At 41.2% G+C, this 62,165-nt stretch overlaps 1 protein-coding gene across 1 annotated transcript; it reads left to right on the forward strand.

Moving 5' to 3' along the window:
- The first annotated feature begins 7,653 nt into the window (after positions 1 to 7,653).
- Tmem236 (transmembrane protein 236) lies at positions 7,654 to 53,380 on the forward strand. Its single transcript, XM_052729429.1, has 4 exons — positions 7,654 to 8,368; positions 25,966 to 26,038; positions 31,832 to 31,973; positions 52,727 to 53,380. The coding sequence occupies exons 1-4, from the start codon at positions 8,112 to 8,114 to the stop codon at positions 53,293 to 53,295; spliced, it is 1,041 nt and encodes a 346-aa protein (XP_052585389.1). The 5' UTR covers positions 7,654 to 8,111; the 3' UTR covers positions 53,296 to 53,380.
- Positions 53,381 to 62,165: the final 8,785 nt, after the last annotated feature.

A 62,165-nucleotide genomic window follows, 5' to 3' on the forward strand; every position in this document is an offset into this window, starting at 1 on the left:
AGGGCCTTGTACATGCTTAACATGTGTTGAAAACCTGAGTTAGATGATTTTCTAGAGCCTTCACTTTTAAAAAGGCTGATTTTTAGAGGATCAACTCTAAAACCTGACTTAAGCAAAACCAAACATGCGCCACCCAGTGGTGTTAGGGAGAACTGCTTTATAGGCAAACTGCTAGGAAGTTGTTTCAACTACATTGGTAAAATGAACTGCATGTCTTTTGAGTCTGTGATTTGGGCAGTCCTACTGAGTGCTTTCAAGATTTTTAACTTAAAAATTGGATCAATTAAGTCCTCAATAGTGGGAATTTGGAAAATTTAAGCCCAAATTTATGTGTTTATTTTATGTGTTTGGGAGTGAATTCATGTTAATTGATTAGGGATGCATGTACATTTTGATACATTTTGATTGTGTAAATTCATTACTCTGAAGTACTAAAAGGCAAACTCAGGTCCTTGTCCTCTCTTAAAAATCAAAATTTAAGAATCATTGTGGAGAGTGATTTCTTTTTTTCTTTGCTGTTTTATTTCATGACTTCTAGCTACCCTTCTCTGCAGAGGTGTGGGGTTGTATAGTGGGATGGGAAGGCATTCTTTTAGTTTTTGCCTTGAAATCTAGGCAGTGTGAAAGGAGAGCATTTATAAAGTAAGGGCCTTCTTTGCATTTTATTGACTTCAGGAAGAGTCAGGTCTGAAAGGGCTTCCTAAACAAATATGGTATTGCTCTGGTTCTTACACAATGGCTTCAATTGTTTACTACTTGGACAGATGAAGTTATGCGTGATCACATACTAAATTTAGTGTAGTTGAACTGTGAGACTGTAACAGCGGTGGAGGGTTAGAGAACACATGGAGTCATAAGCTTATTAAGATGACTTCCAGTGATTCATTTGGTCACACCTGCTTGTGAGGCTCAGCAAGCTTTAGTAATTGTAAATCAGACCCAGGAACATGTTTCCACCTCCTCCCCAGTCTCTCTACAGATCCAGCTTGATCCCAAGAGCAGTGTCGCTGTTACCAGCTCCTGACTTTGTGCACTTCAACACCATGGGAGCACAGGAAACAAACCTCGGGCATGCCAGGACATTCTTGGCAGTTTGTACATTTTGTTTCACAGACCCGCCGCAAACAATGAATGAGCCTTGAGATTACAAATACGCTCGCTAACAATTTTAGAGACTTTCAGTTTTTGACTTCCTGCCTTCAGGAAGGAAATATGACAGTTGGCAGTGTGGACAACAGGTGTTCCTCTGGACGGAATGGCATCTTCTGCTTACTAAAATAAAAAGCACTGCATCAACACTCCTACATGGAAGTGAATTCAAACCACACGAGTCGGTCTTTCTACCACAGATCCAGCTTCCGAAACCAAATGTGTTTTCTATCAGGAAGTTCTGACACCCAGCCAGGCAAAGGCAGGCTAAGGCACAGGCCTCTCAAATCACTGTTGGACTCTTCCGAGTACAGCGTTTGGGGTGTTTGAAAATGGTCCCTGCACACCTTCTGGTTGCTGACGTGCATGCAGTTGCATGACGGGTTCATCAGGGAACTTAGGAGGGAAGGCATCAGGACTAGAGTACCCAGCTCTCCCCTGGAGGGTAGGTGACTTCCGAAGTCCTCTCCCATCTCCCTTCGCGTTTGTCTCCAAGTCTGGCCGTGGCCTTTTTTCTTCCTCATGGCTGAGTGTTAGCCTGATGGTTTTCTTTTCCTTTGCCAGGTGAGCCAGGTGAGCTGGTTGTCCTATCACTCGCTCAGATATGTTTCCCTGCCTGCCGGTCTATTCGTTACAACTCAGGCAAATGAGACAATGAGATGTGAAGACTGATATCACTGAGGGTTGTTGTTAGAATTCCTAGCCACTCCCCCAGCTACATGACTGTACAGGCGCTGTCCAGTATCAGGCAAGATGCTTAGTCACCCCAGGGCCTTACATCCTATGTAATCTGTGCGCTGTGTGAACATGTAATTTGCTCGCAGCGTGGTCACGCAGTCTATGCGCATGCGTGGCGTAGCCACAGAAGCCCATATGCGCATGTGCGGGGCAGGGGTGGAGGGACCTATAAAAGCAAGTTCTACCTGTTCCTCCCCTCTCTTCCTGCGAGATCATTCCATAGGTCTATGCACACCCCTTCTGTTCCCTTCCCTTAATAAACTCTTATAGTGGGTTTTGGTGTGCCTTGTGGCTTCTCTCATATGGTAAACCGCTGCTGTTAATAAATAGCAGTTGTCCCTTGGACGAGACAAACACCAGGCAGTTCTCTCCTGGTTGCCTTTGTTAGTGCTCAGATCTGTCATGCAGTATGGTTTTGAAGGTACACAGGTTTGAAAAATTTGGGAAAGATATTGTAGTGCCTTTGTCTGGAAAGGGCCAGAATCGTTGCCTAACATCAGTTATGAAACTGGTTTCAGTTATGAAATTAGGCTTGGTCTTCCCTCTCTGACTTTAGGACCCCAAAGACCCATGTGATGGAGGAAGGAGACATAGTAGGTCTCCTCCAAATGAAATCGAGCATGTGTGTAGAATGAGTAGATTACAAAGGGACAGATGGCTTTCTCTTGATTTCTCCTGAAATGCAGCGTAGAAAACACCACCATTCCCTTGGGATAAAAGAGCAGTCACCATGACTGAAGGCTGCAGCTTCTGTAGCTGCTCTGTGCTTCCCTTTCTGTCTTCAGTCCTTCCTTCCATGAGTATGTGCTGTTCTGTGCTGGGTTCTGTGCTGAGAAATGATGACACACAGACAGGAGCAGATGTTTCCTGCTTTCAAGGAGTGTTTGTGCTTTCTGGAGATCCAGCCTGCAAACCAGGATGTAGATAGACATAACTGTGAGCTGAGAGGGTTTCCCAAAGCATTTGGCACAAGGGAGGAAATGTCTCATTCTACTTGGAGAAAGTGGCTAGAGAGGGGCTGGACAGGAGAAAGTGCTGAAGGTGAGCACGGAGGACGGAGGCCATATTTCTCAACTAGTCTGCAAGAGCAAGAGACGGCAACCCAGTTCTACTCAGGAGATGGTTTTCCATGCCTTTCTCCTGCTTGATGCTAGCTCCGTGGCTGGTGGCTTCTGTTTAGTTCTTCCATTCAGAGGTTAAGTGGAAGTGAAAGTTGTTTATCTGGCTTCTGCCCAAGGAAAAGTGAAGGAAGGAAGCTGGCAAATTAAAGACTTAAAAAAATATATAATGCAAACTTTTTATTCAATTGCAATGATTGTTTTAAAGTTATTTTTAAGTTGTTTTATGTGTATGAGTGCTTGGTTGCATGTATGCATGTGCACCACATGTATATCTTGTATCCTTGGGGGGCCAGGAGAGGGTGTCAGATCCCCTGAAACTGGAGTTAACTATGAGTCATCAGGTGAGTGCTGAGAATCAAACCTGAGTTCTCTGCCAGAGCAAGTGCTCTTAACTGTTGGCCCGTCTCTCCAGGCCAATGGCAATGATGTTAAAATACATTTTCTTAGTCTGAAATTATCTTCTAACTTCTTAGTTTTATGAGATATTTAGATGATGGCAATATTAATGAAATGATTAAAGAAAAAACTTCACATACTGCTCTCCCCCATTTCCCAGGCATAACACTATTAATTTGATGGGCATCTTTCTGAATTTTAAATTCACATGACTGTAACTAAAATATTTTAGAGCAAAGATGAAGTTGTGTCGCTTGGAGTGTTTGTTAATCATGGTCTCTGCAACTTGCTTCTTCCTTGTCCTCTTCAGCTGTGTCTGTAGAGCATGACCACTCTTAACAACAGTTTCCAGAGGGGAGGCCTCTCCCAACCCCCATGCGAAGAAAAGGCTGCAGCCATAAGTAGATATTGCTTTGAGTCAAAAGGAAGAGTGATAGAGGTCTGTACTGAGCTCTGAGAATGGTCCTCTGCTTTCTACATTTTTTCCCCCAGGGTCATGTTTTTGGAATCATCAGCTTTTGCACATGTCAGTTCTGAATGTTACTTATCCCTTGCACCTAAACCTTATAATTTTTTTCTTAATGTTCACAGTAAACTTAGTGTGTTTGTGTGTATGTGTGCATACATGTACATGTGAACATATATGCAAGGAGCAGTGGCTTCCTTTTGTAATGGTTCGCATGAACAGTTGAGGCATCTCTAGAGTGGATGTTTCTTGGTGTGTTTACTTCTTATCAGTCTATCCCAGTCATTTCACTCTCTGGATCAACATCATCCCTCTACTGAGTCTTCCATTCCCTCTGCATCTGGCTTCTGCTTATTTATTCATCCATCACATAGTTACTGTCTTAGTTAATTTTTCTATTGCTGTGAGAAAATACATTGACCAAAGTGATTTAAGGGAGAAAGGGTTTATTCTGGCTCACAAATTGAGGATCTGTTCCATCATGGAGGGCAAGTCATAGCAGCAAGAGCTTGGGACAGCTGTCACATTCCATTCACAATCAGTAAGCAGAGAGAGATGATGGTTTGTGGTCAGCTGGCTTTCTCCTTTGTGTTCAGTCTGACACCCTGGACCACACTGCACACAGTGGGCAAGTCTTCCACCTCGTTTAGCCTAATTGAGATAGTCCATTTGTCTTAGTTAGGATTTCTATTGCTGTGAAGAGATACCATGACCACAGCAACTCCTTTTCTTTAATTTATTTTTTTATTTTGCATACCAACCACAGTTCCCCCTCCCTCCCCTTCTCCTATTCCCCCTCTTCCCTTGTGCCCCACCCCCATTCACTTCTCATCGGGGTAAGAATTCTCTTGGGTAGTCAACACCGGCTAGCATATCAACCTGGGGCAGGACTACACTTCTCCACCCTACATCAAGGCTGAGTAAGGCATCCCACCATAGGGAATGGGCTCTAAAAAGTCAGTTCATGTACCTGGGATAGGTCCTGGTCCCATTGCCAGGGGCCCCACAAACAGATCAAGCCACACAACTGTCACCTACATTCAGAGGGCCTAGTTCTGTTTCATGCAGGTTCCCCAGTGGTCAGTCCTGAGTCCGTGAGCTCCCACTAGCTCAGGTCAGCTGTCTCTGTGGTTTTTCCCATCATGATTCTGACCCCCTTTGCCCCTATAGTCCCTCCTCCCTCTCTACAACTGAATTCCAGGAGCTCGGCCAGGTGCTTGGCTGTGGGTCTCGGCATCAACCACAGCAACTCTTATAAAGGAAGGCATTTAATTAAGGCTGGCTTACAGTTTAGTCCATTGTCATTATGGCTGGAAGCATTGTGGCACACAGGCAGACACGATGCTGGAGAGAGAGCCAAGGGTTTTACATCTGGATTGGAGGCAGCAGGAAGAGAAGAGAGAGCCACTAGGCCTGGCTTGGGCATTTGAAACTCCAAGGTCCACCCTCAGTGACAGATTTCCCCCCCGCAAGGCCATAACTACTCCAACAACAATTTTTCCCCCAACTTGAGACAAACTGGGTCATCTGGGAAGAGGGGAACCTCAATTCTGAAAATGTTTTCATTAGATTTGCCTCTAGGGGTTGAGTCATCACATGGCTTCCAGGGATTGACCTGTCTGGGGCAGTAAGGAGATGAGACAATGATAGACACATGGACTCCAGGATAGAGAAGAGCTGGAATCAGATGGGTTGGATCTCTAAAGGCGAAACCACAACATGTTTAGCATATCCAATAGAACAGGAAGTCAGGGCTATTGCATACAGCTGAATAAAGGTAGGAGCAGTCTCTGTAGGCGAGCAGTCTTCAGGCTGTAAACATTCAGGGTGGGTTGTGGGGAGAAAGCTATGGTGGACATTCTCTGCACACACTATCAGCCTCTACCCATGGACCAGATGTGCTTAGCCATCCTTCTGAGTCTCACCCTGCAGGGACAGCTTTGCATTTGCCCATGGATTGAAGGCTATGGTCCTTGGCATGACCATGACCATGTCAATAACATGTTCACTTAGGCCTTTACACACTCAGGGTTTCCTCTACTCCTCACAGGTAGGCAAGTCCATTAGGGCATTTTCTTGATTAATGGTTGATAAGGGAAGGTCTGGCCTGCTGTACACCTGGACAAGTGGTCTTGAGAAGTATAAGAGTAGCTAAATGTGGGCCTGGAGCCCAAGCTAATACACAGTGTTCCTCCACAGCCCTCTGCTTCAGTTCCTTCCTCCATGTTCCTTGCCTGGAGTCCCTTCCCTGACTTCCCTTCCTGCTGGACTGTAAGCTGTAAGATGAGAGACCCCTTCACCCAAGTTGGTTTTGTTGGTGTTTTATCATAGCAACGGAAACAAACTAGGATACTTCTCATGTTTCTTAGTTCACTTTGCTGAGGAAAGAATCTGATAGGCCAAGGGGACTTCAGGTCTTCGGTAGATTGCTGGGTGTTCCGTGACCCAGTGCCCTTTGTTCAGGCAGATGTGGCTGGAGAAGGGTGGAGGAGTTGGACACCATGGATTCTCCTATCTCTGATCTACTCAGCATCTTCTCTAAGGATTTCCAGGTCTTACTATGCACTTGTATCATCTCTCACAGGGACTGCAGTGATCTGCATATATTAAATATTCAGTGGATATCTATATAGTCAACATTTATTCCCATGGTATTGGGCTTCCTGTGGGCAGAGAGCAAGAGTCACCGCTGGAGATACGGCTCAGTGGTTAAGAATACTGCTCTTGGCTGGGAGGTGGTGGTGCACACCTTTAATCCCAGCACTCAGGAGGCATAACCAGGCAGATCTCTGTGAGTTCGAGGCCAACCTGGTCTACAGAGTGAGTTCAGGACAGGCTCCAAAACTACACAGAGAAACTCTGTCTTGGACCGCCTCCCCCCCCCCCTCGCCCCCCCCACACAAAAGAATACTGCTCTTACAGAGAACCCAAGTTCAGTTTCCAGAATCCATATCAGGTGGCCTACAATTGCCTGTGTTCCTGCACATGCACACCACACACACACACATACACAACGGGGGGGGGGGGGAGAGAAACATTGTTTTTTATTTTGTAATAAATTCTTTCCATGTCATTGCTCTACACTAATGGGACATTTATTTGGGGGGGGGGGGACTCAGTGATATTCTAATGTCACCTTCTCCTAGCCCCTGCTATGTCCTGCTAGCTCTTGCTGACCATTGCAGCTCCCTGTGTAGTTTTCTACCTGAAGCGTCACCAACATCCCTCATTCATCTTAGCCATCCTTTATCTTTCCTTCCCTTTCTCATGACCCAAAGACGAAGTCGTCCCATGCCTTAGCTTTACTGTATCATGTAGTTTTATACCTTTGGCCTTTGTGCTCTGTTGCTGTTTATAGGTTTGTTTTCTCTATTGGACTATGAACACTTTCAGAGCAGGCAGCCCTGTCTGTCATCCTCACACCATAATACCAAGTAAAATGATCATTGTGGGGCCTCCAGTAAGTTTTATGAAGGAAGTACCCTTCACAGATGGGTATGTATTTTACATATTTCATGTGATTTCTAGATAAGATATGGAGCTCTGAATGTGAAAATCCTGATAACAGGTTTCTAATAGTACTATGACAGTTTCCTAACCAGTGAATGAAGAACAGTATAAATTTGTGTTCCACACCCGTCAGCATGTAATAATGAGTGAAGATTATATCAGGAGGGATCCTGGTTAGGAAGTTGATAAACTGAATCCAAACTCCCCTTCTCAGAACTTTGAAGAATTATAAAGAGTACTTTTAAAGACAAAGACTTTGAGTACCTCTCTGCATGAGTTTACTTATATATAAAAACAGGGGACTAAAAGTATAGATGTAATCTAGTAAATGAAATCCATTCTTTTTAACTTTAGAATTACATTATTCTAATGGTTCTACCTAATAAGGGTTAACTATTACATAAATGACTTAGATCAAAATTACTCAGAAACATTATGTTAAAAAAACAAACAAACAATAAAGCCCTCTGTTTTTACCAGTGTTCATGCTTGAGAGCTGTTCTGACTTCTAGGAAGAGATGTGTGAATGCATTTAGTGGTCATTTCCACAGGGGTTCTGTTTCTTTAAGAGAATATGGTTGTTAAGTCAGAAGATCATTGAACCATATGAGGGTCAATAAAAGAATAAAATCACTGGTTAGCGATTCGAGTACAAGGAACTTGATCCCAGTGTATGCTGCTCACAGTCAACAGAGGAGTGCCAGATCCTTGGCTGTTTGCTGCTCTTCAGGATGTTTTCTGGCAGAATAATTAAGCTGGTGGTTTTTGAGCTTCTTGAGTTTGCTGCCTTTTCTGTCCCTACCCTTGTGATAATGGAACAGTTTGCTACTGCCTATCAGAAGACAAGGGACAACTCTGACAGGACGCATTATTGGCTCATTGTCTCCTGCTCCATTGCCTATGTGGCTGCAATGAGTCTCTTGATCTGGGTTCCGATAAAAGTTGTCTTATTCAAGAGATGGCATCTTTACAAAAAAATTGTAGGATGGTAAGTAAAAGAGCTCATTAGCAGGGAGTCCCTGCCATGTTTTTAATCCATGGATGTGATGTGTACATGTGTGCCAAGCATATGGACTTAGCACAAGTGTGTATAAGATAATGGTGACATTGCATTCACTGTCTGTAAATGTATTGATGTTGTGGTATCTTTTATATCTTCTATGTAAACATGTTGATGTTATGCTATTGCTACATTGTCTATGGTCACTTTTTTTTCTGAATAACAAATTACATATGTTAACAAGGTATGTTGGTTTGAATGTTGCCAGTACTTTCTGCACTGAATTGTACAAAGTCTCCAGAGTTACCCTACACACATCATGATCATTAGCACACAGAATTTCACTTTTGCACCAAACTGAAAGTAACATATCTTTCTACATGTTTACATTGCACTTCATGGGTCTAAGGCATGATTTGAATGTTTATTAACTGAGATGTGTTAGGCAACCTGATTATTAAGATTAAAAACAAAAAGAACACTCAAGGTGATGGTAAGTCATGTTGTTAACCCTTGCAGGGAGAAAATATGTCTGTGATAATGCAGAGGTGCCTTAAGTAAAGATTTAATGTTGCCAGGTTCAGTGGTATATACCTGCACACCCAGCAATCAGGAGGCTGAGGTAGCAGGATCCAGGGGGTCTAGATCAGCATGGGCCCAGGGGTTCTAGATCAGCGTGGGCTACATAGCAAGACACAGACTCTCAAGAGAAACAAAGTGAACACAGCAGCAACAAAGTCACCTTACTTTGGCATTTACTGTCAGTTCTGACTGGTGAGCTTGAGAACAATCCCTGTTACTATTGTGCTTTTTCCTTTTAGGTCTTCAGATCTGGTTCTCACTTCTCTGGGATTTCTTTATCTTCTCTGATGAGTTCAATTCTCTTTGTCGCTTTGTTACTGATCCTTTACTTTACAGGTGAGCAACATAGAGAGAATTTGAAAAAGGAAGAGCTGAGTGTTGTAATATAATTTAGGGCAGAAATGTAAAAGCCACACCTACAGCAATAGAGTAATCTTTGAAAGGATGTTGACACAGAGAGCTGAAGTATGAGTGGAGTTTACCAAGGGTTCCTTAGGTACTGACCCTGGATGTGGCGCCCTGAACCTTGCCAGGGCACTTTCTGTTCCCTAAGGTCAAGACTTCTTAGAAGTAAATCATTTTGTGGTTGGCACTGCCTTTGTCATGGGAGACAGAGACTTTCCACCCCTGGCATGAGCCTCAGGTTCACAAATGGGGTGTCTTAGAGATGGGCCATACACCCCCAATTGCTTTGACTGTCCAAGACAATTAGATGAGCAAAGGATTTTGAGGAGATAATAGCAATTCCAAATGACAGTGAGAATAAAGCAGTTGGACAATAGCCCACTGCAGTACCCGCCCCACAAGACTCTTGGCTTTGATGGCTTGTTTTGACATTGGCTCATTTCTCTAGCACCTTATGCCCTTAATGTTATTCAGATGTCCAACTTTTCCTCATAATTATTATCAATATGATGATTATTAAGCTATAATTGCTTTTTCACAGGTCCTGTATGTTGAGGATGTTATACATGGATTTTTATTTCTTAATTCTGTACCACCTCATACAAGTATTTTACCTTTAAAAGTAGATATTTTTAATGAATGTCTCATTAGTATTCCAAAAAGGAAACTGATATTCAGAAAAACTTAGCAACTTTCCCAAAGCCAGTCTAGTAAGTGATAGAACTGAGCATTGGACTTTGGCCTGTCTCAGTCCATGCCTGATACTCCAGCCATGATTCTAGATTATCTCTGATGAACCAGGCCTCGGGCCTTCAGGGCAATTGAGATGGAGGAGAAGTCTTTTGTTCCCAGTCTTCAATGCTTGGTGCATCCTCACCCTTCCGCTGTCTGCTCAAACTTCATTTTACACATCTGTCCCAAGTTATGCATCTGCATCAAAGGGTCTGGGTTTGTTGCCACAACTTCATCTTTCAGTGATTCTTCTGGGGAATCCTCTCCCTGTCTTTAGTTTCTGTTTGTGGGTGAGGCTGGCCACAGGTGCTGTGAACGCTTTTACATAGATATCAGTTTATCTGTAATTTCACTGAACTCTGCAACTATTTATTTCCTCATGGGCTCATTCATGAACACTATCTAGTAGTGACCTTTTAGAGTCATTAAAGAGAAGAAACAGCTCATGAAAACAACTTGTAAGCATTTTACATGCTCAGCAAAGCTAAATTTAGACTTTATGGCAACTCAGTGGAGTTAGGTGTTGCTGTCCTCATGTTATATCTGGTGAAATAGAAACTTAAAGTGGTAACTTTGTTAAAAGATATGGCTGCCTTGAGGTGGGTCTGAGATTTGTAAGCCCAGAGTTGTCTGATTCTGTGCAAGTTCTTCTATTTTGGGAAATTTTTTCTTTCTTCTTTTTGATTTTTGAAGGCCAACCATGGTTTGCTTTACTGGCATTAGAATATATTTCTCCCAAAGATGTACATTTCAGTAGTACTCATAACATGATTTCCAATGATATTTTGTCATTTGACCATATGAGAGGCAATATAATGATACCATTACAACCTCAAAGTTATTTTTGCATTTACACAAGTGCAATCATGTACAGGGCATTAAGCCTTAATTGCTACATGAAGATTGCTTTTTAAAACACTATACATAGTGGAGATCACAAACATTATTTTAATTATTTATTGTTGAGTAACTAGGTAGATAGTTTTTCATAAAAAGTTTAATAAATCCTTAAATTCATAAGTTTGATATTGATGAGACTATTTGAGCACATCCCCAAAAGACCACATGAACCCTATGAAACTGGTCTTCAGAGAGAGGGACTAGAGCACTGATAATAAAGAATCTGCCCAAAGAACAAGAATAAGAAAGAGCAGACATGGACTCAAATCTCAGCTTTGACATTGTCTTATATGAGTTATTTATATTTTCTAAGCTTTAGTTTTCTCAAGAACCAAAAAGGAACAATCTAGTTTCCATTTTGGTTTAAAAAAAAAAAAACAGCATAAGATTGTGCCTCTAAAATTGCTAATACAGTGCCTCAAAGCACTATATGGCTATCAGTGTTAGTGCCCTCCAGCTGAACTGATTATTTCCATTTAAACTGTGAACCTTGTTTAATCCATAGAGTAATCTTGAGAAAGATCATGAAAGATGTCATGATGAAACTGAAGAGAAGTAGATGTTGTCAGTGGTACTCCTAGAATTTGAAGAATTTTGTAGGCTCTCTTTTGCCATTTGAACATGAGAACCCATATAATGATACCATTATAATCTCAAAAGTAATCTTTGCATTTATGCAAGTGCTTTGAGTTTCCCTTTCTCTGTGACCTACTGGACAGGGCTGTGAATTGACCAGGTGGCTATAAATCTTTTCTGAAGAGGAAGCAAGTCACAGAGCTGAAGACATACACCAAATCAACAGTAGAGTTTGAACTTTCACTTGTGCTCAACACTTCCTCATTCTTTCAGAATCATTGTTCCTCTCTTCATTGCCTGTTATCATTCATGTGGGTTAGGGAGAGGCTAGGTGGAATAAAGAAAAGCTCCTTAAGTAAATACCCAAGTGTATGTGACAATCCATAAGAGAGATCCTTTCCTGGAGGATCAGAAGGCTCACTGGGGACAGGACAGCTCTGGAGGATTTGTGGAAATCCCCAGATTGCCTCAGGACCCGGAGCCATATTTCACAGATTCTTCCTACTCTTTTTCACGATACAACTCTTACAAACTATGATGTATCAGGAATCCTTGGGATCGTGAAGTTTGAAAGGCCATGTTTTGAATGACATTTAGTTTGTTGAGATTTTGCTGTTGCTTTGTGTTAGGCAATGGAAATGGCAGTGGTGGTAGGTGTCCTCATAGTAAAATAAGAACAAGCATTTGTTAAACACTTCCTATGTGCCATGCTAGCTACATCAGTTCGGTCAACTCCCTAAACTTGATACTCAAGAAGCATAGCTCCCCTTTTATAAATGAGGAAACTGAGTCACAGACGTTAATAGATCACACAAACAAGAGATGCAAGAACATCCCTTGGATGTCTGTCTCCAGGGTCCTCCAGTAGGACACACAGCACCTGTGACATCTGTGCTACACTGCACAGACTGGCTAACCTGCAGGGAATGTGGCCTACTGTTTTTAGTAGGATATCCATAACCATTTTATTATTATTACTGTTATTATTTATGATTATGATGGGTGTTTTTGAGGTAGGACCTCCTTTCTCACAGAAGCACCTCAAACTAATTGGTCTAGCTTGAGTTTTCCTGCCTGGCCCACAGTCAGAACAAATCTCTCTCACCTGCCAGTCCCACAGTTGCTCAGACCTGACCAAGTAAACACAGAGACTTATATTGCTTATAAACTGTATGGCCTTGGCAGGCTTCTTGCTAACTGTTCTTACAGCTTAAATTAATCCATTTCCATTAATCTATACCTTGCCACATGGCTTGTGGCTTACCGGCATCTTCACATGCTGTTTGTCATCATGGTGGCTGGCAGTGTCTCTCTGACTCAGCCTTCCACTTCCCAGCTTTATTCTCCTCCTTGTCCCGCCTACACTTCCTGCCTAGCCAATGGCCAATCAGTGTTTTATTTATTGACTAATCAGCAACACATTTGCCATACAGAACATCCCACAGCAAATTGGTGTGTAGCTGATGATGACCTTGAATTCTTGAGCCTCTTGCCTCCACCTCCCACGTGCGTGGATCACAGGAATGCACCCCCAACTCTCAGTTTTATGCAGGGCTGGGGATCAAAATCAGGACTTTTTGCAAGCTAGAGAAGCAGCCTGTCAACTCAGCTGCATCTGCACCTTGATCCCAGTATCTATATATTGGTGCCTTATAGTTATTTACTTTACCAGTGTTCCCATGTGGCTGTCATCTTCCTCCTTGTTCAGAATCAGTGACGTTATCATTCTGGACTGTAGGCTTTCCTTCTTTACCCTACTCTATTCCATAAGTCAGTAAGAGCCACCCTTTTGGTCTCTACCCACCATATGCATTAAGTCACCATAGTCTATCATTTCTTTTCTTGTGAACCAGCTCCCTTTTCCCTTTTCCCTGTGACTGCTTTTCTCACCCAAGTTGGGCCTTCATTTCCAGTCCTACCATGGATTTGATTTTCTGGCATGGTTCCTCGTGGTCTTATGTATTCAGATGCAGTGTCAAGCCATTGTCCTGAGTTGGCTTAAGGAAACACAAAGAACATTTTATTAATTATGGCAGGGGTTCTGGGATGTCTTTTCATCCCTCATTCTTGCCTGGTCCTTTTTAATAGGATAGTGCAGTCATGTGTGTTTAAAGCTGGAATACCTTCTGAGAAATAAGTTTCTTGATGCTTCAAGAAATATGTGCCTGAATCCTCTACACAGACTGTGTACTGTTAAGGATATTTTTATTTGGTTGCAGTACGGAGGATCAAACTCAAGGCCTTCTGCATGCCAGGCTGGCTAGTCCTCTATCACTGAACTGCACCCCAGTTTTTTGCTTGTTTGTTTTTTATTCTTGAGACAGAGTCTTGCTATATGGACCACACTGGCCTAGAATTCATTATATTCCTGCATCTGTCTCCAAAGTGCTAGAATTAGAGATATGTACTGCTATGTCTGGATAAAGAGAGTTTTTTTTTAATTGAAATATTTAAGTATATTTTCTTTTAAATTGTCACATAGTAACTATACCCATTTTGGAGGCACACTGAGGCATTTCAATACATGTATATGATGTATAAAGATCAGGTTAGGGTAACTAGTATATATACGTATATGTATTTAGATGTCTTCAACTCTGCACTGGAAATACTCATTTTCTCTTTTATTTGAAATATTCAGCTAACTGGTGTTAGCTGTGCCATCCTGTTGCTATTCTCCCCATCAGTTTGCACTCCCGTATCCCTTAACCATCCTCACTCCATAAATTCCACCTCTGCACTCCTCCTGCCGCTCCTAGAAGCTTGTTTAATAAGTAGGAGTCCAATATAAAAACAATAGGAAAAGTTGTAAAGAAGAGTAGTAAATGCAGAGACCACTAATAGGCTTATCATCATTTTGGTATTATATACTGTACATGATTGTATGTGATCTGCTTTATGATTGGCAGCACAGTACATATAGTATACATCACCACAAATGTCTGAGTAAATCCTTGTGCTGTGACTATAAGCTGGTTATGACATCACCAGGTGAGAGGAGTTTTTCGACTCCTTTGTCATCTTTTGAGATTGCTGTCATATATGTCAGTCATTATCTATATCATCACTTGAATAAAGGTTTCTGAACATCAGCCTTGTCCCTTAAACATCAACTTGGTGGATGGAAGAAATCGGAGAACTCAGTGTCTAATCTTTTTCTTACAAGATAGATAGACTGTCTACCTCTTCTCTCCCCCCGCCCCTTTATAACAGGGAGTTTAGTATTTTCTGTGGTTTTAATTATCAGAATGGTCTTCCTTATTTATCAGGCAAAGACTGCCACCATGCAGCTTCCCTCCTGATCTTCTTTCAAGACTTGGCCTCTCTTTATATGTCAGTGAGCCTGGCTATGGCCAGGATATCTGTCCATCGCTCCCCAACACCCCCTTTCTATGTTTCTTAAGCGTATTATCCATTGTCAAAAATATAAGCTGCCATTTCTGTGATGTGTCTCCAGGACCACTTCTACAAGCACTCTGTATCTGTCCCAAAGTTTTTCAGACACATGAAAGTGGTCATGTTACCCCCACTGTCCTCAGATGTGGCCCTAGCCATTCTGCTTCTTTCAGTTTGCAGAATTCCACCATTCCTTTTTGCCTCGTGGTTCCTGGGCTTTGTACAGTTTTGGAAGTCTCCTTGAGATGCTGGCTGGCTTTCTAATGTCTGGACATTGTATTGTGATATCCTTTTGATGCAAATACTGACTTCAACCATCAATTCAATACCATTGACTTCATTTGTAGTCACGCCACCAGCTTTATAACTAAGAGTCTAGTCAACTGAAACTTCTAGAAGACTTACTTCAAAGTACAGACTTCTAAAAGACTTTCTTCGAAACCACTGTAACATATATGCCGAGGACCTAGTGTGGACTTACACAGGCTCCGTGATGGCTGCTTCAGTCTTTGTGAGCCGTATAAGCCCTGCTTAATTGATATCTGTGGGCCATGTTTTTGTGATGTCCTACCCACTCTGGCTCCTACAATTCTTCCTTCCCCTTTTTTGGTTTGGAAACCTTTAATGACTGCTTTTGTTTCCTTAGGGGTTATAGGTCACTTTAAATTGTTTATCTAATCTTTTGTAAGTGGTATCTATGGAGAAAATTATCCATTTCTTTTAGATTTTCCAGTTTTGTGGAGTGTAAGTCTTTAAAGTATGACCTAAAGATTCTTTGGATTTCCTCAGTATCTGTTGTTATGTTCCCCCTTTTCATTTCTGATTTTTTTTTTTTGTTTTTGTTTTTGTTTTTTTTTTTTTTGGTTTTTCGAGACAGGGTTTCTCTGTGCTGATTTTGTTAATTTGGAGATTCTCTCTCAATCTTTTAGTTAGTTTGAATGTGGGTTTGTCTATCTTGTTGATTTCTTCAAAGAATCAACTCTTTGTTTCATTGGTTTTTTTTGTATTGTTTTCTTTGTTTCTGTTTTATTTATTTCATCTCTCAGTTTGATTATTTACTGCTGTCTACTCTTGGGTGGGCTTGCTTCTTTTGTTTTAGAGATTTTGGGGGTGCTGTCAAGTTGCTAGTGTGAGATCTCTCCATTTTCTTTATGTAGGCACTTAGTGCTATGAACTTTCCTCTTAGCACTGCTTTCCTTGTGTCCCTTAAGTTTGGGTATGTTGTGAATTCATCTTCATTGAATCCTAGGAAGTCTTTAATTTCTTTCTTTATTTCTGTCTTTATCCAGCTTTCATTCAGTAGAGAGTTGTTCACTTTCCATGAGTGTGTAAGCTTTTTATTATTTCTGTTATTGTTGAAATCCAGCTTTAATCTGTGGTGGTCTGATAGAATGCAGGGCTTATTTCAATTTTCTTGTATCTGGTGAGACTTACTTTGTGACTGTGTGTGTGGTCAATTTTAGAGAAAGTTCCATGAGGTGCTAAAAAGGGGGTATATTCTTTAGTGTTTGGGTGAAATGTTCTGTAGGTATTTGTTAGGTCTATTTGGCTTATAATGTCTGTTAGTTACAGTATTTCTCTGTTTATTTTTTGTGTGGATGACCTGTCTGTTGGTGAGAGTTGGGTATTGAACTCTCCCACTATCAATGTGTGAAGGTTGATGTATGATTTAAGCTTTAGTAATATTTCTTTTACAAACTTGAGTGCCCTTGAGTTTGGGGCATAGATCTTAAGAATTGAAATATCATCTTGGTGGATTTTTCCTTTGATGAGTATGAAGTGTTTTTCCTCATCTCTTTTGATTAGTTTTGGTTGGAAGTCTACTTTGTTAGATATTAGAAGGCTGTACCACTAGCTTGCTTCTTAGGTCCATTTGCTTGGAAAATCTTTTTCCAACCCTTAACTCTGAGGTATTGTCTATCTTTGACATTGAGGTGTGTTTCCTATATGCAGCAGAAGGATGGATCCTGTTTTCACATTCACTCTGTTAGCCTGTGTCTTTTTATTGAGGAATTGAGACCATTGATAGTGAGAGATTTCAATGGCAAGTAATAATTCCTGTTATTTTGTTGTTGTTGGTGGTGGTGGTGGTGTGTGTATTTCCCTTTTTTGGGTTTTGCTGGTGTTTTCATTGTTGTATTTAACCTCCTTGGGTTGGAGTTTTCTTTCTAGTATTTTCTGAAGGGCTAGATTTGTAGGTAGATATTGTCTAAATTTGATTTTATCATGGAATATCTTGTTTTCTCCATCTATGGTTACTGAAAGTTTTTCTGGGTATAGTAGTCTGGGCTGGCATCTGAAGTCTCTTTCAGCCTGAAGGAGATCTGTTCAGCTCCTGCTGGCTTTTAGAGTCTCCATTGCCGGGTCAGGTATAATTCTAACAGGTCTGCCTTTATGTTGCTTGGTCTTTTCCCTTGCAGCTTTTAATATTCTTTCTTTGTTCTGTATGTTTAGTGTTTTGATTATTACATGGTGAGGGGACTTTCTTTTTGTCCAGTCTATTTGGTGTTCTATATTGTCTTAGTTAGCGTTTTTATTGCACTGAAGAGACACCATGAGCACAGCAACTCTTATAAAGGAAAATATTTAATTGGGGCTGACTTACAATATCAGAGGTTTAGTCCATTATCATAATGGCAAGATATGGTGGTGTACAGGCAGACATGGTGCTGGAGGAGCTGAGAGTTCTACATTTTGATCGTCAGGCCACAGAAGGAGAGACTGCTACACCTGGCATGGCTTGAGAATATATAAGACCTCAAAGCCCTCCCCCACAGTGACACAGTTCTTCTAACAAGGCCACACCTACTCCAACAAGGCCACACCTCCTGCCAAGTCACATAAAATGTCTTAGCCTAAATAAGATTCACAAGAATCTACTAGTTCTCAGGTTCACCATAATCTACCAGTCTCCTCTACTGGTTTAAGCAAATGAAAGGTTTGCATACATAACTATAAATTCAGCTATCTGAACTTCTTTGCAATTCCCATTTCTCATTAATGCAATCCTCTTCTAAATAACCATTTACAGATTAGCCATTCACTGCCTGTCAGGCTTGTTCCCAAATTGGTATCCAGGATTCTAATTCCCATATCCCAGGACTTAGCCTAGCATTCATGACTGTCTACCCTCTAACCTTGACATACTTCTCCAAACTATCTCATTGTACAAATTCTTCATTTAGTTGATGCTAATCCCAAGCAACTAAATCTTTCCCCACACTAGGTACTGTATCCTTCTTCAAAGATTTGTGCTCTACTGTAGAAATCACACAATTAGGCAGGGAATAGACTGACACAACACTGAGAGTAAGGGAGGGTTTTGTTATTGTATGTCTGTGTATGTGGTATATGTGTTCATATGTGTGCATGTGTGTGTGTGTGTGGGGGGGGTGGGGGTGGGTGTGGGTGTGAAGCCCAAGGGTTGATGACAAATGTCTTCCTCCATTGCTGTCCAATTTTTTTCTTTTTAGATAGACTATCACTGAATCAGGATCTTACTATTTTGGCTAGAATGGCCCTGACCTTCATCTGTTTCTGCCTCCCCGGTGCTGAGGCTGTAGGAGCACATTGCAGTGCCTTGCTTTTGACTTGACTCCTTACACTTGCACAGCAAGCACTTTACTAGTTCCTTCCCCACCCCCTTTCAAATTACTCTTTATGCCCCACCCCGTCTCACTCCATCATGGTGCCCTGCATGCAGCAGGTTTTCAGGTTTGGGCGTGTGTGACCACAGGTTTCAGAGTAGAAAAAAAAGCTCACAGTGTAGACTTTGAGCTGAAGTTGGAGAGATGAGGGCAGAAGATATCCCCACAGGTGAGGATGGATAATGCACAGACAGGGGAAGAAGCATATATGTTTTAAGGAGTGGGGGGAGATCAATGTGTTTTGAAAGGAGCTAGCAGAAAGAAAGGAGCCAGGTAGCATCACAGTCACTGGGAACAGATTTGCAGTCAGAATATTCTGGATTAGAACTCAGCTTTTACATCCTAGAGCATGACCTGGAGTTAATTAATTAAATCTTCAGCATCAGCTTCATCATCAGTGAGAAGCTTTTTGTGGTGTTTGAGTGATGGAAGAACCATGTTTCACCACAGTACTCAGCATTAAGTAGCAACTTAGAAGATGGTAGAGGAGTGTTCTGGAGTCAAGAGCAGATTCAAAGGAGCCTTCTGGCAGGAAACTTTGATTTACTGACTTAGGGAAAAGAGAATCTTACACATTTCTGAGCAGAGAGTCATTTCCCAAGAAATTATCTGACCTCTCCTCCACCAAGCTTCCTCCATGAGTAATCTCAGGTCAAGAACTTGCTGCACAAACAGGAAATTTTAACCCATGGTGGGTGAGTGTGGTCTTCTAACCATGGGCTCAATTCCTGGGAGAGTCTTCTCATTGCCCACTCAGCAGCAATGGTGCTGAATCATGGAGCTTGCCCTTTTTCAATATGCACCTGCTGCCATGCCCACAAGTTCTCTTTCCCTCCATGCTGTATGTAGAATAGTGGTATTCTGTTAGTTTAAACATAAGTAGACAGTGAAAGATTCGCTGATACGTCTAGCTGAAATTCTCTTATTCTGCAATCTTCTAGAATTGCTAGAACGAAGTGTCTAAGCTTGGTGATATCAGACAGAATTTTCTGCCTCAAAGTTTTAAAGACTTAGGAGTCTGGAGTCAAAGCGTTAGCAAGGCTTGTTCCTTCTGAAGAGACATAAGGGAGAGTACATTCTACACTCATCAGAAAGTATATAGTGGTGGCCAGCCATCTTTCCATTCACTGATCTTGATTTCTATGTTCACATGGCATTTTCTCCCTCTTTCCTTTCCTAGAAGTCCCTTTGTGCATGTCTGCTTTAAAAAATGTTCCCGCCGGGTGGTGGTGGCGCACGCCTTTAATCCCAGCACTCGGGAGGCAGAGCCAGGCGGATCTCTGTGAGTTCGAGGCCAGCCTGGGCTACCAAGTGAGTTCCAGGAAAAGGTACAAAGCTACACAGAGAAACCCTGTCTCGAAAAACCAAAAAAAAAAAAAAAAAAAAAAAGTTCCCTTAATATTGACTTAAAATCTATCCTGATACCCTATTTTAACTTAATTACTTTAGTAAAAACACTATTTTCAAATAGCTTATATTCTGAGGGACTAGAAATAGGGACTCAACCATAACTGGGGTGCAAACTTAACCCCACAGCATCCCATCCTCTGGACCCACAAACTTCATGTTGTTTCCTTGCAGAAAGTCATTCATCCTAGCATCTCAAAACATCTGATCCACTCCAATATCAATTCTGTGTTCAAAAGCTCATCTAAACATCATCTCAAAGGGCCCCAAATCACCATCTTATGAGCAAGGCTTGGGGAATGACTGTCTTGGGTCACAATTCCTCTCTATCAGTGACCCATGTGGAACCAGACAAAAGGTAGGTTGCAGGGCCTGGAGAGATGGATTAAGAATGCTTGTTTCTTTTGCAGAAAGCCCAACTTCAATTTCCAGCATCCAACTGCAGGGGATCTGATGGCCTCTTCTGGCTTTTTCAGGCACCTGCAAACACACACACACACACACACACACACACACACACACACACACACACACACACACTCACACACAAAAGCTCATAAATTAAAAAAAAATATGAATCTTTTAAAAAGTAGATTGCTTCTAAAACACAATGGTGGGACAGAATAGACATTATTATTCTTTGAGAGACAAATAAGAAAGGGGAAAGCAATGGGGTCCAAGAAAGATCCAGCTTAGGAAGGAAAATTCCATTCAGTTTTAAGTCTTGAGGATGATTTCCTATTGCTGGATGCTCTGTTCTCTGGACCCATCTTCCAGGCCCAACTGTGCTGGCTCCTGGTTGGTGGCCTCTGCTCTCTGAATTCAGAGCAAAACCTCAGCTTGTTCAGCCTCCAAACTCGTCAGAGCCACTCTTCCCTCTTTTGGGACAACTTGTTTGCAGCCAAATAGCTCTATCAGCTCATTTCCTCGTAGAGCCTCAGACGCCCAACAGCCTCCCTTCCTCTTATCCTGTGTCCCCATCATCTTCCACCCAAGGGTTTCTGCCGATGTAGTGGATTGAATTCACAAGCCATAATCTTGATGTTTCTCTTCTGAGCATATTTTTGTCACCCCCCCTCCCTATGGATGGGGTAAGAATTTTCTAAATAGCAAAGTTCTAGCTTTGTTTTTGTCACACATATTTTTTTCACTTTATTGTTCTTTAGTTACATTTTTACCAGGAACAACAGGGAGAAAACAGACCACACGAAAGGATGTTGGCGGCGCTGGTTACCTCGTGGAACGGTCACGGTCGCGACAGAACCCAGTATCAGTATTCAGAGCTTTATTTGGAGGAAAAGGGGGGAAGAGAGGGGACCAGGCCTGGTGAGAGAGAAAGATGGTGGGGTGGAGGAAGAGGGGAGCAGAGCAAAGCAGGGAGCAGAGAGCAGAGGGAGCGTGGTGTCTGCATCCGGCTTTTAAGGCACAGATTGCATGACTACGCTGTGCATATGTAGTCGCCAGCGTCCCCTGATGATGTACATGTGCAGGAGTGAGGGCAGGATCCTAACACCTTTAGCCCTTTGCTTAGTGATGTCCTCAGCACTGCGTCTGATTCATTGCTTGCTAGTTGTTGTGGTTTGAATGGGAAGGTTCCCACAGGCTCCTGTTTCTAGTACTTGGTTCTCAGCTGTGAAGATCTTAGGAGACAGGGATCTGGCTACTGTTAGTAGGTGACTAGAGGTGGAGATTGAGAGCAGTCTGGCCCCTGGTTCTACTGTAGTGCGCTCTGCTTCTCACCCTCTGCCATGTGAGGAACGTCTACCACACCCTACTGCCATGAGCTGTAGAACGCTTTATACATTTATGATGATCTGAAACTGTGAGCCAAAGTTAACCTTTCTACCCCCACGTTGTTTCAGTCAGGTATTTAGTCACAGTGATGAGAAAGTAACTAATACATACATTCTATTTTCTTCCAAACAACTTACCTGTTTTCTGCTCTCATACAAAAAGGTATTACCTCCCTTCCAGGTCCCAATAAGATGCCCCTTGTTTCTACCTTTCACATCAGAAGGACCTTGCTGGTCAAACTTCTAGCAGCTGTCTGTTCATAAAAGCATGCATGCTTTCTGAGATGATAGACATTTTCTCTGAGCCTTCCTCTGTTTTTCCTGAGCCCTGTCCAGAATTTCCTACATTTCCACCAACAACCTCTCAAGGTGTTCTAGGCTTTTCTACTGCACATCTCCAAAGTTCCCTGTTACTCACTTTCAAAGCCATGCCTGATTTTTCAGATCTTTCAGCTGCATCTCTCTTCCAGGGGCAAATCTCTATTTACTTCCATACATGCTAGAACAAAGTGCCCCCAGCCACATGATACATATAGCGTAGGTTTATTATTCACCAGACTAGAATTGAGAAGCCTGAGACAAGGTATCAACTGGATTAGTGCTGAGGGATGGGAGGGGCCTTTACTCCTGACTTTGTCCTAAGCGCTGCTGGGTTTAGGTAGTCTATGACACTCCTTGGCTAATATGGGAATCACCAAGATTTTACTGCCATATGCTTTTATTGCCATACGACATTCTGTCAATGTTTCCAAGTCTTTTTTCTATGCTAGTCTATATTATAAGAATATTAGTTATATTGAGTTAGGGCCCACTCTAATGATCTTATGTTAATTGACTCATTCTGTGTGAAAGTTGATTTACAAATGAGGTTGTGTTCCAAGGTACTTGGGAGTAGGGATTTCAGCATGCCTTTTAGGTAAGTACATCATTTAATTCATCTATCTTGTTAATAAATTATAAGCAGGGCCTAGCAATATGTGAGGATTTCAAGCCCTCATTAAAGAAAACATAAGTAGGGGTTGGTGTTTACTTTTTAACTATTCTATTAGTTTAGTAGGTAGCAGATATTTTACAGCCCCACACCAAACTAATGGAATAGATAATAAATACATATCTTGTAATTGAAAGCTAGCATTTTACACAATATAAATGTTGGCAACAGTCTATAGCACCATGATCAGGAACTATAACTTATCACATGATCTATTCATGTCACACAGCAGATGTAGCAGATCCTTTAGAATGTGGTACACAATAGTAGATACATTGATATTCTAAGTGATTACAATTTCCATCATGTTTTAAGTACTCCACAACTGGGTAAATGCATCAGTAGACAGGTACATGCATTACTATGTTTACAAATCTGAAAGAACTTGAATAATTGCATGTAATTCTATAAGAAGGTTGGAGGCCAATGGAATTATTTTTTAAAAGAGTTATAGATAATTTCAATTTAATTTGATATGAAAGTCTGTATTTTATTTTACTCATCTAAATTTTATCCTGAGAGGATACCTCAGGATTCACTAGATTCTCAGCTGGTTTTTATACATAAAATGTTCAGGAACAGTATTCTAGATGCTGAAAACAAAGAATAAGCCATTTAAGTTCAGTTTTGTGAGATGAAGAAAGAGGAAGAGGGCAAACAACAGAAACAGAAGAAAAGCTGGGCAGTGGTGGTGCACGCCTTTAATCCCCCAGCAGTTGGGAGGTAGAGCTAGGTGGATCTCTGTGAGTTCGAGGCCAGCTTGGTCTACAGAGCGAGATCCAGGACAGGCACCAAAACTACACAGAGAAACCCACCTCAAAAACCCAAAACAAAAAACAAATAAAAGCAATAACAACAACAACAAACCAGAAGAAAACCAGCAGGATTTTAAATTGTCAGAAGGGTCAAGTGCTCAAAACATGTTTAGGAGGAATGTGGGAACATGACCAAAGTGGGAGACATAGGTGACAATGTAGGACTTCACCACAGCAGATATGATAGAGAGCTCCTAGCAGGAGGAACAGATACAGTGACACTGAGGAGAAGCCAGCATGGAGAGATCATGAGACAAAAGCTGGAATGGCTGGAGTCAAGTAGTGGGGAGGCAGATCATTTTAAAGGAGGAAAATAGGAGAAAGGATTCTTGAAGCAAGTTTGGGCTTCCACGAGAAGACTCCATTGTATACCAATTGCATTACACATCCTTGAGAGCTATCTGTGATCGCAGTAAAACATACATAACACAAACTTTATGACCTTAACCATTTTGTGTACAGCTCAGAGGTATTAAATGCATTTGTGTTGCTGGGCTACCATCACTGTCAACCATCTGCCCATAAACCCTTCTCATCTTTCAAGACCGAATCTTTGTGCCCATTAAACACAAATTCCCCACCCCTGCCCCGAGCCTCCCATCTTTGAAGATACAGGAATAAAATGCGTTTTACATTTTAAATGTGATTCCAGGGGAGATGGTGAGATGGATAAGGGTACCAGTATGAGAAAATGAGTCTGGATCCCCAGCACTCATGTAAAAAGCTTGGCATGGATGACTGTGTGTACTGTTAACTCCAGTGTCATGGGGGCAGAAACAGGCAGACACAGAGAAATCACTGGGCACAGAGTCTAGCTGTAATGATGAGGTTCAGATTCAGTGAGAGACTGTCTCAAGGTATAAGGCAGAGAGCAATAGAGGAAGACACTAGATGGTTTCCAGAACGGAAATTCTAACAGGAAACACTGTTAGAGAAGTTAGAGATGGGAGACAATGGTGAATGGACTTTGGTGTGAGTAAAGGATGGGTTGGACTTAGATTTCCGCAGGAAGTCAGAGAGGATGGGGTGATGTGTTAGAGTGACTGTGGGGGAGGACTTCTGTTGTCTTGTAGACACAACTAGTTTGAACTGTCTCTTTAACATTCAGGCAGAGATGTCACCTGGTTCAGTATGTATTGAGTGTCCTGGGGAAGTCAGTTAGTAATTAAAAGCATGGCAATGAGTGCAGTAATTGAGGGAGATTATTTAGAGAAGAGCCCAGGAATAATCCTCTGGACATTCTCTTCTTCAGAAGTCAGATTACAAGGATGAGAGCCCCATGCATGTTTAGCCATGGTCTTTTAGCCACAGTCTCTTAGGTAGCCTCATGATGCAAACATGTAGTTCTGGTCTTAGACAGGAAGTAAAGCAACCAGCTTTCTTCTTTATATTTTATTTCATTAAAAAGAACAAAATGATTAGTTTCTGATATATCAATTTCAAATCCCATTGTACCTAGCATTAGCCATTTGCACTGGGTGTGGCTTACAGAGGGGATGCTGTCTCCCTTGTTAATTATGGCTGTGTCTAAGATGGAGCTGAAGTAAGAGAGGCATGGCAGAAGTAAGAAGAAATTGTTAACAATTTATCTAGTCAACACTTCTTATACTGTGGAGCACTTTATACGAATGTAACTAATGTAAGGTGTTCAGGGAAAGAGGAGATCAATATTTTTTTGTGACAAAAACGCTTTGATAAGCTGGCAACATGGCTGAGTGGGTAAATGCTTATCCCACAAGCATAAGGACTGAGTTCAGTTCTCTAGAACCCTCCCTCATAAAGGACCAGACCCTGCTTTTATGGAGAGTTAGAAGGCAGGGACAGGAGACACTCCAGAAACTCATGGGCTAGTCCACCACACCCAGTGTTAAAATAGAGAAGCCCTACCTCAAACAAGGTGAAGGTGAGGATAATACCGAGTTACCCTTCGACCCCCACACACATGCTGCACTGTACAGGTGTCTGCGCTCACACATACCTCCACCCAATAGCTCTGACTGTCTTTTGTTTTGTTTGTTAATTCAAGAAGCTAAGCATTCATTTGAGTTTTCCCTGTCAGAAAATACAGTATATTTATTTCATATCTCAATCACTAGTTTACTAATTATTGGACTATTTGGAAATCTCTCACCCTTTTGTTGGAGAAAAGCATTGTTTTTTTTTTCCTGCACATGTTACTTTTTTGCCATACTCAAACATTTGGGAAATGGAAATAGGGAAGCAGTGAGCTTCTTAGAAAAACTGTAGATGAATGAAAGGGGAACTATGAAATTAGCGACACACAACAGGAACTGTCGATGTGCTGTGTTACTGCTGTTGCTTATTTTTTCTCCCTTGCTAGGAGACCTGTTCTGATGATGTGTGTGGTGCTCACCACGCTCCCCAGCTTCAGCTTTTCTATAGCAGTCACCGAGGTATGCAATTTTCATTTCTTCGGTCTTAAAATGTCATGGTTTTGATTTTCAAGAGAGTAGTATGCTCAAAACATTTTCTAAAGTTGACTTTACTCCAATCTTCTTCCAACTTGATATATATGTACATATATATGCATATATGTATAATCCTTATTGTAAGATAATTATTACTTCCATGATTTGAGGGATAGACTGGCATTTTGAAATACATATTTTTTTTCTGTATTTGTGTATATGATACAAGAGTATATTTCAAAGTCATAAAGAGTCAAAAAAATCTCAATCTACATTCTTCATAATTATCTACACAATTCAACACAATTATCTTTGGTAAGTTACCCATTGATAAAATTTTTGCACGTTAATTAAGTTGATAAGCCTTTTGTTTCGATGAAATACGGCTTCAAAAGTTTTCCAGCCGACAGTCAGACCCTAGGACAGGACTATTATAGGCAAAATTCACAGGCTGTAAGAACCTCAATTTCCACAGAAGTCAGGGAAGGCCTCACCAATGAATGACATTATTAACTTGCAAGGTATTAGGAAAGAGGACACCATCATCTTTGGGGAAGGGTGGGGGGAGGCATTCCCAGAAGTTCTAATTTCAGTTCATAAAATGATGGTATATCTGGAGTATGATAGCTTTTTGTTTCATTATTTCTTAAGATGTCCTCTTTTTTTATTAAATTGCCTTTGAATAGTCACACATTAACAGAAAAGTGCTTGAAGCATAATTGTATAATATCACTGCAATGTCACAAAACATATCCCTATACCAACATCACTCAGGTGAAGAAATGCAGCCTGAGCAGCTGCATCCCCACGGGCCCTGCCTCCCTTGCACGATTAATTTGACCATGACTTCTATAACAGAGACATTTATCTATTTTTTGGATGTTCTCTTGGGGAAGTCAAATTATAACTACACTTATTGATTACATAATATATCTTCTATTTTACTCAAAAGTATAATATAAGGGTCATTCATGTTTTTATGTCTAGTTATAGTTCACTTATTTTCGTTGCTATCGACTCAAGTACTTCATCTTAAAAGTCATTATAATTTCTTTATTCTTTGGTATTGGGATTGAACTTCTGTGGGTGTGAAGCACATACTTCACATCTGAGGTATGCCAGCCCAGCCCAAGGCTGCAATTTACATTTCAGTTGTACAGTTCTATTCTGTTGTTGTTGCTGCTGCTGTGGTGAGGACTGAACTTAGGAGGCAAGCACTCTACCACTGCGCTACATTCTCAGTCCCATCAGAGATGTTCTTTCAAAAAATGGTTTATATTATTATTATTATTATTATTGTTATTTTACATCCTGACTACAGTTTCCCCTCCATCCTCTCCTCCCAGTTCATAACCCCTACCTCTGCTCTGTCCCTTCATCCACTCTTCCTTCATTTTTCTTCTGAAAAGGGCAGTCCTCCCATGGATATTAACCAAACATGGCATAAGCCCCTCCTTTCATATTAACTGGACAAGACAACCCAGTATGAGGAATAGGGTCTCAAAAGCTGGTAAAAGAGTCAGAGGCAGCCCCTGCTTCCACTGTTAGGAATCCCATAAGAAGACCAAGTTACACAACTGTAATATACATGCAAAGGGCCTAGGTCAGTCCCATGCAGGCTCCCTGGTTGTTGGTTCAGTCTCTGTGAGCCCCTATGAGCCCAGGTAAGTTGATTCTGTGGATTTTCATGTGGTATCCTTGACTCCTCTGGTTCCTACACTCCTTCACCCCCCTTTTTGTTAGGATTCCTCAAACTCTGCCTAATGTTTGACTGTGGGTCTCGACATTTGTTTCCATCAGTTGCTGGATGAAACCTCTCTGGTGACAGTTGGGCTAGGCACCAATCTATGAGTGTAGCAGAATATCATTAGGAATCATTACATTGACTTTTTTTTTTTTTTTTGCCAGTCATGTTTGGTTCTCTCACAGGTGTCTGGGCTATCCATCCTCTGGGTCCTGGCCCTCCAGGCAGTGTCAGGGGTGGGCTCCCTCTAGTGGCATGGGTCTCAGGATGGACCAGCCATTGGTTGGCCACTCTCACAATTTTTATGCTCCCCCCCCCCACCCCCCGCCCCCTAGCTCATCTTGTAGGCAGAACAAATTGTAGGTTGAAGGTTATATGGTTGGGATGGTGTTCCAATCCCTCTACCGAAAGTCTTTCCTGGTTACAGGAGAGGGCCAGTTCAGGCTAAGTATCCTCTATGGCTAGGATCCTTAGCTGGGGTCACCCAAGCAGTTCTACTAAAATCAGGAACAAGACAAGGCTGTCTCCTCTCTCTATATCTATTCAATATAGTACTTGAAGTTCTAGCTAGAGCAATAAGACAACTAAAGGAGATCAGGGGATACAAATTGGAAAGGAAGAAGTCAAAGTATTGCTATTTGCAGATTATAGGATAGTATACATAAGTGACCCCAGAAATTCTACCAGGGAACGTATACAGCTGAGAAACATCTTCTGTGAAGTGGTGGGATATAAGATTAACTAAAAAAAAATCAATAGTCCTCCTATATACAAACAATAAATGGGCTGAGAAAGAAATCAGGGAAACAACACCCTTCACAATAGCCACAAATAATATAAAATATCTCGGTGTCACTCTAGCCAAGCAAGTGAAAGACTTGTATGACAGTTCTGTTCTTGATGATAATACCAATTGTTTCCATTTTGAGCTAATGTTGCCAGGAACTTGCCTAAACATGTTTATAGATGTGATTGTATCAGTTGATTTAACACATAGGAGTAGAATGGATGGGCTATACAATATCCAACCATCCAAAGCATGGATTATGTCAAGCACGTTTCAAGGGAGACAGTGCTGCAGTCCGTCTGCACACTTCAGCAGCAGAGAATGAACGTGCTCTCAGCTTCACGTTCTTTGCCGGAGCTTGCTCTTGTTTTTAGCTAACCTGAGGGATAGGATTTTGAAACTCATTGTACTTTAAAATTTATTTTACACAAATTAGCGAGGTTGAGCATCTTTTCATCTTTGCTTATCTTTTAAGTTTGATTTGATTTACAGAGTAAACGGGTTGTATTTATGTATTTAGGAACACAGACACAGACACACACACAGACACACACACACACACACACACACACCAAAAAAAAAAACAATTAAAGAGAAAGAGGCCATAAATTTGAAAGAGAGCAAGGTGGAGGGTAACATGAGTAACAAGAGTCTGGAGAGAGGAAAGGGGAGGGGAAATGATGTAATTATATTATAATCTCAAAAAATAAAAGAACTATTTGAAAAAAGTGATTTGAAAGTGCTGTTTACATGTTCAAATTACAACCCTTTTTATTATTTATTATTATTATTATTATTATTATTATTATTATTATTTTCTTTTGGTTTTTCGAGACAGGATTTCTCTGTGTAGTTTTGGTGCCTGTCTTGGATCTCACTCTGTAACTCAGGCTGGCATCAAACTCACAGAGATCTGCCTGGCTCTGTCTCCTGGGTGCTGGGATTAAAGGCGTGCGCCACCACCGCCCAGCTTTTTTTTTTTTTTTCTTTTTTTCAGACAGAGTTTCTCTGTGTAGTTTTGGTCCCTATCCTGGAACTCCCTTTGTAGACCAAGCTGGCCTTGAACTCTTGGCTCCGCCTCCTAAGTGCTGGGATTAAAGGCGTGTGTCACCACACCTGACTACAACCCTTTTTAATTGTACACACTGTAAATATGTTCCTCCTAGGACTTACCTCCACACTTTTACTGTGTCTTTTGATAAGAATTTTTTTGCTTTAAAATAATCTGATTTATCAACTTCTTTCATTTGTATAAAATGCTTCTGGTGAGAGAATTGAGAAGATAGATGAATCTAAACTGTAAAATCCTAAAGATCTAATCTCATCATGAACTTATTTCATCTGTTGGAAAATATGTTTTTTCCCCCTTCTTCCTGTAGATCCACAGTCCAGCTTTAATGGTGTTTTGTTACGTTGTGTAAGGGTGGGTCAAATTTGTTTTTTTTTTTTCCCAATGAGCAGAGCATCATTTTGTAAAAACTCAGTCCTTTGTTTCAACAGAGTCCTCTTTATTATAAGTCAGGTGTTCACGTGTCTGAGCTGTCCCCAAGCTTTTTGTTTCATCACTTTGCCCAATTGTCTATCCTGTGCTCACACCTCACAGCTGTCCATCCTGTGCTAACTCACACCTCACTGCTGTCTATCTTGTGCTAACTCATACCTCATAGCTGTCTATCCTGTGCTCACTCACACCTCACTGCTTATTCTTATAGTTTTATAAGTTTTCTACAGACCAGAAGAGCAATCATTCTAGCTTCCTTTTCTTCTAGAATTTTTTGCCCATTATATTTCCACATACATTTTAGAATATGCTTTATAATTGACATGCTAATTAAATTGCAGTTAATGGTTTTATCTTTTAAAAAATCTTATTTTTAAGTTTTCGTCATTAGTAGTTGAAACAAATACACCCATTTGGGAGCATTTTCTCCATATATACTCATATAGTTTATGAAAAATGATGTTTAATTTTTCTTTGTTTTTAAGACAGTTTATTGTATTGTATTTATTTTTGCTTGATTTATTAGACTGTCTAAGATATCCAAGACAAGTTGAATAGAATTGGTCATGAAGGCTTCTTTGTCTTGTTTCTGAAAGGAAACTTCCAATATTTCATCAAGAATATGATGCACCATAGCTTGTTTTGTTGTGTTGTTTATATATACCGTAAGCAGATGAAGAAGAAAGCTTAGCTGAGCTTACCTGCTGCTGTCAAGGCTCTGCTTAGCAGTGGAAGTGGAAGGAATGGCCCATTTCACCTTTACTGGGAACACACATACACGTACACAGACACACAGATATACACTGATACACAAACACACACAGATGCACATACAGACACATATACACACATACACATACACACAGACACACACTGTCTTAGTTAGGGTTTCTATTGCTGTGAAGAGACACCATGATCACAGCAAGTCTTATAAGGGAAACATTTAATTGGGGTGGCTAGCTTCAAGTTTCAGAGGTTCAGTCCGTTATCATCATGGCAGGGAGTGTGGCAGTGTGCAGGCAGATATAGTACTGGAGAAATAACTGAGAGTTCTACATCTTGTAGGCAACATGGAATGGTTTGTCACACTGATCAAAGCTTAAGCAAAAGAGACCTCAGAGCCCATCCCCACAGTGACACCTTCTTTTTTTCCAGAGCTGAGGACTGAACCCAGGGCCTTGTGCTTGCTAGGCAAGCACTCTATTACTGATCTAAATCCCCAACCTCGACACACTTCTTTCAACAAGACCATACATACCTACTTCAACAAAGCCACACCCCCAGTAGTGCCACTCCCTTTGGGGGCCCTTTTCTTTCAAGCCACTACATACACACACAGAAACATATACACTCAGAAACAGACACAGACACACAAAGACACACACACACACACACACACACACACACACACACACACACACACACGGAATGAGGATCAAATCCAGGGATCCAAGTCCTCATGTATACTAGGCAAGTACTCTGCCAACTGAGCTATATACACAGCCTTTTATTATTGTATTTTTGCATGCATTTAAATAAAAAACGATCCCACTTGTGAGAATCCTCATTGTATACTTAGAAATGGTTCAAAGCCTTGTAGTTAAAACTTGAGAAGCTAAAAACAGAGCTTTTAATTTTCTGTAAATATATTTATGATAAATTTAGCACTGTCTGCAGACGGTTGACAGACTTTAGAATGAATAAAGCAAACTAATTAAATATGCTTACATGGATTTCTGAAAACAGGTTCAAAAGAATTTCAATGGGTCACTTAATTCAGTGCCTGACTCCTTGCCTGACCTTCCAGTGTCTCTGGTTCTGTTCTCCCTGATCGTGGTTGACATTATTGAGAAACTCAGGATATACCCTCTAAGAGGGAGTCAACAAAGTAAGTAGCCTTTCAGATATGAATATTAAAATTTTTTGTTTATCTTTGATCTTTCTACTATTCTTTTACTTAATGAAACATTTAATGACAGTGTTTCTTAGGGGTAACATCACTGAGAGAAGATTGTAAATAAAAGATATCTGGACATAAATATTTTAAAACATACTTTGATATCAGTCATTATTACTTATTTGTATACTGGTAGTGCTTATAGATTTATAAAAATACCAACTATTTAATACCAATAAAGTTTAATGTTTACTCTAGCAAGAAAACATTATCGATATATCATTTTAGAGATGTTCTTAAGTCTTTAAATTTAGAAGACTATTTAAGCCTGGTTGGTGTCACATACCCATGTTCTCAGCTGACGAAGGAGGACAAAGAATTGGAAAGAGTCTGAGTTGCAAAGCCAGACCCTTTCTCAAAAAACAAACAATGAAAGTAACAAAAAAGTGGTTTTGTTTGAATATCTTTGCTATAAGAATGAGTGTAATAACTGTAAATCCTACTTACATCTTAGAGAATTGCATATTTCAAATTATGGATTATAAGTAAGCCAAAGTTCACCTTTAGTAAGACAGAGACAAACCACATACCTGCAAAGTGAAAAGTTGAAATTAAATATAGGCTGGCCTTTAAAAATGTTTCTCATTAATTGATTACTCTCTTTGTTCAGACATAAATTCTTTCCGGTTCCATTTGCTGACATGCTTTATTATAAGAATAAAATTTTGTTGTGGGAGTGTGCTTGAAATGGTCAGAGACTGGGAGATCACTCCCCAACAGGTAGATGGAGTAAGGCTTCACAGTGACAAGGATAACGGCCAGAGACAGTCAATCATTTATGGGCCACACACTACCATTATGCTGTCACTCTTGCTCTGGAGATTGAAAGGAAGACTGTCCTGTGGGCCACCTGGAAAGTGGAGTCTTTCATTTTACACTTTGTCCTTGGGTGGGCGATTGTATGACATTATGTTCAACATCATACCGGTGATAATTCAATAACAGCCCAAGGGCCACCTGCTGAGGGAAAGTACTCCCAAGCTCCACATTCCCTCTAAAGCCAAGTGTCTTTATGTTAAATATTTGGGACTCTACAACTTGTTTTGCTCACTTCATCTCTAGCTCCTTAAAACTGCAGATCTGTTTTCAGATTGTTTGTTCTTGAGTACTCTGTATTTTGCATGTCGATGTAAACTTTCTGTCCAAATGAAAGTTCTTTTTTAGAAAAAAAAAAGAACTTTTTAGTTCAAGTTAATGGCACTTTATTGTCTGTAGTGATGATTGTAATCTTTCTTCTGCATCCAGCAGTGATGTTTTGAGAAACTAAATGAAGGCTTTCAAAGTAGTCTTGGGAAGGGGACTAGAACAGAGCAAAGCCCTGAACTTCTTACATGAGACCCTCCCACGGCCCCTTTCTGCCCCAACTTTAGAGGGTTGACTAGCATACACTGTAATAGCTCTGCCATTCAATAATAAAATCACACTTTAAAAGCTAGAACTTGTTCAAAATACCTCTGCAAATATTAATGTTATATATATATTTGATATTTATGTAAAATTTAAACTCAGATACTCTATCCTCATTTCAGTATGTATATTAATACAATAAATTACATGACTTTTGAGTCTATAGTTTATTCTCCTTTATCCTCTGGAAGTTACTGCTTAAACACACTGGTTTTAAAAATCACTTTTTAAAACAGGCTAGCTGTGTAGTCCAGGTTGATCTTTAGCTCATAATCCTCTTGCCTTCATCACCTGAGGGCTTGAATTACAGGTGTGCACCAGTGAGAATGCTGAGGTGTCCAGTGATATGACAGCATGGATTCCGGGTGCAGCGTTTTATCAAGTGAACCTTCATGGGAATAGTCTGCTGGTACATGGATCTCTGTGACATCACAACTTTGTAGATATATGTAGCATCTGCTATGTCCAGATATGAGAACAAATGACAAGAATACAAAAACGAAAAAGCCCAAGGCTCTCACTTCTAGATAAATCTCCTCTTAATGACTACACTTCCATCTCCTCATCCTCCACCGTCTTGTTCTTGCTCCTACTTTAAGAGAAGTCTCATGCTGATTCTTCTGTGCTCTTACTTGTGGGTCTAGACAGTTGAATATCCACCACTTCTACTTTGCGTTCAACAGTCATCTTGCTCTTGTTCTCATTTCCAAGCCCAACTCCTTTGGAGTCTCCTGTGTCCCTGTTCCTTGGTTCAGACTAGTGACTGTCCCAGAATTCCCACTTTAAGCATAATTGTCTTTGGTGTGTGGTTACCCACCATGCTCAGCTCCAAAGAGTTAGCCCTGTGCTTAGCATCTGGAACGAGTCTTAATGTACTTTGAGTGGATTGTCTCTTTTTCGGCCAGTTGGAATGCTGACTTCTTCCCCAGAGTTTTACTTTTCTGGAGAAATTGCAAATGGAAGATAGGATGTTTTGTTTGGAAACAGCCCTTTAGCTCCAGAATGTACAGGTGCTAACATATTGCCTGGGTTTTAGGGATTTCAAATAATGTTCATTACTTTCCACTGGACAACACACTGTCCTCTCCTACCAATAGATCCGAAGCTGAATCTAGTAGAGTCAGATTCCTTTTGAGAGAACTTTTTCTAGAGGAGTCATAGGTCTCCTTACTTCAGGATTTATAATAGATATTCCATTGCCTGAATCCTAATGATGCCTATCATTGGATTTCTCCCCCTTGCCTCTATCAGGATCTCTCAACCCCACAGAAACAGGACGATGCAAGCATAAACACAACAACAGCCATGCCTGAGGGGGAGTTTTTAGTCTTCTCAGCAGAACTCAGTTAAGCAGAGTCTGTAACCCGGGTTGGACCCCGTGTTACAAAACATTAAGAGTATATTGGGGAAGTGCTCTAGGGTCTGTGTGTAAGGTACTATTATGTTGAACTACAGGTGAAGGAGCACTCAGGCCATCTAAGGGGTTAGAAGTCAGCAGAGACTGAGAGAGAGGCCTCTGTTTTGTAGGGGTTTGTAGGTGGACATAGAGAGGAAACTTTCTCCATAGAGTAAGCTTGGACCTCATGGAGGTCGAGAATGCATGTAACCCATGGGTGTGCTCGAGAAGTAAAAAAGTGACTTGGTTTGACGTCACACCATCAGTCAACAAAGCTTTTGCTGGAACAGAGGTTGCCTTCTTGAAGCCACCTATGACTAGCTTGTCAATTTGTCACTTTGAAGGCGTGCTGTTTCGGTGAAAACGCTGGGGGAGAGGACTTGGAGAAGGAAGTGAGGGAGGTTTAATTAGATAAGAGGTCTCGGTCTCAGTCCCTGCTTCAGCCAGACAATGGGGCTTTTGTTTAGGAGATGTTTTATATAAAGTTCTGTCTGGAGATAACAAAGGTCTTTCTGCCAAAGGCTTGAAGACCGCTAATTTAGAGCCGTAGACTCTGTCTCCTGTAGAGCAGTGTCATGACTGGAGTAGCTCAGTCACTCTATACACCTGGCCCCGGGGAAAGCATGGCTCTGTATCATCTAAAGGCAGAAGGAGCCCCACGCAAAGCCTCATCATGGCTCGTGCTGCTCAGGGCCTACGTCTACTAAGCCTGTAGGCCTAGCAGGCCTATCCTGATGGAACACACAGGGTCGAGGCACAGTGCTCTTGCAAATCACAAAACTTTTTCATTACAGTATTTTGAACCCTTTCATTTTGACTGCTTTATTTCTCCCATACAATATATATTCATCTAAAGAGGTTATAAGATAGAGGTCTTAAAAGGGAAAAAAATTAACCAATGTAACTCTGCAAGCTAGAGACTTATAATTGATGGGATCTTGTTACATATTCAGTTAAAGGAACTTACTTTGTGATTTTCCCCTATAGTGTGTGGTGGGCTTGTTGTTCTTGTTATTTTATCGACTATACCACCATTTTTATTGGTCAAATAATGTTCCATTATGTTAATGACTCGTGTTGTGTCTAAGTCACCTATTGTTATGCATCTAGATTTGTGATTTATTCTTTTTAAAATCTTTCTATTATAAGGCGCTGCTGTTACAGAAGGATAGGGGCATGGCTAGGGCAAGTCAAGCAATGTCTGTTTGACTCAGGAAGGAGAGCCACATAAAGGGCAGAGCACATGGATAGCACAGTGCAGGTGGTCTGCTTTAAAGTGACGCTGCACTCTGTGTGGGAATTAGAAGCCACTCAGTGAGGCAAATGGCAAACAGGAGCTGGGAATGGGAAGAGTTAAGCACCTCTGGACTGTAGCCTAAAGATGTCAGGATGATGACTGCAGAGTGTCCTCAGAAGACCTAGAGCATCTGTTCGTGCCCAGACTCCTTGGCAACCATGTTGCCAGAAGACAGTGACTACCAGAGGCTGACGGCTCACCCAGGGAACTAGAGAAGGGGATGGTAAGCCAGTGTGGTGCGTGGCAATAGTGGTTGGACTGCCTTAGAGCCTTCTGCATACTCAGAGAGCCCTTGCTGGAGATGAGGTCAGCAGGCTATTTGAGTGGAAAACCTCAGCGCTCTGCAGAGCAGAGGCGGCGCCAGGTATGATGTTGGCAGGGTAAGGTTCTCAAATAAATCTGCTCACAAGGGCCCTAGTCCAACTCCTTCTGTGCCCCTTTTTTTTGACTCACAGTCCTGGGCTAGGCACTGCAGGGACCTCAGCAGCACAGGTGAATATTTCTTTAGGTTACATGCTCCCGTGTCAGGTTTCTGACTCAATGTCCACGTTAAGACTGTAAGGCTCTGAATATACGCAACCAAACTGCTCCCTTCCAGAATCCTCTAATTCAGTTCCTAAGCAGTGGTGTCAGCATGCACACTCACCTTCTCAACTTTGTCTTTCTGTTTTTGCCAGTTCCAGAGGCGAAATAACATCATGTCTATGACTTTCAGAATTTGCAATTGTAAAATTTATAGTGGTATTCAACATGGTTTCATTTCATTGGTAATTTTTAGTTTTTAATAATGAAATACTATCTTTTTCTTTGTACTGGGTGGTTATGACACGAACATTGGGGAACCTAAGCTCTGCCTGCCTGGCTGCAGCATAAGTGCCATCATTTGCCTCTCAGTTTTGCCATGGTGGTTTTGATAGAAAGAATTTTTCATTTTTTCATACTTCAGGCTACCCATTTCTCCTTATTGGTTTGGTCTTTGTTATTATGCTTAAAAGTCTTCTTTTTCTCTAAATGAAAATTATTATTATTATTAATTTGTTTTGCAAATGAAGTCTGATGAAGAAAAGTCGAACCTGGGCCTAATGGCCACCCCTGCAATCCTAGCCCCCCACTGGCTCAGGCAAGAGAATCCTAAGTTACATGTCAGTCTGGGCTACATAGTAAGATCCTGTCACCAAACCAAACCAAACCAAACCAAACCAAACCAAACCAAACCAAACCAAACCAAACATCAAACCAAACCAAACAACCAAACCAAACCAAACATCAAACCAAACCAAACCAAGCCATCAAAAAGTTGAATTCTGTATAGGATGCAAATTTGCTAATCCATAAATAGTTAATAAATTAAATAAAATAAGACATTAATTTACTTGACTCAGTAGAGGTTTTTAACTTATGCCTCTCTTGTATTTCTACTTTTCTGATGGCTATAGCAAATAAAAAACACCTGCAGGAGTTGGGGAGATAGTCCAGTAGGTAAGAACGTTTGCTGCCCAAGCATGAGCATATGAGTCCAAATCCTCAGCACCCATATAAAAAGCTGGTCATAGTTGTCCATGTGTCTGCAACCCCAGTCCTGGGGGTCAGGGAGGCTCCTTGTGTCTGTAACTACAGTACTGTGGCCTATGAGGCAGCAGGATCTTAGAGGCTTAATGGCTGCCGGCCTAGCTCCAGATTCAGTGAGAAACTCTGACTAAGGATTTAGGCAGAATATGATAGATATTCAGTATCCTCCTCTGTGCTCTGCATGCGTGTGCTCAAGAGCATGCATTCACACACATGTGTGTATATGACATACACACACACATACACAGAGCACATCAAATTAAAATAAGCCCCTTAATAGAGTATATTAAAGATATTAGAGCCAAGTACAGTCCCAGATGACTGAACTAGAACTTCTGGGACAAGACTGGACACATGTAGATTGTTAAACAGAAAATCTCACTGGAGGAGCCTCTGTCTGTGTCTTGAATTAAAAGCAGTGACACTCATTCTCAGATATATATTAGAATCAATTAAGGGGTCTTGTTTTTTGTTTTTTGTTTTTTTTTTTTTTTTTGAAACCCAGGCTGCATCCAATGATAGTTAATGTGTATTTTGAGCAGTAAGGCTGTGACACTAGTAACTTTTTTGTTTGTTTGTTTGTTTTTTCAAGATAGGGTTTCTCTGTGTAGCTTTGTGCCTTTCCTGGAACTCACTTTGTAGCCCAGGCTGGCCTGGAATGCACAGAGATCTGCCTGCCTCTGCCTCTGCCTCCCTAGTGTTGGGATTAAAGGCGTGCGTCACCACCACCCGGCAGCCCTAGTAACTTTTTAGAGGTTATGAATTATTCTATTACTCAATGTTCTTACACAGGACTAGTAATTTTTAAAGGTTCCTAGGTGACTTTCAATTGTGAAAATAAGAAGGGGGTGGGAGAAATAAAACAGGGTAGCTGACAGCTTGTGATGTCACAACTTCCTCATGAAAGAGGACGCACCCTTAGTGTGGAGAATGATGTCGATGCTTAGAGGGAGAGTGTGCAATTAGGGAAGCCCTGGGCTCATGTTGGGGGCAACAGGGATGATGCAGGCAAGGCAGAGGGTAAACAGGTTCATGAGCAACTTGTTGAGAACATCGTGGAAAGAAGTCCTTCCGCTTCTAATCAGCAGTGCGTGACTTTGTTCGACAATACTGAGAAATCTGCACATCAGCTGTAGAAAAGGTGGATCGGTAGAACTGACCTAGCTTCAGCAGTTTGTAGGGAAGGGAGGGAAGGAAGAACAGGGACCATTCCTCTCGGCCATGTCTTCCTGATAGTGTTTTATCAAAATGTAATTACTCTCTCTCCCCCTCCTCCTCTCTATCCTCCTTCTTACTCTCCTCTTCCTCTCTGTGCTTCAGAGTGAACCCATGTCCTTGTATATACTAACCATGTGTTCTACCACCAAACTAGATTCCCAGCCCCCAGACATAATTTCTTAAAGGAATAGCAATGCTAATGTACGTGGAACTTTTAAGTTATTTTTTATGAACCAGAAACTACCTTTTCACATGTATGAGGGGGCCTTAAAAGTCAAACCACCAAGAGAGTCTCTTCAAACTTGGTGTGCATACTGCATGCTATATTCCCACCACTTGGACAGTGCATCAGGAAGACAGCCAGCATGGACTATATAGTAAGGCAGGAAAAAAACAAAAAACAAAAACACTGTAAGTGGTGTTAGTCAGCCCTCTTCCCTCAGGGCTCAGAGATCTATGCCAAAGAGGAGGCAGAAAGATTGTAAGAGGCAGAGATAGTGGATGACTCCAAGGAGATGGGCTCTTCTAGACACAACTGGGCCGATGCACCTAGGAGCTCACAGAGACTGTGACAGCAATGCTCCAGACCTGCATAGGTTCAAACCAGACAAAACTCCAGAACAGAGAAGGGGAAGTGGACACAAAGTCCCACTCCTAAACAAGAACCTATTTGCAATTGATACCTTCTGCCCAAAGCAGAGTGTTTTCTCTAGTGGAATGCCATTGGGTGTATCACCTACACTTGAGGGCAGGTCCTGTGCCCACGAGCAGTTGGCTAACACAAAACAGACTCCATGTTTTTTAATGCATTTTTTGTTTTATGTTAGTTTGTCTTATTGGGTTTTTTGTTGTTTATTTACTTTTGATTTTTGTTTTTGCGGGGGAGGGGGTTGAGAGAAAGAAAGAACATGAAGTGGAGTGGAGAGGAGCTCGGAGGAACTGGGGGAGGAGAAAGAATATAATCAAGATGTAGTGTATGAAAAAGTAAATGTGAAAAATGAAAGTACATATGTACTCACTGACCCAAGCATAGGGAGACATACTCTGCCACCTGTAACCTTTGTAAGGCTCCCTAAACCACTGATGAGACTGCCTTGAGACAGGAAGGTATTAGTACACAGTATTAGGAACTGTGGCAAATGTCAGTTTAACTCCGAGAGACCAGATCCAGATTTCCAAAGGACTTAATTACACAGCTCATCCCACCTTAACTAAATTGAATACAAAATAAGTGGTTTTATATTGAGGCTGAAAGAAACAAAGAGAGGAGGGATGTCATTTTTTTGAACTAGTCAAGCCAATAGGGGTCCAGGAGAGAAGAATGGTGTCAGAGGGAAAGAAGTGGGGATACCAGAAGGCAACAGGGGTGAATATAGTCACAATAGATTGTATATATGTATGAAACCCCCACAAAAAGGAAGAAGGCAGAGGATATATTTTTCTGAATAAAAATGGCATTTTGACTTCCTCTTTGTTTCTTCTTAAGGAATAGCTTATTAAACAATATGGGCACATACAGTGTGAGCTGGGTTTCCATAATGTGTGGTTTTGCAATGTGCTCGAGGCTGAGTCTGAGGAACACTGTGTCCAGGGCTATGCCAAGAATGAGCCTGTTTCCTTCCTTGCTGCCCTTTGCTACAGAGAAGGAAGTTTCAGAACACTAGAGTTCTAGGATTTTTTTCCTTTTCTTGAGTGACCATTTCCCAGACTGTGGGCGAGAGTAGAGTGAAATTTCTGATTTTATCTCCTAATGAAGCATCAGCTGTCAGGGTTAGACAGTATGGACAGGTCCCTAAACACTCTGAGTATAAGCTTCATATCAGCAGACACAGGGCATCAGTGCTAAACAACCTTGAGTTCAGGCCCCATTTGATTAGGTCAGCTTTGTGTGTGTGTGCGCGCGCGCGCGTGCGCGCGTGTGCACGTGTGTGTGTGTGTGTGTGTGTGTGTGTGTGTGTGTGTGTGTGTGTGTGTGTGTACATGCATGTGTCTGGAGGCCAAAGTTCAATCTTCTCTGTTGGTTCTCAGGAACTGCCCACCTTAGTTTTTGAGACAGGGGCTCTTACTGGCATGAGGCTCACTAATTGGGCTAGGCTGGCTTGTCAGAAAGTCCCAGGGATCTGCCTGCCTCTACCTCCACAATATGAAGATTAGCATACACCAACCCTTTCTCAGATTTATATGTTGGTGTTGGTCAAATTGAGGTCCTAATGCTTGCAAACAAGTGCTGTACTACCTGAACCATCTCTAAGGCTTCACAGATGCTTTTAATAGTGTGTTACAAAATGGTGACTTTTCTCTTCAGTGGGCAAAGAGCCATGAACAATTTTAATATGCAAAAGAAGACTACTGAAAGTTGCATGATATTTTGGTAATAGATATTAAGATTTCCAGAGAGACTAATAAGAGTAAAGAGATATAAAGAATTCAACATGTATTTCTTTACAATAAATAGCAAGCCCCGTTTTCCACAGCCATATTAGCCAAGACAAGTTCAAAATTACTTCAAAATTACTGGCCTGGGTTATTGAGTCTCCATGTCTACACGTTCCTGCCTTAGACAAGGGGGCGCTGTTTGCACAATGAGCACATTCTCCATCACTCTCTGTTGACATTGTGTGCACATTGACGGTGGGATCCTGTCTCTGGGAACATTGCTTTTCTTATGCTCTGCTTCCACCAAGCCCCTGTTTCAATGAGTGTGCGTGGGTTGATTATTGGGGGTGTGAGTAAAAGCTGCTTTCTATGAACTTACAGTCTTCTCTGAATAATAAATACATCAGTGCTTTTATTCCCTAGCTCCATGACCCTCATTGCTACTCATATCTGAGAGGCCTCTAAAATCTAGTGAATGACAGCTGCTGGGGGTGAGTCCTGTGGGGTTGGGCAAATGCTGCACTAGGCTGTCATTCTTCTCTGGGTCCAAAGCCATGCCACATCTTCTCTTACCATAGAGCTACATAGACCACAGTGCCAGCTTTTCCTGATGTCCTCAAGGGCTTTTGAAGGGACTCAGTCTTACAGCCTATGTAAGGACAGGGCCAGGGTCCAATCCAAGTGATGGAGCCTATGCAGGACTCCAGAGTGCTTTTGTCTGTTGAGTCAGGGGCATTGTTTTTGGACCATGCTTTCTTGCCTTTTCTTGGTACCTTACTGCAAGTCGTTTCCCAGAATGCTCATTGCTCCCATGTGCTAACAGACTCCGGGGTGGACATTCCTCCCGTCCTTTACTTCACAAACCTGTTGTTCCATTGTAAGGTAGCTGGGTATTCTACTAGCTGCCGGGGTACAAGAGTAAAATAGATGGAGGCTTTGTCCGTGGAGCTCATGGTCTAGGGGATTTGAGGAGATGTCAACCAGCTGTGCTGTGGAGTATGTATAAATAAAGCTGAGATGAGTGCTCTGAAGACAGTGAATCAGCTTGTTTTCCTGTGTGTCACCATTTGTCACTCAGCTTGGGCTCATATCAGCATTTCTAACTCTAGTCTGTATCTAGACGCTTGAATCCCTCAATTATGTGCAACAATACAGGCAATACGAAACGTGCTTAACCTTCAAAGTTTAGAATTAATTGCGCCTAGGTATGTGCTTAAAAAATACTTGGCATGTTATTTTACATTTTATATCATCAGAAATACATATGCTATAATGTACAATATTGTGATTTTTCTATTTACATACAGAGTAAGGCAACCCTATTTTCCAACCTTATTTTAACTGTGGAGGAAGGCCGGAACAGCCTGCATGAGAAGCTGGGGGCTAGGAAGTTCTGATCAGGAAGCGTTCTCAACATTCAAAAATGGAGTCAATTACTCCAAACGCCATTGTGCCAGGTTTTTGGCAATTCTTGGTCAGTGTTAGATCCATCTGGGAAGTAATGGCAGTGGAGAAAACAGTCTCCAAACCTCCAGCCTTCCAGTTGTATCCTTAGATAAGGGTTCCTTCAAAGCTTCCACTGCTTAAAACCCAGAGATGACATATGCTTTAATTAGCAGATTCATGCAGTCCTTAACAGGGAACTGAAAGTGGACACTGGAATTTCCACATTTTCTGAATAACAATGCATCATCTTTTGTATGGAATTGGTGCAGCTATTTTACAGTTAGGAATGTGTGTTCATGCGTCCTTCCCAAAGCGATGGTGGGCTGATTGTCTTGAGTTGTTACTCCTTTTCCTCATTGCCATCACCCCTCACGCCTTCTACTTCCTCTCTCTCTCTTCCTCCTCCTCCTTCTCTTCTCCCTCCTCCCCCTCATCATTTTTGGGGAAATTTCGCATGGTTTTGGGAACCGCTAATATTATGTTGGTCAGTGTTTAACCAGCTGCTCTCCAGAGTAGAACTGTGAATAAGGAAGTTGACTTCTAGTTGTGTGTGTGTGTGTGTGTGTGTGTGTGTGTGTGTGTGTGTGTGTACGTGCTCATATGTGTGATGGTACATAGACACATGTGTAATATATATATATATATATATATATATATATATATATATAGAGAGAGAGAGAGAGAGAGAGAGAGAGAGAGAGAGAGAGCAGAAATTGATGCCAGGATGTCTACCTTGGTCATACACCTAGTTTTTTGAGACAAGGTCTCTCACTAAACCTAGAACTTGCCAATTTGGCTAGACTGACTGGTCAGTGACCCCTCCAGGTTTTCCTGTCTCTGCCTCCACAGCACTGGGATTACAGATGAGAGTCACTATGCCCACCTTTCATATGGTGTCTAGGATCTAAACTCAGGTCCCTCTGCCTGTATGGCAAACACTTTAGCTAAGAGCCATCTCCCAGCCCCTGATTCATAGAACATGCCAGTTTCTGTGATGTAAACATTCCTACAAAGACCAGTGAACACAGCCAAGATGAATCCCAGACTACTGATCACAGAATTGGGAAGAGGTGCACACTGTGAACTCTTGTTGGAGGGTGTAAGCTGTCTCTACTCCAGTATTATATCTGGGGGTCTGGGGTAGCATTCTTCTTGGTGGTGAGGATGGGCAAATACGAGGAATCGTCTCATGATTTTGTTAAGACAGTAGTGTAACCTGATTTCTCAAACTTTTGGACTTTCACCATGGGCTACCCACAACCACACTGTTTGTTTCACCTTCCTGATTTTCTGTTCTTCTCCAATTAACTGAGAGCAGTGCATTGTTGAGCTATTTCTGCCTTTTGTTTGTGAACACATCCATGACTATTGTAGGCATTACACACTAGTCAGTGTTCGTGGACATGGACTCATTCTACTTTATAGGGGCCTTGTGAAGTAGGAGGCACACCTCATCACTTGTTAGTTCGGAGTGTTGTCTGTCTTTCCTTTCTCAAGGAGTCTATAGAGCTAAAGTCACAATGCCTGTCATTTCCCTTGGCACACACTCCAATGTGTTGCCTTCTTTCCCCCTTGTCTTCTAAAAGTGCTGTGCTGAAACATGCTTTGTGACTTTGTGACATGTTTTTTTAAAAAGAAATATTAAAATAACAATTTTCTGCGTTTCCCCACAATGTTCTGTCTGAGTCATCATAGACTACTTTTCTTTAGAACGTGTTACTCTCAGAGAAAATAGTTTAGAGACTGTTAAGAGGCTAATGTTCCTTTTTTCTGAGTAACTCTTTGTGTCCAGAGACTTGAGATCTTATTGTCCGTTGTCCCTTTGTGGACGTCACTGGTCCTCTCTGGCCAGTGCCTTCTTCTCTCCTTTCTGTGAGTCTTTCTCTTGCTCAGATCTTTTTTTTTTTTTTTTTAAAGTTTCTACTACTGAACTTAGAATAAAGTCTGAAACATTAATCTTGGGCTCAAAGGTTTTTATTTCATCTGTCTCTACCACAGGGAGTGTTGTATAGTGTTTGTGGGATTGAGATTCAAGTTCTGTTTTTTCTACCTGTGAATTCTGTGGCACTGGAAATAGTTCTTAATCTCTCTGTACCTCAGTTTACTCATCATTGTAAGGAGAAAACAATGCTGTTCATATGGCTGGGATTTTTTTTTTTTTAAAAAAAAGAGCTTAGAATTGTTGCCTGGTACATAGAACAGTGAATGTTAGCTCCCCACCGCATCTCCATTCTGCTTCTCCAGTTTCTCAGCAACTCTTTTCATTTCTGATAACTGGAGGATATTCCTGCTTCCTGTCAAGTTCCCTTTTCTTCTGTCACTTCTCAGATGGGCTCCCCTTGACTCCTGTGGTTATTTGAAGCTCCCGCCCTCCATGATTGCATTTCATCACAGAAGTTACAGTTGCCCTGTCTCCCCCACCATCTGGGGTTTCTGCATCTACAGATTCACCAACATTACATCAAAAGTGTTTGAAAGGTCTGGGGTGATGGCTCCGTGGGTAATGTGTTTAAACATGGGAACCCAAGTTTAAACCCCTGGAATCCCAATATAAAAAAAGCCTTGTAATCCCAGAGCTGGGAAAGTAGAGACAAGAGAATCTGTAGGATTTGCTGGCCATCCAGTCTAGCTGAATCTATTAGCTCTAGGTTCAGTCAAATAGTCTGCCTGAAAAGATAAGGTAGAAAGCACCTGAGCAGGACATCCAAGGTCAAGTGACCTTCACACACGTGGACATGCTAGTGTGTACACACACACACACAGGAACACATATCAAAAAGTAAATGATGAGAAAAATTACATCTGCACTGACTCCTTTTCATCATTCCCTACAAATACATAGGTCATAACAACCATAGAACGTTCTTGCTGTATCATATTCAAAGGCAGTACAGAGAAGATCCAAACTCTACAGGAGGATATAGGTACCTTATTTGTAAATGTTGCATCATTTTTTTTTTTTTTGGCATGAGCTAGAGCATCCCATGAACATCCTAGGAACCGATCCCATGGGATGACTGTACTTTCCTTTTTATTTTTACCATTGTGTATTATTTTATCCTTCTTGCTTTGACCACGGGAGACTCAGAGTCATTACAGTGAGGTCCATTTCCATGCTGTTTGCTTTATAATTTTCTAAAGTCTAGCTTAGGCCTGCTGCAGTGATTTTTTTTTTAATTTGGTTACCTTTTTACTGTTTGAGATAAAAATCTTGCTATGTAGCCTTTGCTTTGCAGACTGCTCTTGAATTCATGGTGATCCTCCTGCCTCAGCCTCCAAAGTGCTGGGATTGCAAGTGTGCGTACCATGGCCAGCTGTTATGTGGTACTCTGATATTTGTTTGATCAGAAGAGGCAGTTGGGTGTCTCATTGTGACTTTTAGCTTCATTCCTGGCGTTTCAAGTCCCCTTGCCCATAATCCCTCCCTATTACCATTCTTCATTCTATTTACATAATTTATTGCCTTCTTTTCTTTGCAAGAGGAATACATATCACCTAAAAATGTCTCACTACCAATTTTCTCTGGACAGACATTGGGGGAGTTAAGTGAGAAGTAGAAATAAATCAATCCAAGTCAATGGTGAAGTAAAGTAGGGAAAGATTACCTACTGAAATGCTCCTCTATGATCAAAATAATGCCTTTTAATTGTTCATTTAGTACAGTAAAGACAGGAATCTGTTTCAGCCATTGACACAAATTTGCTGTGGTTTTCAGTTTGTTCACGGCACTTTGAGCCTCTCAGGAAGTGAGTGTATTGCACTCTCTAAGCTTACATCTTTTGTTCATTTTGCTCATACACATATAGCTTTGCCCAAATAACTAACAGCAAGAAAGCGAATGCCAGCTGTAGGAAGAAATTTAAGCAGTGCTAACTTGGAGAAGATGTTAGTCCTGGGGCTAGCTGTTGAACGAGCAGTATTTCTGTTCTTGGTAGTCCTCTGCTGGTCTACTCCAGTGGCCCACATGTTTCTTGGCCTCTTCAGCTCTCTTTTACCCCACTAGGAGGTGGAGAGCTCTGCTTTAGTTCTAGCCTGTCACACTGGAAGTCAAGACACCCCCAAATCTAAACTAGTCTCCATTGAGCTGGCATGATACGTGATGTTTCCAGATCCAATCTCACCAAATATACACAGACTCCTGGGATCTTTTCAAAGCCAAACACTAGCTAGGAACTCAGTGTTCTGACCAACAGCTCTTCTGAGATAGTGCAACTCTCAGTGAGCATTGAGAACGCGTTCATGTGGCACTTCTTACAGGGGCACTTCCTGGCCGGGAAACAAAGCTGAGTCTGCAATCAGTCATCAAGCTGGTATTGTGCATGCTGTTCTTAATGCTGGCAAGGGGGTTTTAGTTTCTCCCTTTTTCTTTTGTGTTGACATGCTTCACTCTATTCACAGCATACACACCCTCTTGGCCTTCTCTGTCTTCCCTCCCCCTCTCATGCTGGTCTCCTTCATCCTCTCAAATAGGGACCCCCTTCTGCTTTCATGTGCTACAGCTCTCTTTATTATTTTGTTTTGCACTTCCCTGTCTTTTTACAACTTTCAAGATTTGGTTTTCCTTACAAACAACATTGTGTGTTAAGTGGGACAAAGGAGATTCTCTATGCCATGGCGACTCTAAGAAATGGATTTTCTCTTGAATTCTTTCAAGTGTGTATATATGTGCATGTGCTATGTGGAAAAAAAAACCTTTTTTTTCTTCTGGGGAGACACAGCACACAGGTCTATTCACCCCAGATAGAGAGCCCACAACGGACCAAAGTATGGATACCACCGAAGTCCAACTTGGTGAACCAATGAATTTAACTGGGGTTACTTAACAAGCGTATGCATGAGGGGTTACTTACAGAAGCAGAAATGACTCAAAGACAGCACATCACCATAGCCCAACCCAGCATGGGTAACAGCTCACAAAAGCTGGGAAACTGGGAGCACACCACACAGCCTGCAGGCTGCTCAACAGGTTGGAGAGGGTCTTTTCTGGGTGCCTCTGTTGATCTAAACCTCTTCCAGGTAGCTGGTCTGGCTACAGAGTCTTTATTGTAGCTCAGCTTGTCTGGGTCTTCTTTGTGGCTCAGCTTACTTAATCTGAGTGGGACTCTCAGCTTTCATTGTTTACTCTGGCAGGGAGGAGCCTAGTGAATCTGGTCAGCTTCAGGGACTTCCTGAAGCTATTTTCTTTACCTTCCAGCTTAAAAGCTTCCCTACAGGATGGACTGTTTCAGTGTTGGAGGAAACTGTTACACAACAGCATTGTACATATGGAGCCCAGAGGTCAACCTTGCATGTCATTTTTCAGAAACCATCAGTCTGTTTTTGAAACAAGATTCCCCACTGGTTTCGAACTTGATAACTATGCTAGGCTGGATAGCCAGTGAATCCTTGCTGCCTGTCTCCACCTCTTTACATCCAGAATTTTTTAAAAATATGAGTTCTGGGATCAACCCAGGTTAGCATGCTTTCACAGCAAGTACTTTACCAACTGAGATATCTCTCCAGCACTCTACTGAATTCTTTAAAGTTAAGTGAAATGTAGAAGTGAGCATCTGAGTTTAAAGAGAGGATTTTACAGAAATAATACATTATATAATATACCTATCTCTTAGTATTGTTTGTGAAATGATACCCATTTAGGCCATTGTGGCTTCTAACATAGGTTAAGAGGTACCTAGGGGTTACAAGTGGTAGAATATTTCTTATGGATCCTTAATACCCAAGCAGAAAGCCAGGAACTGAGGTGCTGAGGTAGGTGCTGGGAGGGTTATGGAGAAGGACAGATCTGAAGCTCATAATCAGCCAGCCTCAGCAAACCAGTGAGTTCCAGATTCAGTAAGAGATTTTTCCTTTAAAAAAAAGAATGTGGGAGGCACTGATCTGTGAGTGTAGCAGTGTAGCTGAAAGTTTCTCCAGTCTACTCAGAACTGAGGTCCCACAGCTGCTTATAAAATAATCACTCAGAAGCTTATATTAATTATAACTGCTTGGCCATTAGCTCAGGCTTATTACTGACTAGCTCTTACACTTAAATTAACCCATAATTCTTATTTATGTTTAGCCATGTGGCTTGGCACCTTTTCTTAATTCTGCCTTGTTATCTTGCTTCCTCTGTGTCTGGCTGGTGACACCCCACTCCTTCTTTCCTCTTCCCAGAATTCTCCTCATCTGTTTGCCCACCTATACTTCCTGCCTAGTTACTAGCCAATCAGCATTTTTATTTATCAGCCAATCAGAGCAGCACATATTCACAGCATACAGAACGACATCCCACAGCATAGCAGAATGTCTTTAGGAGTCATTTTATTACTACTTCCCCCACCCCCAAACAGTAGTATTTGGTTTTACCCTAAGTTACTGGACTATCTAGTATCTGTCTTGGTCACTAAAATAGTTGCTCAGCAACAATCAGAGAAGTTCCTTCCTGCAGCAGACGAGAACAAATACAAAGACCCACATCCAGATATTATTCAGAGAGTGAGAGACCTTGGAACACTCAGCCCTAAATGGGAAGTCTCCATTAAACCCCTCCCCTCAGGGATTGGGGAGCCCCACAGAAGACAAGGCTGAAAAAGTATAAGAATCAGAGAGGATAGAGGACTCCAGGAGATGAAGGCCCTCTAAATCAACTGAGCAGAGCTCATGTGAACTCACAGAGGCTGAAACAGCAAGCACAGGGCCTGCACAGGTCTGCACCAGGTCCTCTGTGTATACGTTACGGCTCCCAGTTTGGTGTTTTTATGGGATTCCTGAGTGTGTGAATGAGTGGGTTTCTGATTCTTTTGCCTTCTCTTGGGCTCTTTGCATTCTTTTTATTTGTCTTGTCCAACTCCAATGCATTAGTCTTTGTTTTATCTTCTATTTTATTATTATCCCTAAAAATCCTGTTTGTTTTTCTAATGAAACACAGAAAGGGAATAGATCTGAATGGGAGGAGAAATGGAGAGGAACTGGGAAGAATAGAAGGAGAAGAAATTGTAATAAGGATATATTATGTAAAAAAAATCTATTTTCAATAAAAGAAAAAAAAAGAATAATCACATTTTATTTTTAAAAAAGGAAGAAAATGAACAACAATTGAGGAAGGCCCCTAAAGTTGACCTCTGGCTTCTACATGTGCACACACACACACACACACACACACACACACGCACGCCTGTAACACACCCAGTGCATATATGCATATACACATATAAACAAAAGAGAAAAAACACTTAATCTTTGTATTTAAAAAAATATTCAGTTCAACCTTTAAAGTTTTAAATAATTAACTATATGAAAAATCACTGAGGTTTGTTGAATACTTAATAAATACTCTTAACTTAGTCACTAAGTAGCTTAGTCATGAATCAAAATTCACTCCTCTCCCAGTGTTTTCACTTTTAGTTCAACAAGTTTTTACTGACATTTGCTGTGGGATGTTCTGTATGGCAAATGTGTTGCTCTGATTGGTCAATAAATAAAACACTGATTGGCCAGTGGCTAGGCAGGAAGTATAGGCGGGACTAACAGAGAAGAGAAAAGAAAGAACAGGAAGGCAGAAGGAGTCACTGCCAGCCGCCGCCAGGACAAGCCAGCATGTGAAGATGCCAGTAAGCCACGAGCTGTGTGGCAGGGTATAGATTTGTGGAAATGGATTAATTTAAGCTATAAGAACAGTTAGCAAGAGGCCTGCCACAGCCATACAGTTCATAAGCAATGTAAGTCTCTGTGTTTACTTGGTCAGGTCTGAGCAGCTGTGGGACTGGCAGGTGACAAAGATTTGTCCTGACTGTGGGCCAGGCAGGAAAACTCCAGCTACAGACATTGTTGCCTTTCAGACCTTCCCACCTAACACTCCTTTACCTTCTGTCTTCTCAGGTAACAGGACCTCTCAGAACGTTTTCTCAGTAAACTTTGCCAGGCTGATAAAATCTTAGCAACACAAAAAAGGTGTTTCAGTGGATAGGTGTGGGACAAATGATGCACTATAGGGCCCAGGAGATAGCTCCATCAGTAAAGGGCTTGCAAACATGCATGAGTACCCGAGGTCAATCCCCAGAACCCACATACAGTCTGGACACGGGGCTAGAGAGATGGCTCAGCAGGTAAGAGCACTAGCGGCTCTTCCAGAGGACAGGGGTTTGATTTTAGCACCTACGCGGCAGCTAACAGCCACATGTAACTCCAGTTCCAAGGGACCCAGTGCCCTCTTCTGGCCTCTGTAGGCACCAGATACACATGTGTAGAGACACACATGTAGGCAAAATACCCATACAAATAAAATAAAATAAAATAAAATAAATCTCAGAGAAGTGTAAAAATATTGGATATTGTGGCAGGTACTTGGAAGCCTAACACTGGGGAGGTGGAGACAGATTTTCTGGCTATTTCTGCCTAGCCAGTCCAACCCTGTTCTCAGTGAGAGATCCAGTATCAAAAAACAAGGTGGACATCACTGGAGGAACAGCATCCAAAGATAGCAGCTATCATCCACATGCAGGCATCCTTGTACACACACACTCATCTACACATACACACACACACACACTGTGACAAGGATCAGATATCTTCCCATTCATCTGACAGGTATATTGATTAACATACAGCCTCATGACCCATGACCCATGACCCAGAGATGATAGTTCAGCTGACCAGTCCTGTTGACTGCTTCTAAAGCCCCTGGGGAAGAACAGCTGAACTATTTTCATGATTCTCTGTGGGTCAAACCGTTTCTCTCTGAGCACTGAACTCCCCTGCTAGGGAACTTAGGTAGAATCAGTCCTGAGAGCCCATTTCATCTTACAGGGGGACAATCCTGGACTGGTAAGCTTGTCAATTCACTTGGTTTTGATACGCATGTCTTTTATAATTAGCACACACTGTCTTGCTTCTACGCAGACAATAGCAGCTATGACATTAAAAGTTTGTCACTTGGAGTTGAGCAAGCCAGGCAGAGGGCTACAGCTCTGCCACTGAGTCTGAATTTGAGCATCATTTAACTTCATGGGCTTCAGTTTCTAAAACTGTAAAATGCACTGGTAAACATTTCTTCATTTGCTCCAAGGATCCAATAAGTAATCAATAATGCCCTTTTCTGTCAAATTGTGAAAGTAACTTAGGTTTCATATCCAGGAAAAATACCAAGGTGCCAAGAATCTCCTGAATTTTTTTAGTCTGTCACTCAGTCATTGTTTTCCACATGTCAAAAATTTAGACTTTTATTTTAAGAATTACAGTTTTGAAAGCTTTGTTGCGTTCTGGGTCTGTGTCTCTGGAGAGGTATGTGCATATGTGAGTGCAGGTGAACACTGAGCACAGAGGACCGAGTTTCCCTTGAGCTGGAGTTGCTGATATGGTGAACCACCTGACAAGGTGCTGGGAGCTAAACTCAGGTATCTGGACCATTCTGGCAGAACAGTATGAATCATCACTGCTGTACTGTCCTGCATGTTGCCAAGATGGGCATTTGGAGGTCAGAGAACTTCTGGGGGATTGAACTCCTGTCATCAGTCTTGCCTAACAAGAGTTTTTACCAACTGATCAATCTTACCTCTATCTATCTATCTATCTATCTATCTATCTATCTATCTATCTATCTAGCTATCTGTCTGTCTGTCTGTCTGTCTGTCTGTCTGTCTGTCTATCTATCTAACTACCTAAATATCTATTATCTATCTATCATCAATCCATCTATCATCCATCTATCTATCTATCTATCTATCTACCTACCTACCTACTTATCTATCTATCTAAATATCTATCTATCATCCATCTATCTGTCATCTATCATCTATCTATCTGCTACATTGTCTGGTCTTGAGACAGGGTCTTTTTATGCACCCTAGATTAGCCTACATTTTGCCATCCTTCGGCCTCCATGTCCTCCTTCCATACTGGGATATTAGGATCGCCATCAAACTCAGTTTAGTAACAAGTAAAGTAAACATTTTTAGATTAAAGAAATGCTTAAAATGTAAATTAATCGATGTTTTTCAGGTCATGAAGACAATGACATCCATATAACCTCTTTGCAACAGATAAAAACTGTGACAGAACAGGTGGTCCATGGTGATGAAAATCCTGCACCTGCCCAGGCAGCCAAGCCCACTGTGATGTCCCAGCCCCACCACCACGTGACAGTGCTGGTGGGGCCACTGGAGCCCTCATTTCACTCTGGAATCCTGAGGACAATGTCTCACAGAGATGTCCGAGCCGAGCTGTTCCTGCGAAGCTTCCTCACGTGGTCAGACACTATAGAAATGTTGCGTGTGGCTGGGCACCACTCCGTGTACAAGTCGGGTTGGCTGTACCCGGTCTACATATTCAGTTACATATCTCTCCTGCGAATGGTCTTCACGCCTAAGAACCCTCTTCTCAATTCCATGGGGGTCCTGCTGCAGGATTTACCCTTTGTTTTTCTTAGATTCAGTTTAATCATTGCCCTGGGGACTATCACACCAGTACTGGGCCTTTGTAAAAATGTCCTAGTGACTGTCTCCTATGTTTACTTCAATTATGTCACCAAGCTCAGGCCTTTCTCTGCCTTTGAAACCTCTCCATTTTAAGCAGCAAATGTTAAGAAAGTAAGTCCTCCTGATGATGCATATAAACACATTTGTATAGTGTTTCTAAGCAGAAGCTTTTGCACTATATAGAATTAACCACTTCCAAACTGTAGCATAGCTTTTTTTTAAAAAAACATATATAAATGGTGCTACCTTTGAGCAAAGTTATATTCTTCCAAATTGCTTCTTCCTGGCTTCTGAAAACCTTAGTTGTTGATTTTAGCCATGCGAATCCCATCTTTTTTTTTTTTTTTTTTTTTTTGCTAAAAATCACTCCTCAATAAAGCCTTTTAAACTGCTGGGAACCATGAGCTAGCTCAAGAATGAGATTTCATCACATGTACATTGAAGAATATTTTACGGCTTAATTAACTGAAATTAGTTTTAGAAAATAACCCAAAGATACTGAATTTATTTTAGAGTTTGCTTGGAAATCTGAAAACTGTAGCTTTTGGGTCTCCTTCATAAAATTTCATTCTCTCTCTCTCTCTCTCTCTCTCTCTCTCTCTCTCTCTCTCTCTCTCTCTGTTGCAAACACACAGCAGTGAGGATTGAACCAGAGCGCTGGCCACATTCTCCAGTCAGTGAATTGAATAGCGGTCACTGTAGCAGGGCCAAATAAAAGTGTATTTCTAAGACTAAAGGTGCAGCTCATTGGTAGAGCACTAGGAGAATGTGGCCAGCGCTCTGGTTCAATCCTCACTGCTGTGTGTTTGCAACAGAGAGAGAGAGAGAGAGAGAGAGAGAGAGAAGAGAGAGAGAGAGAGAGAGAGAGAGAGACTTCAGCTAACACCAACTCAACAAAGCTTCATTAAAGCCACTTGGTCTGGTATGGCAGGACAGTGCTTAAGTGTTGGGTGTAATGGAGACAAGGTACACTGTGATTCCTAGATAAAGTTTTATAATGGAAACCATAAGCTGTAGACAAAGTACAAGAATGTAACGTGGATGGAATTTGATACCATCATAAAAATCAAGGACAAGCCATATTTAAAATGAGAACTTGAAGGTAGCATGATAGTAAAGGTGGCTTATCTTGCATTAGGTCATGAATGTCTTGGTGCTTTGATAGTCATACACACAGTCACGAACTCTGCAGGTGCTCTGCTGGCACAGATCTCATATCCACAGCAGAGGGTCTCAGTTAAGAGTGGCTTGTAAGAGGTTTTTGAGTGCAGAGCAATGATTCACATTACCATCTCCTCCCTGATCCATGGAAACAAATAGCTTATGAATAGATGGATAATTCTGAGTGTTTCTGGCCTCTGTACTGAGGCCCACAGGTTCCTTTCCCATTGTGTCTTACGGCTCCCACACCGTAGAGAAAGTCTACACATAATTATTAAGCCTTGCTTGCCAGCTTTGTGATTGGGGTTGTTTCCTTGAATGCTTTGGCCCCTGCTGCTCTGTGTAATAGATGAACACAATATAAATATTCCTTTAGTAGTGTTGGGTGAATGTAGGATTTGGAGCACTCTCAGTATGGTATCTGATAAGTAATAACACCTTAACAAATGCTAAGCATTTAATGGTACCATCCCACATCCTGCCCACCCTCTGGGAATAATAGTTAATACCTGGCATTTGTGGGACATAACATGTAAGATCTTAAGGTTACCCCAATATTTAGATGAAAGTGAATGTGAGAATTCATTCTTCCATTTGAACAGAATGTCTATGAGTTTTCAAACAACTCAGACTATAGCACTTTGTTTCTTTCTTTTATTTCCATTTTTATTTTGGAGGCAGGGTCTCACCATGTAGCCCAGGCTGGTCTGAACTCACTATGTAGCTCAAGCTTATCTTGAACTCAGCACACTCCTGTCTCCACCTCCCCAGTGCTAGGATTACAGGTATGTACCACCCACCCAACACAGGGTCTTTTCGAATTGCTGAGGATTAAACACAGCCTCACCAGTGCCACATAAGCAATCTGTCCCTAAGCCACACCCCCAGACTGCACTTTTGTTTTTGAAAGCCTTTGTCATATATTCACTTTTCTTGGTTCCTTGTTAACTTGTCAATCCTGTAAAAGAAGGCCTAAGAGTGACACATTTAGCCACACCCCTATCTCCACCAATATTTCTAACATACATACGTATTATGTATCTTTTAATGTTAAGAAATGCCTATAACCAAGTGACTAAATTATAATATCCATAAATGTGAAACTCATTTACATAAATGTATATATCTTTATCTTGCAAGTTAGAGTGAGTGGCACTCAGTGAACTCTGAAGTACTACCTTGGCTTAGCCTGCATTTTGTATCTGACAGTTGAACATGAATATGGCCTGATATTTGGGGATGTTGGCAATACATTACACAGATAATGAAGGCATGTATAACAGATCATGTAAGGCAAGAAAAACCTTGATCCTGTGACCTGAGTGTATAGATGTTTATAAAATTCAAGCCCATGGTATTTAAGAGATAAGAAATTGTGCTAATGTGGTATTGATAGTTCTATACTATGTGATTAAAACTTATATTACTAAATTATACTGTAATTCTCATAGCTTTTTATAGTTGTTGGTATTAAGGTTTTATGTCCTAATAAAAAGCTTAATTTCTGCTGTAAAGTGTGAATGCCAGATCTGTATTAGACTGTATAGTATTTAACTCCAAATAAAATCTGGAGCTTCATGGTAATTATGTCTTTATTAAATGTCAACTTCATATAAGATTAATTGCTGATACACATAAAAATGCATCTATGAGGGAACTAATACAATCTATTTTTATAAAAATTTAATGTTTCTGGTGCCCTTTCTTTCTGCAAGTTGACGTTTGCATTTACACGTGCCGATGTTATAGCCTGAGTTGTTCAGTGAGCGCGCCACTTCACTGTGCGGCTGCTCCCCTAAGGCACAAGTACCTAAAGAGGAAGGAAGAAGCTTGCGTGTGCAGAACACGGGCTGTGTGGAGACACTTGCTGTGTGCAGGACACTTGCTGTGAGCAGGACACTGGCTTTGTGCAGGACATGGACTGTGTGCAGGACACGGGTTGTGTGCAGGACACTTGCTGTGTGCAGGACATGGGTTGTGAGCAGGACACCGGCTGTGTGCAAGACACCGGCTGTGTGGAGACACTTGCTGTGTGCAGGACACGAGCTATGTGCAGGACATGGACTGTGTGCAGGACACGGGCTGTGTGCAAGACATGGACTGTGTGCAGGACACGGGCTGTGTGGAGACACTTGCTGTGTGCAGGACACAGGTTGTGTGCAGGACATGGACTGTGCGCAGAATACGGGCTATGTGGAGCAAAACTTGTTAGTGAATGCCCCAACAGCCTTTTCTTCCTAATAAACATTAAAGTATGTTGAATTGGTTTTAAAAAAATCCAAGAACTTATGGTATTTAGCTCCCTATACTCTGAAGGAAATAATAAATAACAAAAAGAAAATGTGTAACAAATGGAACAAAATGTTTTTTAACCATTTTTAATCTTAAAAACTTTCTTATTTTTTTATTTATTTATAGACAGGGTTGCACTGTATAGCCATGGCTTTCTTGGGACTTGTCACATAGTCCAGGCTGTCCTCAAGCCAGTAGTGATCCTTCTACCTCTGTCTCTCCAGTGCTAGGATGGTTACAGGTGTCCGCCACCATGCCCAGTTATTTTACTGTTTAGTTAAAATCCTATGACTAAGCGACTCTTTGGTTGTGAGCTTTGCTTCATTCTGGGAGGGTGTGTTTACTCATCTTTCAGCTGCCTGGCAGTCTGCCTATCATCCCTCTTTCCAGCTGTATAGTCATGTGGTCCAAACACAGAGACAGCGAAGTCAGGATGGGAGGAGACAGAGAAACAAAGGCATGTGCATGTGAACGCACAGGGACAAATCCAGCTACCCTCCGAAAATGCTCCAAGACCGTACAAAAGGCCTCACTCAGCTCACGAACCTGAAATCATACTCCTGGGTGTGTCTGTCATGTCAGCCATATATAATGGTCTTGACCTAGCAGACAGCTCCCCTTCAAACCAAGTCTGACTCAAGCTGAAGATCTCTGGGAAGTGAAGCCAGAGCACTTGTGGGTAATAACTTATAATAGCTTATGGGTATATCACCATGTTTTTCCTAAAAATTTTCATTTTTATTATGTTTTTTTAATTTATCATATTAATGTAGAATGGCATGTCCTGCCATGTGGATGAAAGTGAGAGAAGAACCTTCAGGCATTGGTTCTCTCCTTCCATGTTGTGGGTCTTGGGAAATGAATTCAGGCCATCAGCTTAGCGGCAAGTGCTCCCATCAGAGAGCCATCTCTCCAACCCCGTTACCAATGTTCTCTGAAGACAATTCTTCTTTTTAGATTTATTTTATTTTTAATTGTGTGTGTGTGTGTGTGTGTGTGTGTGTGTGTGTGTGTGTGTGTGTGTATGTATAGGCATGCATATGTCTGCTCGCACATGTGTGAGTGCAGATGCCAGAGGGTTCCAGAAGAGGGCATTAGATCCCCTGCTGTGGAGTTTCAAGTGGTTGTAGGCCGCCCACTGACACCACACTGAGAACTGAACCCAGGTCCTCTGCAAGAGCAGTAAGCACTCTTAACTCCTGAGCCATCTCTGCAGCCCCAATTCTGAAGGTAATTATTCTAAATATTTTATTAGCTCACTCACTCAGCTAGTTTGAGAATCCATCATAGGCCAGATTGTGTTTTGTGTGAACATCTGGAAAACTACCTTAAAAAGGAGTTGTCTATGCCACAAATTAATTAACATGAATTTAGGGGTAATGTTTACTATAGTAATATGTATGTGAAATTGGCATTTATACTTATGCAAATTTTCATTTTCTAAATTGTGCTTTTGTAAAAGCTCTTACTTTTCTTTATATTGAGTTGGGAATATTAATGGGTGTTTTTAGGAATGCCTTCTCTTTCAACAATGCCTTTCTTTTCTTCATGAGTTTTTTCTTTTTTGAGCCAGAATCACACTACGCAGCCTATGCTGACCATGACCTTATGGCCTCCTTCAGTGCTGGGTGATCGTGGGCTTAGATTACCATCATATTTGGCTTCTTCTTCCTTTTTTTTTTCAAGTTCATTTTAGATGCTATAAAGCATATGAATGGATAAAATCTATATTCAAATCATTAAAAACTATAGATAGATTTACATATATGCTCAGTGTCTAAGTAACAATCCAGTATTTTCGTGTCTTGACATCCATGTATGAAAAGCACATGTCACTTTTAGATTATAAATGCATTCTGTAGCTTATCCTTAATTTTTCTACATATGTTTAATATGTGTGTATCTTATGCCTGAGGTGGGAAGACCTAATGGAAATGTGGGCAGCACCGTTCCATTGGTTGGGGTCCCAGGCTACATAAAAAGGAGAGAGCACCAGTGTCCAGCTTTCTGCTTCCCGACCGCAGATGCAATGTGACCAGTTACTTCATGCTCCTTCTCCATTGTGCTGGACTGCATCATCAAACTGTGAGCCAAAATTAGCTCTTCTTCCCAAAGTGCTTTGTCTGGCACTTTGTCCCCAGGGTGCAAACGACAACTAAGACAGGCACCTGCCATTCCAAGCAGTTGGAACTTATCAACACAGAGGCAGGGCCCACCACTGTACAAGGGCTTTGCCTCTCTGTCTCCGAAGGGCTCACATGGCCGTTAGCATCCCTAGCAATAAAGCGTTTTAGCATGAAGGTATATGTGTTTTCTAGACGAGATGATATTACAAACTTAATGGTCTATGTATTCTGCAGTCATTATTGCTATGTACGGGAAATTTCAAGAATATGTAACTAGCTGTACTTCAACATCAGTTTGTTGTGAAGGTCTGGGAATGAATCTCAATCTGGCCAAAACATGACTGAATCAGGTTACCCAAGAATTTGTTGTGCTAATTTTCTGGGAACCAGTGAAAAGCAAAGCAAACACCAACTTCATTTTATGTGGAATTCAGTGGGTGTGAGGTGGTTTGTGCTTGGGAAGGTCTGGGAGGAAATGAAAGAGTTCAGCAATTATCTTGCCCATTACAAATGAGGATTTCCTTTACTGTTAGCTTGAGGAAGGTCTAGGTAAATAGCCACCATCATTAATAACTAGCCACAGAAACAGAACTCAAATAGTTCAAAAATACAAAGAGAACATCAAAGGTTGGATTAAAAAAAGTACTAAAATATGCATAACATAAAATACCAAGTGAGTCCCAGGAAAGGCGCAAAGCTACACAGAGAAACCCTGTCTCGAAAAACCGAAAAAAAAAAAAAAATTGCCACAGTAACATTTTAAACCATACAGCTGAGAGGTGTTGAGTTTACTCTAGCGTTGTTTAACTACTGACAGCATTTTCAAGAACTGCCCGTCCTCCCAAACCCTTCCTGTAAACCCAAAATTAACTCTTTGTTTTCTCCCACTTCCAGCTTTTCTACCTCTTATTAACCTCTCTCCTTTCAGTCCCCATGAATTTTCCTATTCTAAATGTCACAAGTAATTGGATTTTTTACAATATTTGTCCTTTGATGTCTGAGTTATTTCACTTTAACAGCACGTCTAAAGATTGTTCATATTGTAGCAGGTATCAGAATCCCTTTCTTGTGGCTGTATAATGTCCCATTATATATACCTAACATTTTTTGCTTATGTATTAATTTTCCTGATAGATACTTGTGCGGCTTCTGTCTTTTGGATTTTAAATATCACATTGCTATGAATATTATAAATACCCATTTTCAGTTCACTTATAGGTATAATAGAAGTAAATTTGATGTATCATGATAACACTCATTGAACCACTGCCAAGCTGCTTTCCACATGAACTAATCCATTTAACTCTCTCATGGAGCAAGGGTCTTGGTTTCATCGTGCTCTCACTACTGCTTACGGCTTTTGATAAGAGCCATCCTTTTGGAGGAGAGGTATCTTGTAATTTGATTTGCATTTCTGTACTGCCTGTTGTGATTGAACTTCTTCACCTATGCTTACTGGCCACTCACAGATTTTCTTTGGAGAAATATTAGCCCAGATCCAATGTTCATTCTTAACTGTCTGTGGTTCTATTGTGAACATTAATCTCTTATCAAACAAATGCTTTGATAATATTTTCTAATAATCTGTGTCTCTCTACTGCTTCTCCCTTTCTTTTTTCATTTTTCTTCTTCTCCACCCCCCCCCCTTACCTCCAATCCTGCATCCTTTTCTTTTTTCCTTCTGAGTCAGGATCTCACTATGTTGTCTAAGATGGCCTTAAACTTATCATCCTCCTGTCTCAGCTTTCCAAGTGCTGGCATTACAGACATGTGTCATTGTGTCCAGCTCACTCTTCTGATAGTGTCATTTGAAACAAACAAAAAAATTTTAATTTAGAGAAAGTTCAATTTGTCTATTTTTTTCCCTTGGTGCCACAGCCATTAAGTCATTATCAAATCTAATGTCATGAAGATTTTACCTGACTCTTGTGAGGCTTCCTTGGCCTTAGCACTTATATGCAGGTCTTTGATTCATGTGGGGTTTAAACCAAGTGTCATTCTACATGGGTGTATCTAGTTTCTCCAGCATTTCCTGTTGAACACACTATTGCTTCCTCATTAAATGGTCTTGGCATCTTGTCAAAAGTCAACTGGCTACACATGTTGGAATTTCTAGCTAGGCTCTGTGTTGTAGTCCACAGACCTATAAATTCATCTTAGGTCAGTACCACATTGTTAATATTACTGAATTGTGGGTTTGTAGTAAAATTTGAAATCAGAAAGTATGAGTCCTCTAATTTCTTTCAAAATTGTTTTGGCTGTGTGTAATCTTTTGAGAGTCCATGTAGACTTTAGGATAGGGTTCCCTATATCTGAAGTAAAGCATTGAGATTTTGATAAGGATTGCCTGAATCTGCCTATTTCCTCAAGTAGTCTCACTCTCTTCTAAATATTTAGTCTTCCATTCCATGACCTGGGGCAATCTTTCAATTTACTTAGTTCTTTAATTTCTTTTAGCCATGTCTTATATTTTTCAGGATAAATTTTTTTGAGGTTAAATTTACTCCTAAGTATTTTATTCTTTATATGTTGTCTTACTTTTTATTGCTATGCTAAGACACCATGAGCAAGGAAACTAGAAATGTTTATTGGGCTTGTAGCTTTATAGGGTGAGTCCATAACCATCATGGTGGAGAGCATGGCAGCAGGTAGGCAGGCAGGCATGGCACTGGAGCAGTAGCTGAGAGCTTAAAGCTGACCCACAAGCATGAGGCAGAGAGTGAGCTACCTGGGAATGTCACAGGTGTTTGCAACCTCAAAGCTCATCCCAGTGACTTATTTCCTCTAATGAGGTCACACCTTCTAATCCTTCCCAAACAGTTCCACTAACTGAAGACTAAGCATTCAAATATATGAGACCAGGGAGGGCGGCATTCTGATTCAAACCACTGAAATCATTATAGTTGGAATGGTTTCCTTGATTTCCATTTTGAATTGTTCATCCCAGGAGTATGGAGATATAATTGATATTTGCATATTTCTTGCAACTTTGTTGAGTTCATTGGCTACATTTGATTTTTCTGGAAGTTCTAGAACTTTCTACATATAAAGTCATGCCATCTACAGATAAAAGTTCCCTTTTTGCTCTCCAATTTAGGGTTTTAAATTTCTTACCTAATAGCTCTGACTAGAACTTCTAGTTTTAGGTTGAACAGAATTGCTGAAGTAATTACAAAGCACCAGTCATCCCTCAGAACTCACAGGCTGGTATTTGGAGGATAAGGTCCTTATTATCCACACTGGTTCTAGGAATGCTGGTTTATATTGCATATATATATCACCCTGAGAGGTGAGTGATGAGGAGTGACAGGTGAGGGATGGAGGATGGAAGCCTCCAGAAGTGAAGGGTTGAAATTCACCAACATTCACCAACTTTTTAATCAA

Source organism: Peromyscus californicus, unplaced genomic scaffold, assembly GCF_007827085.1.
Source record: "Peromyscus californicus insignis strain IS unplaced genomic scaffold, ASM782708v3 Scaffold_8__1_contigs__length_139910024, whole genome shotgun sequence".
Classification (NCBI taxonomy): domain Eukaryota; kingdom Metazoa; phylum Chordata; class Mammalia; order Rodentia; family Cricetidae; genus Peromyscus; species Peromyscus californicus.

Bases quoted from the DNA above. Each gene is read 5' to 3' on its own strand.
- Tmem236 (XM_052729429.1), top strand. From the start codon at position 8,112: ATGTTTTCTGGCAGAATAATTAAGCTGGTGGTTTTTGAGCTTCTTGAG. The intron at 26,039-31,831 runs GTATGCAATTTT...TTCTGAAAACAG, and splicing joins TTTCTATAGCAGTCACCGAG to GTTCAAAAGAATTTCAATGG. The intron at 31,974-52,726 runs GTAAGTAGCCTT...GATGTTTTTCAG, and splicing joins TCTAAGAGGGAGTCAACAAA to GTCATGAAGACAATGACATC.